Raw genomic sequence first — 72,089 nt, 5'->3', positions numbered from 1 at the left:
CGTTTGTCGAAGCTTTGCCTCAATGTCCAGAGCTTCTTATCATTGAATGAATCATAGATGCAGAACTGTACTAAGAAGCCCGCTGTGGTTTCACAATGTATACAAGGTGCAGTCCAGTGTGTACATTTCGTCTATACTCGGCGACAGCTTTCCTTGACAGCACTGTGGAAGCTACAGAGCCGAACCGCTTGCATGCGCGCGCGCGCCAGGAAATAGTACCTATTTTATTTTCTGATTCTAATAGTTACTTGGCCCGAATAAATAAAACGTTCTTCATTATAAAGATAGAACAAGCATGGGAAGCTGTTCATGGAAAAGAAGTTATCGTGCGCCTTAATTTTTTTCATTTTTTTATTTCTTGGACGGCACCACGTTTTCCGCACGCCTGCTGCTTGCTCTTGCAGTAAACATGGCGTCCACGGTGCCGGCGGTACCGTGTGCGGCCGAGAACTCTCCTTTTAGTTCTCCGAGGAGGCTATACTCTTAGTGTGACAAGAAGTGGGTCTCCAAGCAAACGAAGCAGGTTATCTGCAACGTCTACGCTGGAGTAAGGCGCCGTCAGCCCGAGCTGTCGACGAATTCTGTGTGCCGGACTGTCGTCGAACTCACCGGAGTGAGTGTGCGAACGGTAACACGAATCAAGGCTGAAGCTCTGCGGGCCCCACTTTCCTCTCCAAAGCGTAAGAAACTGGATTTCTCGGTCTCGGGCGAAGCTGGGAAGCGCATGACCGCCAAGACGAGGCTGCTGCGCTACGACACGTTTGCGTTGGCAGCATTGCGCTGCAAAGTGCACAGCTATTTCATGCGCAATCAACTGCCTGCGGCCGAGAAGCTACGCAACGACGTGATCAGCGACACTGACATGGACATGCCGACGATCAGCACTCGCACGATGCAACGAATGCTGAACGACTTGGGGTTCCTCTTCCGCATTGCTCGAACGAAAAAGTAATTCCGCATTGCTCGAACGAGACGACATCGTTGCTTGGCGTCGAAAGTACCTCCGTACAATCCGAGAAATGCGGAGACAGCAGCGGTAAGTTGTTGCGTTCTTTTAATTTCTGCAAACATTCGTTGCGCGTGCTTGTTGGTAAAAGTGTAGAGGCGAATGGTCAGCATGCGTGTGTACCTAATGGTGAGCGAAAACGAGAGGTATGCTTTGCATCAGGGATCGCCAAACGTGTGCTCTTGACTCGAGTGATCGAAAGCCTTACACAATCCTAACTTCAGTCGCAGCGAAATTCTCCAGTAAAATAAGGTAGCTGTTCATGCTTGTTTCCAAAAACTTAATTAGAGCGCAACCACACGACACATTCACACACCCACACACCCGCACACCCAGACATCCACCACGCACAGCGCTCAATGTCTGGGTGTGTGGGTGTGTGGGTGTGTGAATGTGTCGTGTGGTTGCGCTCTAATTTTTTGGAAATGATCTACCAACTAGCCCAACAACAAGTTCTTTTAGAGTTCATGCTTGTGCTTGTAGGGTGGATAATAGTATCAGCCGAGGATGCGATAATCTGTGCCGAAGATGTAACTGATCGTTTCGCTATTGCTGAATTTCCCGTCGTATTGTTTGGGAAAATTTACTGCCTTTCCGCGTAGGAGCAAGGGATGTGAATGGCTTGAAGGAAATAATAGCTAATTTTATTCAGCGAATACGCTGTGCACAAGATTGGGGATGTGGTTGCATTAGCTTTTATGAGCAGCCTGAAACATGTTTTGTAAACAATCGCTTCAGTCTTTCTCAGGGGAAGTTTTGCCAGCTCATCTTTGTTATATGTATTCACATGGGTTTTGTCAGTGGATTCTTGGCGCTGTAACAGAGGCATAACTTTGAATAAAGGCCGCTGGTTTATTAATGGGCTGTTGCCAGTTAAAGTACGCTGTTAACTATACGACTGATTTCTTTTCTTTTACAAGACCAGATACTACCTTGATGAGACCTGGGTAAATGCTGGCCACACTAAGGATACCGTATGGACAGACATCAAAGTGGTGTCCCGGCAAGACGCATTCCGTCAGGGCCTCTCAACAGGTCTCCGTGCACCGAGCGGTAAAGGAGGACGCCTAATTGTTTTGCATGCTGGCAGTGCGGAAGGCTTTGTTGATGCAGCCGCCCTAGTTTTTCGTGCCAAGAAGGGCGCTGGTGATTACCACGCAAAAATGGATGCTGCGCGTTTTCAAAAATGGTTTGTTGAACAGTTGCTACCGAACATCAAGCCACGCAGTGTGATTGTGATGGATAATCCGTCATATCACAGTGCTCAAGTTGAAAAGGTGCCAAGTTCATCATCAAGAAAAGCCGACATCCAGTGCTGGTTGAAATAAAAAAGTATCTCTTTTTCGGATGACTATCTGAAGAGCGAACTGCTGCAGTTCGTTAAGCAGAATAAGCACATGTTCCTTGCTTACCAGATTGACACACTTGCCAGCGCTGCCGGTCATGAGGTTGTGCGCTTGCCTCCTTACCACTGTGAGCTCAATCCAATAGAGCTCGTGTGGAGCCAGGTCAAAGGCTATGTTGCTTCAAAGAACACTGACTTCAAGATCGATTCAGTCGAGAAGCTGTTGCTGGAAGGAATCGCAGGTGTGACCCCGCAGAACTGGTTCCGAGACTGCAATCACGTGATAAAGCTTGAGGATGAGACATGGGAGCGGGATGGCATTATAGACAGCAAAACAGAGAGTCTCATAATTTCTTTGGTCACAGATTCGAGTACTTCTGATGAGTCGAGCAGCTCTGACATGAGCGGAATTGATGAACTGCCATGAGCATCTCCATGTGTGCTTTTTCAAAGCTTCAACCAAAAAGTTGCACGCGTGCCTAACCAGAAACTGTTATTGCTTGTGAGGTCCATTAGTCACTGCTATTTAGTCACTTTTTATTGCTTTTGACTTCATTTTAATCTAATCTGCTGATCTCTCTATGTTTCGCTGCACTTCGTTTATGTTCTGGTTACATTGCCGTGGTGTGATAATAATTGTTGGGATATTGTGTGCCAAAACAACGATGTGGTTATGCGACATGCCGTGCTAGAGGGTTGCACAAGTTTTGACCATCCGGTGCTGTTTAACATGCACCGAAACATAAGTACACGGGCGTCTGGCATTTCTGATCCATCGAAATGCGACAGGCTCAAACCTGTGCGTTTTGCGTCAGCGGCCGTGTACTCTGCACTCTACTGTCACAGCGGCTCTGATGTGATGATGTATCACAGCCATGAACTTTTACATTATACGCTGCATCAGCGAAAACCACATTTCTTAGTTGAGGAGTGAAGCGTTCAAAATTGTGTTCATTTTTCTGTGTGATGTCATGCCAGTAGTGCTTGATGCCTTGTTTCATTGCTGTCTCAATGGGACCTGATAGTGTGATACTGCTTCTTGTCATTTTTTGTTTTTTATTTACTCATTTCCTTATGTACTTTACCATCTCATTCTTCGTTATCAATGTGTTCCTGCTCTTACCTATTTTGATTTGTTTATTATAAATAGTTCTTATGGCAAGCAATGCCAGCAACGAGTTATGGTTATCACGTTCTGTGCCACAAGTGCAAAAATGTTATGTTGACATAGAGTTCCAGCAACGAGTTATGGTTATCATGTTCTGGTCACAAGTGCAAAATGTTATGTCTACATGGAGTGCCAGAAAAAAATTACGGCCACCACGTTCAGTGCTACAAGTACAAAAATGTTATGTTGACAGAGTTCCAGCAACGAGTTATGGTTATCATGTTCTGGTCACAAGTGCCAAATGTTATGTCGACATGGAGTGCCAGAAAAAAATTTTGGCCATCACGTTCTGTGCCACAAGTGCAAAAGTGTTATGTTGACATAGAGTTCCAGCAACGAGTTATGGTTATCATGTTCTGGTCACAAGTGCAAAAAGTTATGTCGACATGGAGTGCCAGAAAAAAAATTATGGCCATCACGTTCTGTGCCGCAAGTGCAAAAATGTTATGTTGACAGAGTTCCAGCAACGAGTTATGGTTATCATGTTCTGGTCACACGTGCAAAATGTTATGTCGACATGGAGTGCCAGAAAAAAAATTATGGCCATCACGTTCAGTGCCACAAGTGCAAAAATGTTATGTTGACAGAGTTCCAGCAACGAGTTATGGTTATCATGTTCTGGTCACAAGTGCAAAATGTTCCATAATATTTTAGAGCAAGCGCTCGTCTGTGAACTTCTTGTCCTTTGTCCCGTCTTTTGCGCTGCTCTAAAATATTATGGAACCTTACCAACTAGCCCAACTGTCGACCTTGCTGCAAAATGTTATGTCGACATGGAATGCAAGCAAATGGTTATGGCTATCACGTTCTGTGCCACAAATGCAAAATGTTATGTTAATAATAATTCATGGTGTTTAACGTCCTGAAACCACGATATGAATATGAGAGACGTGGCAGTGAAGGGCTCCGGAAATTTTGACCACCTGGGGTTCTTTAACGTGCCCCTAAATCTAAATACACGGGCCTCGAGAATTTTCCCGTATGTCTGTGATACAATAAAAGATACGAACTGTTTTTATGCATACTTTATTTTTTTCTACCAATAACAATTCGTATTATAGACAATATCTGTTACATACTGCATGCACAGGGATGGAAAAAAACAACGGCGGCCATCACACTACATGAAGGTGCTTGACGAGCGAAGCTCGATAAGAAAATCTGTTTCAGTCTCTATTCAATTAAGCGTAAGCTCTCTTAAAATCTTCCAGTTCAGTGGTATCATGGTAGCGTATTTTTGCTGCGGTGTGTGCGTGGAGGCGGTCGTCATCTTGCATAGTTTGCATAGCTATCATATTTTCACGGAGTCATGACAACGACGAAGGCAGCAGTCAGCCCGTAAACGGAAAGTCAGATTACAGCAATGCACACAGGCGCTGATAGCGGCAAGTACAGCATCGGCCGCGGAAAAGCTGCTCATCGTTCGGACGCGTCGTCTTTTATACATCACGCATCGAACTTTCCAGCCTTATCACTGGTGGCCGCGCAAGCTCTGAAATAAGCTTGACTGTTCGCGTCTTGTGCGCAATCTTAACAACGATCTACAACAATTGTGAGGCTTCTCGAACACTGAGGCGCAGTCTGCGCCGATCATTGCTGACAGTCTTTGTGGGCGTAAACCGAATACAGCAAAACTGAAACAATATAGGCCCGTGGCAGGATCGTGCCGCAACCGGCCTTCCATTTCACCTGTACCACGGCTCGATACTGTAAACGTTAACATTCGATCACGTGTGGCGCGTACCCGTATATACTGGGCTGCCACACTTTTTGTTGACTGAACACGCAATGTAAACTTCACTGTTATGAAGGCTGAATAATGCTGGGAAAACGTTCTGGACTGCAGAAATTTTTGCATGTACCAGTATATATACAGCACAGTAACTTGCTACATGTATGCACGCTCATCATAGTTTGACGTTCCCATTTTGCATGCACACATTTTGCTAAACACACTAGCGCTGCGAGCAAACGAAAACCGAAACTGGAACTGAAATCGGCTGCAAGCTGCCGGACTACTTCCGTAGTAACACAAATGTGCGGAGGCCTCCCTCGTAGCCTTCACTCCAATGTCAAGAAAAGCTGTCGCCGAGTATGGAGCTATTCATTTTCGTTAAAGAATATAGTGGCAAAGCTTACCGTAGTGCTTGCGGTACTCGTTGCCACTGCTGCTAGTAATTGAAGTTTGATTTGTCGGCGCATCATCTTCATTATCGATTGTAGAGTAAGATCCAAATAACCACACAAGAACAGACACACAACGCGGGCGGGCGTCGAGTGTACGTGTTCTCTAGTCGTTGTTTGTTTGGAGCAAAGCATAGTACGTTTGCACTGAAGCTAACACTGCATTTGCACTGCATACTGATTGCACTGCATACTCTGCAATGTTGCAGAAGCATTGCTGGCTGGGAAGACTGAGTGGGAACCCACCGGGGTCTGCTGTATCGTGCCATTGAAGTCGATGACCTGCTGCGGAGTCTGGATGCATCCAAGGTGCGCGCTCTGTTGAGTCTGCACGGGCTGCTGCCGTTGCACCACATGCGGTTGCGTCTGAAACAGCATGGCACTGTGGTTTTGTACTTCTCCGCGCAAGCAGGACAGAAGTGCATAAATACTGCCGCGACAACAGTAAAGTCAAGCTTTCTTTATTTAGTTAGCTCTCTCAAAAACAGCTTGATACTATAACATGTGATTTCATGGAGGTGTTTTTCTAACTCAACTTTCAAAAGGTGATCTGTCTGCGAGGTGAGCAATAACGAAAATTTGGTATAACTCTATACCAGGACGAGAATGATTGAAAGCAAACCTATTGCAAAACCTAGTGGCAAAGCGTCAGTGCCACACATGGTTCTTGCAGTAGTGTGGCGTGGGCATTGTGACACTGACACTCTGCAAGCGGCTCACTGGCACACCCGCTAAGAGCGAGATCGGGCTTTGAAATTGCTTTTGAGAACTTTGATCATGCATAGATCGCACTTATGACTAAAGAACGAGAACTGCGACTATTAGCGCAGAATGCACTAAGTCGCGCAAGGCTGGGCCACAGCAGAGCTGGCGGGCACATAGCTGGACTTGTTTGGTTAGGCTTTTATCCTCTCACCTTCCCCTTTCCGCCGCTTGCTCTACTATACTATACATATGGTTATGCATGTTCTCTTTTTGCTATCTTTTTTGTGTCTGTTTCTTTCTTTCTCTCTCTGTCGTTCTATCTTTTTCTGTCTTGCTTCCTTTTAGTTCTCTGTATTTTTATTTCTCTTCCTTTCTATGCCTTTCTTTCCCTCTTATTGTAGTCGTTCGCTCGCCTCCTATCTTTTCCTGTCTTTCTTCCCTTTCTGTCTATCTATTTCTGTCTTTCTCTTCTTTTCTATCTCTTTCTTTTTCTCCCTCTCCCTCCGTAATCGTCCTCCTCTGCTCCTTTCCCACCTCCTCACCCTCAGTTTTCTTTCCCACCCTCTTGCTACATTATACTATACTATACTATACTATACTATACTATACTATACTATACTATACTATACTATACTATACTATACTATACTAGAGAAGGCTATGCTATGCTCTGCTAGCAAGCCTGGATAGCGTGCCTGGAATCACGCAGCGATTGACGGCAGGCGTGTGCTAGCAATATTTGTTGCGTCTTGTAATATAATTCAGTTGTCCTCCTTCGTGTGACGTACAGCCTGAAAAAAAAAAGAGACTGGATAATCGAGTGCTTACGGCGCTCGCCTTCGGATTGTTGGTACGCGGGTTCGAATGGCGCCATGCCAAGCATGTTTCTCTTTCTCTTTCTCGCTTTTCTTTCTATCTATCTATTTGTCTCTCTCCGTCTCTGTAGTCCTTCTATCGCCCATCCGAGTTGTTGAATCCCGCGCCAGAGAAAACGTCGCCCGTGTTCTGGGAGCGAAGCAGAAGAGGAATGACACGAAGAATAGGAGGAAGATGGCGCTTGACGGTTAATGATGATGGTAATTTTCTTTCCAGGGCACACTGCAAACCTCTAGCATAACAGATTTGTTGTAAATATACGCAAAAAAACAATAAAAAAGTCACAGTTTCGCCTCCCGGGCGAAGCAATGAAATCGAAAGCAGGATATTGGAATGTCACAGGAAGAACGGCAAGCAGCTATAGATACTTGCTGCGCGCTGCGGAAGCACAAAAGACGCAGGAAAAGAAAACATACAAGGCGAGTGCGAACTAACAGCTGTCATAACTCGAAACTTGGAGCGCGGTGCTCAAACACAAAGAATGAGGCACGAAAACAACGCGCAGGTATACATAGGACGAGCACTAACTCTCACAGTAGTTACTTCAACCACGGCCGCCTGGATCATCGGCGCGCGGCGGTATTGCTCCGGCCGTCCCATTCGGCGCGCGCCCCTTTGAAAAATTACAGCATATCCACGGGTGAATGATGAAGAGCTTGGGCGAAGCTCCTGAAGCAATCACGGCCTCGGGATCGCCTTCTCGTTGAGCCCGTTTTGCAGCGGCGTCCTTGGCGCGCACCAACTCGGGATCCGCCTGTCTGCCGCCAAGCGAGCGCCAGCCGCTGCGCATCGTTCATGCTCCACCAACGATCAGACACGTACGGCGACGATCCAGGAGAATGAGAGAGGCGCTCGCTCCCCGGGCATCCCCGCGCAGCCCGCGCAGAAGCCAATCGGAGAGCAGCGGCACTTCTAGCGCCATCTAGTGTCGATTCACACAAGCGCCATATTGCACACAATTCTATGGACCAACGTCATCTAGGAAATGAGACGAGAAATGGTGACGACGACGGATGGATGGATGGATGGATGCTATGAGCGTCCCCTTTATAACGGGGTGGTGACATGTCTGCCACCAGGCTCGAAGAAAAAAAAAAGAAAAACCTTCCTTGTTTCATGTTGGCCTAATACCTTATCTACATTGATTAAATCTATGTTATTATACCAAAAAATATAAATTCACGGTCCATCTCTCTGCCTCTTAAGGCAGAATGACCTTATATCTCCCCATTATTTATTTTTGTACTTTATCTCTACTTCTCTGCCACCAATACTCTAACCATCTCTTATTTCTATCGCGGACGTGTTCAGCTGTAGTAAGAAGGTTATTAGGAAGCGAAAATGAAACTGAAGAAGACGACGGAGTGCGCGCGAGAGAGGCGAACGTGAAGCGCGTGAGCTTCAGAACGGCGACGAGAGAGCGTGCGTGGCCAGCGATCGAGCAAGAAGCAGCTCGTTCGATCCGCGAGCTGGGGGGCCATCAGACCAGCCGGGACGAGCCTGGCGGTTCCTGTGGCGAACGGGTGTCCCAGGCGAGGCCTTGCGGCGTGTTCCTGCGGTGGACGTGCGAGCGGGCCAGACCAAGTTACTGATGGTGTGCCAGTTGGTGTGTCCGAGACCAGCTAGCTACCGAGTCGGGCCTGGGTCTGCCACGTCGACGGCTCGTCGTGCCTCTCCTGCTGCGAGCGTGCGCCAGCTACGCGGTCTTCGGTACCGTGAGTGGCGTCTACGGAACTACCGACTCCGTATTAGGCAGAACGCGCGGATACTCGCGTAGACGTATAGGACTGCTAGGACTGAGGCTTTAGGGAGGAATACTTGTGTACATTAGTGTTCATCAAATGTATGTGCATGTAGTTGTCTTTTGATGATTGTTGTGTATAAATGTTTTCTTGTCCCTGACTCTGTCTGTGTCTGAGGGCCCACGAACCGTTCCCCCAACTTTCAGTACGTTGTACACACGTAACACACAGTTCCCGAACATAACACACAAGTTCACAACACAAATGTGCACAAATGCAAGAACTATTGCGTTATGATCACAATACGTGATAAAAAGTGTGTGTAGAACGGCAATCACTGGTCGGTAAAAGCCGCACGACTCATATAGTCAGCACCAACGTTGTCCACACCACGAATGTGTTCTACGTGAAAGCCATACTCCATATTAGAAGGAGACTCCACCATAGAATTCACTCATTTCGGTCTTTCACTGACTGATTTCACGTCAGTGTTTACCGGTCGCAGCGTAGAGTGAACGGCCGGTCATACAGAAACATGCTACTTGTGGATTGAAGCCACTGTCGTGAAGGCTTTTCTTTCTGTTGTAGTATACGCGGCTTCGCGTGGTAGCCCATGCGGTCATTTGTTGATTTAATGGTTTACGCTCTTCACATTTCTTCAACATGTTTATATGGAAGAGCGTAACTTTATCTCCAAGGTTGACAGGGTAGTCCCGCATGCTGCGCTTCTCGACAACTGGGAAGGGACCCTGCCAGGAAAGCACCAGCTTGTTAGTATCGGCTGGTAATAACACTAGCACCTGGTCACCAGGGACAAGCTTGCGCTTTCTCACTTTTTTGCCGTAGTAGCCTTTCTGCGGCTTTTTCGCCTTCTCCAGTTCTTTGTCAGGTTCGGGACTCTCTTCCAATGCGTTGCCATGTAGGAACTCACTCGATTTCTTCCCCTTGGAACTTGCTTGGAATGCGGCCAAATCACCGGGTACTTTCTGCGTACCGCTGATAAAATTCTCTTTGCCGGAGTCCGTGCACTGCTCGGTTTTCACATGGGCATTGTCATACTCTGGTGCTGATGCATTTGAAGGTAACGTATCCGACAATGCCGCACCCTTGCCGCACGACGACAATGCCGCACGACGACCGTGTTGCAACCAGTCTCTCGAAGTACATGCACTGGTCTGTTCTCTAGGAACCCCTTCCTAACAGGCATGTCAGTGACTCCAACAGTCTCAGATCGTCGACTTAATGTGGCATTGACGATGGGTATGGTTTCGCCGTCTTGGAGAACAACGTAGCCACTCTTGTGCTGTTCAGGTGTCAAAGTTTCCCGTTTTTCGGACAGCATACATGATGCCTGGTCTTTGCCAAATTTCTTACCGGGGCATCTGTCACTGCTGTGACCACGTTTCTGACATACTTTACATCGGCTGGCAGCATTCCCTTTCGTGCGGGACCAGCAGTCAGTTGCGCGATGGCCTGCATTGTTACACAGGTAACAGCGACTTGCTGGCCTCTCCATCTTTTTCGCAGGCTCCGACTTCGACCCCGACGGTCCTGGATCCTTGGGAATGCGTTCTTTTCCTAAGTTTGTGAGCACCTGCGCTTCCATGAAGTTGTCCGCAGTCTCCCACAGCGAACTCAGTGTTTTGCAACTTCTTTCCTTGAGAAAGATCCTGAGTGCCGGAGAACAACCCTTCATGAATTGCTCACAAATCATAAGTTCTCTCAAGCTAGCAAAGCTTGTCTCCGTTTTGCCCATCTCCAGCCAACGGTCAAAGTAGCCGGAGAGTCTTGCAGCATACTGCAGACCAGTCTCGTTCTCTTCGGGCTTAGATTTACGGAATTTTTCTCGGTAGCCTTCGACAGTATAGCGGAACCTCTGGAGAAGCGCTGCTCTTAGCTAATCATAATTCAGCGCGGCTGTTGGGTCTAACCGGCCTATGACGGTTAGTGCTTCTCCTGTCATACATAGGCTAAGCGAAAGAGCCCACTTTTCACGCGGCCACCCTTGACACTTTGCGACCCGTTCAAATCGCTGCAGGTACGCGTCGAGGTCGTCCCGACCTTCATTGAAGGGCGGAATCAATTTATGAGGACTGCACACATCCGGTGCACGTGTAGTGCTCGTGGCAGATCCCCCTGGTTCACCAGCCTCGGCTGATTGTCTTCGCGCGCTTTCCTGAAGTCGAAGCTTCAGCTCCAAAATCTTTAGCTCTTGTTCCTTCATTTTCTGCTGCTGCTCCAGTAGCTTTTGTTGTCGCTCTGCATTTTCTTTCGCAACCTCGCGTTCTTTAGCGCGTTCATCGCGAGCTTGAGCGCACTCTCGTTCTACCCACTCTCTGAGCTCAGCATTCTCCAACCCTAGCTCTCGGCCAAGTGCAATAAATCTTTCCTTCTCCATGACACAGGCTGTATCTGAGTAATGGCTTCAGATTTTAATAAGCCATCCTGGCATAGGCTCGCCAAATTGTGATGAACGGTTCGTGGGCCCTCAGACACAGACATAGTCAGGGACAAGAAAACATTTATACACAACACTCATCAAAAGACAACTACATGCACATACATTTGATGAACACTAATGTACACAAGTATTTTTCCCTAAAGCCTCAGTCCTAGCAGTCCTATACGTCTACGCGAGTATCCGCGCGTTCTGCGTAATACGGAGTCGGTAGTTCCGTAGACGCCACTCACGGTACCGAAGACCGCGTAGCTGGCGCACGCTTGCAGCAGGAGAGGCACGACGAGCCATCGACGTGGCAGACCCAGATCCCGAGCTGCTCGCTCAAGACCCACCGGACCACGATGCACCCGGAGTAGCACCGAGTCCCCTCAGCATTCGGTAGTACCGGACCGCAATACGTGTCGCCAGGACCACGCCCTCAGAAGTCGGTAGCGCCGGCCCCCAGAAGCCTCAGCACCATGGCCCGACTCGGTAGCTAGCTGGTCTCGGGCACACCAACTGGCACACCATCAGCAACTTGGTCTGGCCCGCTCGCACGTCCAGCGCAGGAACACGCCGCAAGGCCTCGCCTGGGACACCCGTTCGCCACAGGAACCGCCAGGCTCGTCCCGGCTGGTCTGATGGCCCCCCAGCTCGCGGATCGAACGAGCTGCTTCTTGCTCGATCGCTGGCCACGCACGCTCTCTCGTCGCCGTTCTGAAGCTCACGCGCTTCACGTTCGCCTCTCTCGCGCGCACTCCGTCGTCTTCTTCAGTTTCATTTTCGCTTCCTAATAACCTTCTTACTACATCAGCTTTCCATTGTTGTCCCTAAAACCTAAGGCTTCCTGTAGACTCGTGCCCATACGTATACCTGCGTGCATATCGCCACATTCACTCAGTACATGTTCCATCGTTTCCTTACTTCCCCCGCAGCATGTACATTGTTCTTCGTTACTGAATCTCCCTTTATAACTACGCGTTCTAAGGCAGCCCGACCTTGCTTCAAACAGTAAAGCGCTTCCCCCTGAATTATCATAAAACCTTTCCCTCCTTATTTCGTTTTTTCCCTTTCGGTAGTTACTCAGAGCCGGCTTCTTTTCCATCGCTGTCATCCAATAAGTCCTCTCCGCCTCTCTGACCTTCCGCTTAATGCTGCTTGTTGACACATCGCCCGCACTGCTAGCCGTATATTTACTGGTGAGCCTCCTAGTTCTTTTTCTCCACTGCGTGTCAACGCTTTTTCTATACAAATACCTGAAAACCTTCTCTGCCCATCTACTGTTCTTCATTTTCCTCAGCCTCTCTTCGAATCTCATTTTGCTCTGAGCTTCCCTCACTTCAAAGCCTGTCCATCCCATATCACCCTTTACAGCCTCATTTGTCGTCTTCCCGTGAGCGCCCAACGCGAGGCGGCCCACCGTCCCTTGATTTACATCCATTCCTGATTGTACCTCTGACTTCATGCACACCACTGAGTTCCCAAATGTAAGCCCCAGGACCATCACACCCTTGCACAGCCCTCGAAGCACCTCGTACCTATTGTATCCCCATAAGGCTGTGTGCTTCATAATTGCAGCATTCCTCTTTCCCTTTGCTACCGACGCTTTCTCTTGTACCTCCATATATCTATCCCTCTTATTTACCCATACCCCGAGGTACTTGTACTGGCATACCCTCGGTATTTTTTGGCCCTGTATTAAGACCGCATGGTCATCGTGATCATTGAATACCATCAATCCACATTTTGATGCACTAAATCCTAGTCCTAGAGCCTCACATTCCCTTCCGCATATATCTGCCAGTCGCTGTATTTCATCTTGACTGTCCGCAAATAAGACAATATCATCAGCGTAAAATAGACCTGGAAGCTTCTGCCCAACCATCGTGCCGACCTGTTTGTGTGACAAATTAAATCCAATGTTGCTACCTTCTAGCGCTTTTTCCATCCTCACCATGTACAGCATGAACAACTGCGGGGACAAAGGACATCCCTGTCTCAGCTCCTTGCCAATTTCAACGCTGTCCTTGCTACCTATTCCTTCCCATTCTATACAAACTGTATTTTCTCGGTATACTTCCCTCAAAAGCTGTATACAGTCGTCACTCATGCCCACTTCTTTCAAGATATCCCACAAAATTTCCTGATTAACGTTGTCATACTCCCCGGCGATATCTAGATAAGCTACGTATAAGGGCCTGTTTTCTATTTTCGATATTTCTATACACTGGGTAAGAACAAACAGATTATCGTATAACCGCCCGTCGATTCGAAATCCATTCTGAAGTTCTCCCAAAATATCATTTTGTTTTACCCACGCTTCTATTTTTAATTTTACTGCCTGCATCGCCAACCTGTATAGCACCGATGTAATGGTTAGCGGTCTATACGAGCGAATGTTATCCTTTTCTCCCTTGCCTTTCTATATAAGGTTCATTCTACTTTTCCGCCAACTGTCTGGCATTTCCCTCTCCTGTAAGCACTTTTCTACGGCTTTCAGCAGTGCTTCTTTAGTGTTATGTCCGAGTTCGTTAATGAGGCTGACGGGAACTCCATCTAAGCCCGGAGTAGTGCGCTTAGGAATTTTTCCTTCGGCCTTCTTCCAATTGAAATTCTCTCGTACTACATCTTCGTCGGTTGCACTCTTTTGCGTACTTTTACTCACCGAGGGAATCCCCTGGGCGACCTTTTTAAACGAATCGGCTGTTATCTTTCGGATCTAACCTAGCGCTTCATACCCTTCCAATTGATTTCCTCCTTCATCTACAAACGTTGTTGCATTGAGACAGACTTCCTACCCAGCGCTTTTAGGTGGCTCCAAAATATCCCAGGCGCGGCCTTCTTCTTTTAGGGAATCTCTGTCAACCAGCGTTCACTTTCACCTTCAATTTTTGCCTCGACTAATTTCAGCACAATGGACTTTTGCTCTAAATATATTTCCCATATTTGGTTGACTTCGTCCTGTGGCCGCTTCACCTTTTTTGCCTCTCTGTGCTCCCGTGATGCCTCACGTCGCTTCTCGATCGCCTCCCGGATTTCTTTGTTCCACCAACTTTTTGACTCTCTCTTTCCTTTCCAACAAATAGTTTTCTTCTCTTTTTCCATTTCTTTCGTGATTACATGTAGCAGCTCACTATACTTCCAGTCTTTGCCTGGTAGTTCGTCTACTTTTTCCTCGACTCTTGCGGCTAGGTTTGTTATTTGTTTGTCATGTAGATACAAGCTGCCAAACTTTGATTCTATGTTTTTATTTTCAGTTTTATATCCCATTTGTAAAATTATGCGTTTATGATCACTACCCAAGCTGTTAATGCCTTCCTCGTCTATTCTCATCTCTCTAAGTTTGTCATATATTCCTTCGGTCATGAGACAATAATCAATGCTCGATTGCCTGTTTCCGACTTCCCACGTGATCTGCCCCTCACACTTAGGCCCCACGTTAACAATCTCAAGACTATGTTGCTCGCAGAGATCTAGCAATAACTTGCCATTGGTGTCTGAATATCCGTCAAGGTCATGAATGTGAGCGTTCATGTCCCCTAGAAGGATTATTTCGGCATCATGACCAAATTCTTTAATATCGGTGCTTATGCATTTCACTATCTCCAGATTCTTTTCTCTGCAGTTATTCCCCGTCCACAAGTAACCTAGCCACGTTTTCTTTCCACCTACTGTGCCCGAAACCCATATGTGCTCTGAACACGTTTGTTTCACTCTATCCCATTTTGTTCTGCTATGAATTAGCATTCCAACACCCCCACCTCTCCTTTCTTATGTGATCCTGTTACATCCTTCCCAAATATAATTGTCAATACGTGGTGGCTCTTCCAAGTCTCTATGGTGTGTTTCTGTAACCGCATACACCTATCTGTTCCTTGTTTAACTGTCCCTCAATCTCTAACCATTTTGCCTTTTTTCTGCCACCCTGCATGTTTATGTAACTAATTGCAACACGCGCCTTCTCCTTTCTTTTACCTTTTCTCTGGTTTTTCGCTATATTGCCTGTCAAAGAGTCCCCGTGGTTGTTTTCCTCATTACAAGCTACTCTGGGCACCGAAGGGCCCGCGTGCCCCCTCCCCCCCCCCCCAAAAAGCTACTGCGCGTTCTACAAGTCGCCAACCCACCTCATTACCAAGCCTCCTATCGAAGTGTATTCCGTCTTTTCGAAAAAAGCCAGGCCTGCGCTGAAACCGCAGCAGAGTCACAGCGAAAGCTGGAAGAGCGGGGTTTCTAGAGCTCGTTTTAAGCTCTCTTGGGGCGACAATACAAGTACACTAGAAAGGTACCCATTACGCCATAAATCACAACTTTTCTGAAGTTGGGAAGCACCTACTAAGCCATTATTCGTCATTCTGCGGAAAAGCGAGGCACCAGCTACACGTCTGTAAGGCATTATGTGCACTTTGTTGACGCGACGACTGATGACAATGAAGAATTATGGCTCAGACCTTTGTAATGGGTTGGAAGCTTTAAACGGCCCCATACGTTGACGTGGGAGAGAGACGGGGGGGGGGGGCGAAGAACTTCACTGAGACCCCGAGGAAATGGATCATGCGCTTATGGGCTTCCTTGGCAACCAATACAAGTTCACTTGCGAGGAACCCACTACGCTATAAATCATTGTAATTTTACTGATACCTTGAGGAAGTAGATCATGCGCTTATGGGCTTCCTTGGCAACCAATACTAGTGCATTGCGAGGAACCCACTACGCTATAAATCATTGTAATTTTTGAGAAATAGGGCAGCAGGCACTGTGCCATTTTTCGTCATTCTACGGAGAGCATTGGTACCTGCTAAACGCATGTAGGGCATTATGCGCACTTTGTTGATGCTGTGCCTGATGACGATGAAGAATTATGGCAGAGCCCTTTGTAATGGGTTGGAAGCATTCAACAACCTACTCGTTGCGCTATTCGCATTGTGTGACGCCTGGTTACAGAATTCGCGTTGTGCGACGCTTGGTGCTTATTTTACTATTCAACCATGCTATATTGCATATGCTAGTGTGGTTCCTTCCCGACATGAAGCCTGTATAGGACCTTTTTGCAAAGCAGTTTCAAGCACCGACATGGCTCAGAGGTTGAATACTGGGCTCCCACGCAGACGGCCCAGGTTCGAACCTCGTTCCATCCTGGAAATTTTTTCTTATTTCCTTTTTTTTCTTATTTCGAGGGATACTGGTTACGGACACCGGCGGCGGCGGCGGCGGCGGACAACTACGGCGCCAAAAACGGCCGGTGAAATGATCTCATAACAGCTTTCGCTGTAAAACCACCCCAGCTGTGCACCTCTCTGTTTATTTCCACTACCTCGATGCCTTTCTCTCGACTGATCTGCCACATCTCTTTGTTTGCGTCGACAACCGCTCTTTGCAGGTTGACGTCACGCGCCGGTACCTCCGGTATTGTGCATACCACTATCTGCACCTGAGGGGAAATGCCGCGCATGTCATCGACCCCTTTCGCCAATGTGGTCGCTAGTTCGGCTGATTCTTCATTCAAGACGTCGTTTAGACCTCCCGCGATTATCACGAGGCTACGTCCATTAGCCTTAGTTGCGAGTTTTGCGCTAGCTTGTCTCATCACTGATCCCTGCCTATGTCCAGGGAACTTCCCTATTAAAACTCGTTTGTCGCCTCTCACCCTTTCCTTGACTGCTTCTGCGCATTTAACTGAATTCGAGTCCCCGGCGATTATCACGTGCTCCGACGTTTCTGCTGGGCTGTCCCGCACCTGTCCACTGCCTCGGTTACTAGCGCGTGCCACTGCTGCTGCTTTGTCCCCTCCCCTTCCCAAAACTACTTCGCGGAAGCTGGGTCCTGTGACCCTTGCACCTGCCTTTTCCAAACCTGTTTCCCCCTTCGCGTCTACCACTGTGGGGGTCGATGCCCCGCTGTTCACGCTGTCGCTTGCTTCCTTGTTCACCATGACTACCTTTGCTAACCCCTCCTCGGCTGACTTAAGCCTTTCCCCCATAGCCATCGTTTTTTTCCGCTCTGTCGCCAACGCATTCTCCAGCTCGGCGATTCTTACCATGAGCTCATTCTGGGCAGCCATCATTATTTCCATTTTCGCCTCTAACTCGCATTGCTTACACTTGGCGTCAGCTCCCTCTGTCTTCTCATCCGTACAAACCTGTATTTTCCATCGCATTCCACACCCTGAACACTTTACGGCCTTTTTGACCATGGCTACATCGTTCACACGGCGGATTAGATACACTTAAAGCCAAATGGTATCACAAAACTCCGCAAGTATGCTACACTTCAAAGGACATGTGTACCTTTCAGCCACGTGGTGGCCGAACAAACAAATAATAAAAAAAAACCAGGCGGCTGTCACACAGGAAACAGTACAAAGTTGTAAGCCCTATTAGGCTTCAATGTAGTGGCTTATGTACTCATATAACTAAAAACGACACGGATTGTGTACATCGCCATTTAGAATATCGTCCCTGAACTGCAGTATGCATGTACTTCTATGAGACAGCGCCATCTGCCGTTTACGTCGGACAACGGAGACGTGACAAGGTTAGACTAAGAGGAGCTACGCCCCTAAAAATTGTAATTGAAGTAGCTCCGCCGCGCGCGCCGCGACGTGGCGCTCTTCTCCCACCCCTTTCCGGATGATTCCTCGCTGGCCGCGCCGTAGACAGCAGCGGACGTGCTTGCAAAAATGCACGTTGGACATCGTGCACGTGGTGACTGGAATCAAAGTACGCTGTTATGTATTCTTAATCCGGCTTTACACAGTGAGTGTTGTTCTCTGCAGGCTATTACGATCGAGATACAGCTAAGCAGCGTGCTTACGCGACTTCGTGTGGCGCGGCGCGTTCATATGCCATGACATGTATTGTGCCGAGTACGTGGTTTGCCGTGCTTCTCATTCTTTGTTTTGGCGCTAGTTTCTCCCACGGCCGCCTGGATCGGCACGCGCCATGCTTCTTTTTAAAGGAAATGCATTTCGTCGTCGTCGACACTGCATAGCTACACTGTAAACAAAAATGAGCCGAGATTGGAGCTTTTCCAGCATATGAGCCCCTAAAAGCCCCATGCCCCAATCATTTACTCCGTGGCAGCGGAGTGAAGTCGGCACATGTCGTCGTAAAACGCCCCTTGCTTAATGAGGGAGTTTATGAACGACATGACCTTGTTAAACTCCCCACGGAGTTTTAGATCACGTGGTTAGAAACTCGCTATGGGAGGTTTAAAAAGTATTTTTGGTCGTGACGTGCGTGTCACGTGGTTAGAAACTCCCTATGGGAGTTTTAGAAACCATTTTTGCTCGTGATGTGCGTGCGTGTGTGAATGTGCGTGTGTGTACGGGCATCTGTTTGCAGCGAGGATTTGCAACGGCCGGTTGGTTTGTGTAGACGTGTAGGACTATTTTCTCCACTGAATGGTTCTGGTCAGAGACAAGTTCAACTCGCGCCATTGTCCGACCGCGAACACATCGAGCTGGCTGTCCCGTGTTTATTCTCCCGTCAAGCGGCAATGCCCATGCACACTAGTGCAAGCCTCCGACACGCCACGGATACCTCGCTTCAACGTGCCGAGTTACGAAGAAGTGCGAAGAATAATTTTATCGGTAACAAAAGTAAGCTGTTGCGATCGTCAGCGGGTTGTTTCTGAAGTTTCACCGGCTAAAACATCGAAGCAGTAAGAAGTAGGCTTCGCTACGTCGTCGGCATCAAGCCGGCCGGCGGCCGGTGTGAGAGCTGCGCCGGCGACGCGCTCGCCCCGACCACCGGCAACGCTTGCTTCTCGGAGTGTCACCGAACCGATTTTTCACCGGCTGCAAATTCTAGGCGGTAAGAAGGCTTCGCTACGTCGTCTATACCAAGCCGGCGACTTAGCGAACTCGCACCGCCACACCGGTCGCCGTGGTGAGTTCCACGAGCTTGCACCGGCTACCGGTGAAGCAAAGAATATGTTTCACAGAAAATAAAAGCTGCTGGAATGAATAAGTTTAAATTGTCTCTTTTTCGCAGTGCAACCACCGCTGTCAAACGTCTAGCGAGAAGGCGAGCGCCGATACGAGACAGATTGAACCAACATGCGACCGCCGATGCACTGCGAGCAACAGGAACCTCGACTACGAGCTGTCTCGTTCGTTGTAAGTGCATCGCTCCGTAGCTTAACGCGGATAGCGGACTCTGATAGCGGCAGTGTGTGTGTAAAATGACGGCGACAAAAACTGTACAGCAGCAAGCATTTTGTGATCGCGAGCTGTTCATCGTATAGCCGTGCCGTACTCCTGGGAGAGGCCTAGCGACGCCGTCGGCCACAACGCGGTATACCGGCGGGGCGACGCGGTTCTTCGCCGGTGTTGCTCGTGAATGTGTGCCGCTGAAGCGTTCGTGGATGGCCGCTCGTGGTTCGTGTACGATTATGTGCATTTTACAGACTCATGCACAGTACTGCTAAGGCGGAAACATCCCATGCGACAGAGTGCCAGCTGATAATCAAAATTCGCTAATTAAAAAGGCGTTGAATGTTAGGCGGGTTTATAGTAAAATATAGGTGTGCCTCAGTGGTATCTATAAGACCATCGCAAATTTACACGTACGCCCTGAATGTTTGTTGCTTAATTACACGGAAAAGAAGTGTCCCATCTGAGCTACATTGGAGGTCAAGATGTGGTGCCTATATATACTCGGTGACCAAAGTTTGGTTGTGATGTGCGGGTGGCGAGCGGTTGTCAGTGTGAGTGTTGTATTACTTTGCGAATGTTGTGTGCATATTTGTGTACGTGTGATCGAGTGTGCGTGTTTCGATGTTAATTTAATTAAAGATTCTCTGGTGCATGGTGCGACAGCGAAAAGTATTTTTTTTTCGATGGTTATAAAAATTTACTCCCATACTTCCCCGTAAAAGCTCCCCCATGGATGTAAACAAATACTCCCCTCAGTCCATCCAAAACCTCCGTCCTTAAGGGGGTAAATTTTTACTCCCCTGGACGGAGTATATAAAACCCCCATCGGGGCGTGCATAAGAGGACAAGTCCATTTACTCCCATCTCGGCTTTTTTTTTTTGCTTACCGTGTACGTTCTGCGGTTGAGCGCTGTCTTAAGAGCATCACGTTGCTGGAAAACTAAATTGCGGTAATGATAACGCTGTAGTCGTTTTCACCTTGCCGATGATAGGCAACATTTTGTTGTGGGCACGTCTCTTTGCATTCTGAAGTTCCCACGATACGACAGTGATGTGAATGCGACGTCCTTATTTGAGCGCAGGCCGCATGTAGGCGAATGTGAACGCGAAAGCGATGAGCGACGCTTCTCGCCTGCGAATTAGCTAAGGGTCGGTCGCGCAATGGCCACTTTCTCTCGTTTTGGTATCGCTTGTCGCTTTAACGCGACAGCATGAAAGAGTTCCGGTGTCGGTGGCGGTGTGTGTGTGTGTGTGTGTGTGTGTGTGTGTGTGTGTGTGTGTGTGTGTGTGTGTGTGTGTGTGTGTGTGTGTGTGTGTGTGTGTGTGTGTGTGTGTGTGTGTGTGTGTGTGTGTGTGTGTACGTGCGTGTGTGTATGCGCGCAGATATCGCTGTCGCGTTTAACTCTAAAAGGCGAAGCTTAAAGGGATGCTGAAGTGGTTTTACAATTCGGTAAAACTTTGTTGTTAACAAGGACCAACATTATTGTCGACGATGGCGTAATTTTTTTCGCTGTTGTGGCAGCAGGAGCTTTAAAATACGCGAAAGAAAGGTTCGTCTTGCTCCACCCACGCGAACGCGCCGAAAGTGTGGGCGTGACCAGAACTACGTCATCGTCGGTAGTTTTGGCCACGGTGGTAGAATAACAGGTGGCCCGACGCGCCGCTCCGCCAATGCGCCGCGCGTGTCACGGAGGTGCTCGAGTTGCCGCCGCTTTTCCGCAAGGTGGCAGCAGGTGTACTCTGGGCCGATATCTCAGCTCCGGCGCATTTGAAAGCATGTGGCCAGCGTGCGTCGCGAGCATTTAAACTGCAATTTACATCTTTAACTTTTGAGAAAGAGATCCGCGGTGTATTTATTACACCAGAGAGGCCTTGAGCAACACTGAAGAGTTGCCGTTGCTTAGAACGAACGCGCCAATAATGAAAGCATGCAACGCAACCAGCGGTGCAGCGGCGTCTCTTCCTTTGTGCTTGGTCATCGATAAATGCGGAGGAGTCCGTGGGTGCAAGCGTCCGAAGAGCAAGAGCATCCCTATGTGACGCAACCAGTGTCGCAAAGTCGCAATAAGCCTTCGTGTCATGATCACGGCCAGATCACTGTGGTCGTGATTAGGTGATCCCACGGCTTGAGATCCGCTCTGATGCGTCGCGTTTGTTGCGCTCTGTCAAACCAACGCGCGCGACCGCATCGGTGTTTCCGCTCACTTTGTAAGCTGGAATCACGGCTGAAACCACGGTGGCTCGATCTGTGCCGCTGATGCGGCGGCCACCATGGGACGAAAATGCTTCGCTCCAAATTGCAAATCTTGCTACAAAACGTGCAAAGCAAAGCTGTGTCTTTTCTCCGCGCCGAAAGACGAAAAGCGGCTGCAGTTGTGGACAAATGCAATTCCATGGAAAGACCGCCAGCTACAGTCCTCCGGCATACATACGATAACGTGATAACCAAATGCTTTTTTTTTGCCGGTAGGAATTTTTACGCTTTCGAAAAAAAAAAAAGAAATACGCGCACTTCTCTTGCAATCGGCACCCTTTGACAGTCATATCGGGACTACCCGCGTCGATTAAAAAATTTTAAGCTTCATAAAGCCTGGCGCTCTTACTTTTGCGGTCGAAGCTGGCAGACAGCCACTACAAGCTAGTAAAAGCACAAACAACCGTTTAAAGCCACAAAATAGCTAGAGAAACCGGTTTTTACAGTACAGCCAGAGCTTGCGGTGCGCGTCTTTCTGCCCAAAAACTCGTCGCAAACCTAGCGGCGGCCGCGAGCAACTCGAGCAGTACGGCGACGCGCTCGCGGCGCTCGATCGGCCACCTGTTTTATTCTACCACCGTGGTTTTGGCGGAGCCGTGGCCTCCGTGAATACTTCTGGCTGCGCGCGTTGGTGGAACTGATCGCGAAGGCCATGCTTTTACAGAGCTGATGGCGCCGATGACGCGGCACACCGAAGTTGACGTCACCGCCTTCGGTCAGCAGTTCAAGAAGCCCTGCGGCTGCAGCCGCTGTTTTTTTGCCAAGATATGCCATTTGCGTTCACTTCTGTGAACTCTTACATTGGCTTTCGTATTCAGCGAGGATCAAACTATGATTACACATTCCAAAGTCATTTTTTTAAAAGTGCTTCAGCTTCCCTTTAAGGGACCCCCAATTTCCGCCTCCATTATGCGTGCATGCGGTTTGCCCATTAAGATTCGAACTAATCTACCGGTTCGTTCGCTGAGCGGCTGCTGATATGACTTTCGGCGTCTAGCATATATGTTTTCATATGCATTTTCACATTGTCATACCAGATACCACATTGACTTCAGTAATTTGTTTTTTAGCTTGCGTTGGGATTCCGTGTGTAACTTACCGTGTTTTTCAGAAACGTGCCGTACTGCTGCGTGCGGTACCGTAAGTCAAGCACCAAGAAAGATTACATTGCCTCGACGCCAAAGTGGCATTCCGTCCAACAGGTAAAGCTCGCGCACTCAAGGCCGCAGCATCCCAAGGGAAATCCGCCGACCTCCTTTAAGCAGCGGAAACAACCTTCGGATCGTTTCCCCTATTCTGGAAACACTCAGAAATAAAGGAGTTTTTAATAAATCTCGTGCTTACCCTCGCATGTATACTTTTTACTGATATGCTGCACTTAAGAACACCAAAACAATTTTCTTGAAAAGTGGCTCACGGGTGCTTTCGCTTCGGGCACCATCATCACGACATGGGCTGGCGCGCACACACACACAAATAAATATAGCGATAGCCGCCATCCATCCTTTTATGTGCGTTTTTGTGAGGGTGGGGTAGGTGCTATGCTAACCCACGGTTACTATACAGCGATATCTTCAAGGCGCCGCAAACCTTCTCGCATAGATAGCAAAGCAATGGAGGGGTAGAAGGCGCGTGCCGCGGTGCGGCGAAAGGAGCGGTCCCGCCCCTTTCTGCAATTACGCCTCCTCCGTCCGAATCGGACGGCCGGAGCAACACCGCCGCGCGCCCCGATCCAGGCGGCCGTGCTTCAACTAACCCTACTTTGGCTCTTCTAGCTAGCAGATCACTCCTTTCGCAAACGCGGCCGCTGTAGCGAGTGAATGATCTTCGAGTGGTGTATAGCTCCAACGCATACTTTTCGGTGAAAGCAAATGACGTACAAAACTCCCCCTCAAGAGATAATCGTGCGAGCATGGTCGGCTACGCCCTGTACGCCAAAGTACAAGTCGAAGGCGCACAGCCCAACTCCGGCGAAACACTAGACAGTTTTAGAATTGGGGACCCAAGAAATTTGCGAGCCGGCAGGACGCATACGCAGAACGCAAGCCACTCTCGGACTCTAGCGCTCGCGTTTTCCCCAGACCCTGCAGCGAAAATCGTAGAGTGCGCGACCTGAAGAGAAGAAAGTAAAGAAGGCGCTTGGCAGTTGTACGTGAAGCCACGGCTCACGTTCCCTGCGGGCGTCGATTCTGGTGACTAAGATAAAACTTGATTCGGCTGTAGTTGGTTCATATTCCTGAGGCTAAAAGGTGGATGGCAAAATGACGTCTTCCGGTTCGATGCCTAGCTTCTTCTCTGTTTCAAGGTGTGTGCCGTTCAGTGTAATCGGGGAGAAAACGCGTCCTTTCTGCGACGCGGTTGTTACCAGTAATCTTGCCTCCTCCCCGATTACGCTAAACCGCACACAACTTGAAGCAGCGAAGAGCTGAGCCTTGAAGGTTCTGTGAGCCGGAAGTGCTGTAGCAGACGACGTGCCGTTTTGCTATCCACCTATCACAGCGCGAACGTACTTCTTTGTCCTTCTTACTTCTTTACTTCTTTGTCCCTGCACCCATCTGAATATAATTTCATGTCCTCGCGTATCGCGGAGAGGGTGCGGCAGCTGGCTAACGGACAGCATGCATAAATTGCCACTGCTTCTTGTGCAGATTCTGCCGTGGTTTTGCGCCGTCGCGTCGACTGCAAACAACAGGATCCAACCGGGATTCTTCGAAGTGCCTCAGCGTGGAAATGACACTGCGGACCGTCTACTTGATATCACCTACCCTGCAGGAGTGACGTCATCGCTGAACAGTCTAGAAAAGTCACAGCCCGGCGACGATCTCTTCAGAGGGTACGGCAGCTGGCTAACGAACAGCATGCAAGAAGCAGTGGCGACTTATCGCCACTGCTTCTTGTGCAGGTTAGTCCGCTAAGTAATTTGGCTGGTTAACGTAGCGATGATAGGTTTTTGTTAGTGCTGTCGTGCCCTCAGAAGTGTTTTGCCATTTTTACTGACTGCTGGTCAATGCTCATGTTGTTGCTTGTGTCCGGTGACATAGAAGAGAACCCAGGGCCGAACTCTGGGTCGAAGGTTACCGAAATGTTGCAGGCCATTATTGATAGGCAAGAATAAAGTGACCGCAAGATAGATAGCATAAGAGAAGAAATCGCCGCTGTTAATGCTAAAACTGAAAAGTTTTAAATGCGAAGCATTTCTTAGCGAACCTCTGGCACTTTGAGCGTTTCTATCTACGTATCTATCTATCTATCTAGCCGCCTACGTCTGGGTGCTCTCATGATCGCCTCCTTAACTTGCTGTAGACCAAAATTTGCATGGGAGGGTAAGAGGATTTGACGAATATGACTGCCGGGTCATGACATAAATAACGTTAAAATCCTGTCGCGTACGTCGTCAAACCCTTTTCACTAGACACGTGTGACACATACCCGTTTACCACGGGCCGCGGTGTACGGGTATGCGCCACAGGTGATTGACAGTTTATGTCTACCCAGGAACGGCGAGAACAGACATTGGTAACTTAAATGCTAGAGAGTTAAGTAAAACCGACATCGGCAGCGTTGACTCAACGAATGGAAATAATGAAAATTAGGATCCCAGCAGGAATCGAACCCAAGCATTCTGCGTGGCAATCAGGTATTCTACCACAGAGCCATGCCAGGTCTATAAAGGGGTTTGGAAAAACAGCCTGCGCAGGCGTAATATCGGTGCAACGTCAATTGTGGTTGTGGTGCTGGCTATCTAATTTTACAAGAAAGCAATAAACACTACATGATACCCCTACTATATGTACTCCTACGATACGGGCGTCATCATATCAGATTGACGTCTGTATTTCCAGTGTTGGCTCCGATTTTATAGCAGTCTAATAAACATTACGTTTGCATTCCTATGATTCAGCAAGCTATATTGAAGCATTGCTCGACCCCGGAGAATATAATAACGAAAGTTACATATGATATCCACAACACCGCATCGTAAAGTGCACTTCGTCCACCAGAACGATGAAGTGTCCTCTTCATTTCTTAAGAGGCTGAGCGATGGCCTCATGCTGTCCGAGGATGATGTCAGATTGATTGACAGCCATTTGTAGACTAGGCTGCGTAGGCCACATACGCCCAGGTAGTCTACGAATAGGACAAACACCATCCACTGATGTTGGTCTACGTAGCACTATCCAGGCCTACCAGCCTCGACGGTCTATGCCTCACCAACGCGAAAGGTGGCTTCAGGTTCTGACAGGTCGCCGGCTCTGTCGACAGACAATTTGTCGACGAAATGACCGAGGCATCCACGAATTCCAACAGCTCTAATATACCACATACTTCAATACACATGGACCCCTCTTCACCTCGATCACGATCGGATCCTATAACAAGTCATGACCAGCTGCTGGTGCTCGTTCATCACGGTCATGATGCCCTTGTTCAAGAACTGTCAACAACTTCTTGCACACATGCACACGGGTTCGTGAAACGCGCGTGCGTTCTCAGGACACGTATGAGCACTACATATCAGCTTACCGCTTCTGGTGTTGGTAATACCCACGTTGTCATTGGCAGCGTTACCCAACCGTAACCAACTGCTTATATAACACATATGCAGCTCTTCAACATATATATGTGTGCGTATAAAATATATAGAAATCTTTAGCGTCATTTTGTAACCTGTCGTCAGTAAAAAAAAAAAGTTACGCCACAGTCCTACCTACCCGCCGCATGCTTCGCATAACATCGACTCCCACGGTACGTGGGATTCGGCAGATCCCACGTACCATGGAAATCGATGTTATGCGAAGCATGCGCGAGATGGTGACTGTGGCTACTTAGCGGAATGACGCTAGATAAATGTGGAAGTGGCATACGCACACTCATATGTTGAGGAGTCGCATATGTATTTTATAACCAGTTGTTTACATGCAGTTGCGTAACGATGCTAACAGCAAAACATGGGTGTTACCAACACCAGGCGCGGTAAGATGATATGTAGTGCTTATATTCTTCAATACTGGATAGCGCGAATCCGAACAAGACAAAGAAGGAGCACAGATGCACGGGACAGGCGTTACTCGCAACTAAGCTTAATTCCGGAAAGCTTCCCTAGATATATACGCAGCCGAGTGGCGCGCGCAGGCGCACAGCTCGTACGTCACAACTTACAGTCACAGTTGCAGTTGTTACAGCTGTTATGCTTATACTTGTCCGCTATGACGGAGAACGCACGCACGTTTCACGAACCTGTATGTGTAGAAGAGGTTCTTCACAGTTCTTAAACAAGGCCATCATCACCGTGATCAGTGAGCACAGCAGCTGGACAGGACTTTTTAATCGGATCCATTCGTGATCGCAGCTACGAGGGCTCTAAGTGCAGTGAAGTGCGAGGTATAGTACAGCTGGTGGAAAACCTGGATGCCTCTTACTCTGAAATGATCTATGATGTCTCCTGTCCTGGATGTGGCAGCGAGGTCTTTTGATGCCCTGTCCACATCCAAGCCGTCCTTCACGCAGTATAAGAACCAGGTGTTGTTGGGTCATGATAAATCAATGTTGAAGTTACCGGTAATGATAAGAGCCCTGCTTCTCTTGGCAGATTTATTATAGGAAGCATTGATCCCGTTTTTTTTGTGTGTGTGTGTAATCCACGTGGATGAGTGGATGGTAGTTGAACGTCTTCCAGGGGCGTTCTGTCTTCAGCTTCCTCGCTTTCTTCGCGTCCGCCGCGGTGGTGTAGCGGTTACGGTGCGCGGCTGCTGACCCGAAGGTCGCGGGTTCGATCCCGGCCGTGGCAGTCGAATTTCGATGGAGGCAAAATGCTAGATGACCGTGTTCTTTGCGATCTCGGTACACGTTCAAGGACACCAGATGGTCAAAATTTCCGGAACCCTTCGCTACGGCCTCTGTCATAATCATATAGTAATTTTGGGGCATAACCCCCAACAATTATTATCACTTTCCTTGCGTGTCAATGTGTGTGTATACGTGGTTACTGTGTTGGTTGAGACTCTGTATCATCTGTGGCACATACCCGCATAACATGAACTCTGGTATGCGGGTATGTGCCACACGTGACTGAGAGAAAGGGTTTCATGACGTACGCGACAGGTATTTTGCAGTATTCATGTCACGACCAGTGAATCGTGTTTGTCATACACTGATCCCCAGCTATGCTAATTTTGGTATATTACAAGTTATGCAGACGACCAGGAGAGCGCCCAGACGTAGGCGGCTAGATAGATAGATAGATAGATACGTAGATAGAAACGGCCAAAGTGCCTGAGGTTCGCTAAGAAATGCTTCGAATTTAAAAGGCAAAACGTACACCTGGGACCTCACCCAAGATAAGCGCATACCGTGTGGGATTCAAGAAAGCAGATTAGGTAAAGGAAAGCAGACAAAGGCTCATGCGGCGAACCACCTGCCTGACTCAGATGCAACAAGTTCAGGGGTAACGCCCATCTCGTCTCTGACGTCATAGCTATGTTTTCTCTTTCTAAATGCACGTAGCATTGTTACCAAGACTACTGACCTGGAAGATTTGCTGATTTCACAGAGTCCTCATATGGTCTTGATACCAGAAACTTGGATGCACTGTGCAGGGGCGTAGCCAGAAATTTTTTTCGGGGGGGGGGGGGGCCTCAACCATACTTTAGGTATGTTCGTGCGTGCGATTGTATGTGCGCCTGCATATATACGCAAGCAAAACTGAAAACTTTCGCCCCCCCCCCCCCCCGCTGGCTACGCCCCTGGCACTGTGATATACATACTGATGTATTAATTCCCCCTGGATATAACATGTTCAGGAAGGACCGCGATTCACGTGGTGGAGGAGTGTGTATCATATTAAAGGATTCTGTTCAAGCGGCCTTAATAGATTGTGGCATCCCCGAAACAGTTTGGTGCAGGATTACTTTTGGAAATCTTACTTATATAGTCGGCGTAATATATCGGCCGCCCTCGACTTCCTGTGACTTTCTCGACCGACTGAGCACATTTTTGTCACCAATGTACATAGGAACACACGGGTAATTATGGCTGGAGACTTCAATTTGCCTCACATAAATTGGCAGGACCTGGTTTACAATGGCGTTGAAACATCTAGCGCCGATAAATTATTAGATATAATGCTTTTTTTAAATCTAAATCAAATTGTTCATGAAGATACAAGAATAACTTCCACGTCACTGTCATTGTTAGACCAAGCGTTCCTATCCAACAACATAGAAGATCATTCTTGTTCAATTGAGGATGGCATTTCTGACCATAACGTTATTGTAGTGAATGTGGCTGCTAGCACTATGCCCCGCAGGAAATCCCCTGTTACAATAACGATAAAAGATTACAAACATGCTGATGATCATTCAGTTATCGACTTTTTGGGATTCTCATTTGGTCTCTTCGAGCACCACGCAGATAAGAAAACCGTAGATGAGTTGTGGAGTGAATTCAAGCCTATAGTAAACCATTGTGTGGATCGACTTGTGCCTTCACGAGTGAAAAAATCTAAACATCGCCGACCTTGGATTAATCGCGGTATTATTCATATGAAAAGAAAGTTAAAGTGGCTGCGCAAAAAGAACAATGGCTCTGAGGAATTATCGAGACTTCGCGCAGATTTGAGATGTAATTTGACACTATAAAAAAGTTTTTTGACAAAACCCCAACAGGATTCTTAAAAAATTCCCCGCAAAAATTCTGGAGGTATCTCAGCAGTAGAAAAGATAAAATTGAAGAAATCGTAAAGGGCACAGGAACGTTAACGAGAACAGCCGACATTGCTGAACATTTCAATATTTTCTTCCAGTCTGTGTTTACTAACAATACGAACACTAATTTGGGCGAGCACTTAGGGTATCTTATACATTACCCAATGAAAGAACTTGTAATTAAACGTGAGGGAGTCTTTGAACTGCTGCTGAACCTAGATGGGAAAAAATCTAGTGGGCCTGACAAGATCTGTTCTGAATTCCTGAAACGCTATGCTGAATGGATGTCGTATTAGCTCACGATAACATTTGAGAAATCATTGTACACGCATTCCTTACCCATGGACTGGCGCAGGGTAGTTGCTATACTGGTATACCAAGGTGGTGATCGCAAACTTGTTAACAATTACCGTCCCGCTTCACTCACGAGTATTAGTTGCAAACTTTTAGAACACATCATCGCAAAACACATATTACAATTTCTAGAACAGAACACCTTACTTTACTCATCCCAGCATGGCTTCCGTGTTGGACTATTCACTGTTACACAATTAATTGAAGTTGTTCGTGATTTTGCTGCAGCCTTAGATGAGAAGCAACAGATTAATGTCATTTTCATAGATTTTTAAAAAGCTTTTGATAAAGTGCCTCATGATAAGCTAATCTTTAAACTTCGAAAATTGGTATCGATAACAAATTAGTGACTTGGATAAAAGAATACTTAACTGATCGAACACAGACGATACATTTAAATGGCAGTTCGTCGAGTCCACTCCAAGTGTTTTCAGGTGTCCCCAGGGTTCGATACTGGGCTCTTTGTTGTTTCTTATATATATCAACGATGTCTTTAGAGTAGTCAAACAGCCGGTAAGAGTGAAACTTTTTGCAGATGATTGTCTAATTTATACTACCGTAACGTGCGCGCACGATCAAGTCAGAATCAGTCGTTGTTTGGAAAATTTCAGCCGATGGTGTAATTTATGGTGTATGAAAATCAACAACACTAAATCAACATACACACATATGACTAAAAAAGCAAACGTTATGCATTTTCACTATTGTATCGACGGTAATTTATTAGTACATGCGAACCAATTTAAATATTTAGGTGTCACTCTTACGCAAAATTTGGCATGGCATACACACATCGAAAATGTGTGCTCGAAAGCGAATCAGAGACTAGGTTTCTTAAGGCAAAAATTGCATCAAACTACGCGAGATATAAAGTTGGTGGTTTATAAAACATTCATTAGACCACTACTACAATATGCCTCGGTCACCTGGAGCCCTCATCAGGACAGCCTGAAAAAAAATTAGAAAAAGTTCAACGCCGTGCCGTGCGTTTCATATGCACAAAGTACCACCGGTTAGATTCTGTCACGCAGACGTTAGAGTCATGTGAAGCGGATCCACTAGAAGAACAAAGGCAAAAGAACCGGCTCAATTTTTTTTTTTCGTATACTGAACAAACAGCTAAAAAAACAAAGATGACTACTTGAAGCTGCCAGGGAAACGAAGCAGTCGAGTTAATCACAAATATGTTTTATTACCATATTTCGCTCGCAGTGATGTGTTTCGTCATTCTTTTTTCCCAGCTCTGATTGAACTTTGGAATGTGTTACCAAGCTTTGTGGTAAATGCAAGTGATGTTTGCTAATTTGAAAATTTTTTAGACATGTATTGAAATGATTCCGCTGCCACTTGACATACCTGTTTGCTTGGTTTGTTTGCATTTGTTTCTACCCTCCCTGTAAGAACCCTCAGGTTGACAGTATTAATAAATAAATAAAATAAATAAATCTAATACACTATCATCCTTGTTACACATTTTGGTTTAGAGCTATTGATGTGTGCACATGTGCGGTAAGTTTGCCTAGGGCTTATATATGAATTGGCGTATAAAATAATAAAGGAGGTGTTAGTCAGCGCTCGTGTCGTGCGTTTCTTTTCTTCATGGGTGTCTTGTGCGTTTGCGCTGTAATTTTAGCCTCAGGATTCTGGTCGCGTTGTAACACATAGTATACTGTGATTCTGGTTCAGTCGTCTTGTTTCTTCCCTCCTGTGGCATAAATCTACAAGAGGCAAAGCGCTCCCACTACCTCGCGCCATCACGAGCCACGAGACGCTCTGCTTCTTCCCTGGCCGACTGGCCACGAGTGATGTGGTGCTACAAAATGAAAAACTAGCGTGGGTCGCCAGCGATACGACGAAAACGCAGCGCCGGCAACGATGCAGCATGGCCCACGTCTCGCATAATTTTGATTTGGCCGGACAGACGGACGGACGGAAAAAACTTGATTAAGAAATCCGGCAGATCCCACGCGCTGTGGGAATCGATGTAATGCGAGGCAGCCAGCAAACTGCATACATCGCCTTGTTTGTCCTTGAGTCAAACGAAATCATTCATGTCATGGCATCTAGTTCACCATATATCGCATGTTTCCCATGCACGCATGCATGCACAATCTGGTATATACCATGCCAATGAAACATGTATTCTGGTATACACAATGCATGACCTGTCATTTATGTTCATCACGCACTCCTATCATGCCATACGAATTTCGGTATATATCCAGCTAACAAGACTGCCGGAAGCGCAGCATGACAGTGGCATGTAAATAACACCGTACATGCCATGCATAACATGATTCGCATGTTAACCACTGTCATTTATGTTCGTCATACAGTCACAGTGCCAATTTTGGTGTATATCAAACAAGCGAAATGGCCGCGAGTGCACCATGAGGAGGGCATGTAAATCATGCCATACATGACGTGCATATCATTGTTTTCATTTTACCACCAGTCACTTATGTTCGTCATACAGTCACATCAGGCAATACCAGTTTTGGTGCATGTCAAGCTAGCGAAACGGCCGCCAATGCACCATGAGCGTGGCATGTAAATCATGTCGTACATGACTTGCATGTTATGATTTTCATGTTACCACCTGTCATTTACGTTCGTCATGCAGTCGCGCCGCGCAATACCAGTTTTGGTGTATATTAGTCTAGCAAAACGACCACGAGTGTGCCATGAGCATGGCATATAAATCATGTACATGTCACGACTTTCATGTCACCACCTCTCATTTACGTTCGTCATACAGTCGCGTCACGCAATACCAGTTTTGGTGTATATCAAGCTAGCGAAGCGGCCACAAATGCATTATGAGCGTGGCATTTAAATCATGACATACATGTCACCATTTTCATGGTACCTACTGTTATTCATGTTCTTCATACTGTCACATCGTGCAATGCCGATTTTGGTGTATATCAATCTAGGGAAACGGCCGCGAGCGCACCATGAGCGTGGCATGTATATCATGCCGTACGCGACTTGCATGTCCAGATTTTCATGTTACCACGTGTCAGTTAAGTTTGTCATACAGAAATGTCTCGTCATGCCAGTTTTCGTATATATCCATTCATTTAAACGGCCGCGAGTGCCCCGAGACCATGTCATGTAAATCATGCTGCACATGCCATGCACGTCATGATTAGCATGTTGGGACCTGTCAATATGTTTGTCATGTACACTTGTCACGCCACACCAATTTTGGTATATATGAAACTAACGGTACGGCCGCAAGAGCCCCAAGGCCGTGGAATGTAAATCATGCTGTTGTTGACATGCAAGTCAGGATTTTCATGTTATGAGCGGTCATTTATGTTCGTACTAAGGTCATGTTATGCCACACCAATTTTGGTATACATCCGATTAACGAAACGGCCAGGAGAGCACGAAGTCGTAGGCGGCTAGATAGATAGATAGATAGATAGATAGATAGATAGATAGATAGATAGATAGATAGATAGATAGATAGATAGATAGATAGATAGATAGATAGATAGATAGATAGATAGATAGATAGATAGATAGATAGATAGATAGATAGATAGATAGATAGATAGATAGATAGATAGATAGATAGATAGATAGATACGCTCAAAGTCGCAGAAGTTCGCTAGAAAATGCTTCGCATTTAAAAAAAAGCACCTGCAAGGTTGCCGGCCCGGGCTCAGGACACCCGGGCATTATGGGCAGTGAGGCATAGCCTTTCCACCGCTGCCCGGGTCCGCTGGATTGCCCACAGTTCGTGTAGATCTGAACTAGTCAAAGCACTTAGCCATCGCTCCTCGAGAAGGTCCGGTCCTATGTTGTCCTCTCTGTACATTGTCCTGATCCGTGTGCATTTCCATAACGTATGTGCCGTGTCTGCGTGTTCGTGCTTGCAGAGCATACAGCTCGCTTCTGGGTATTGTCTGGAATTTACTCTGTTTAAGTGTACTGGATTTGAGAACGTTGTGGTTTCCAATCTTCTCCAATCTGTTTCTTGAGGTCTGTCTATTTGAATTGTGAATTGTCTCCCACCCTGCTTTGCCATGCAGTCGCCTACCCGTTCTTCCTTGTGTCGCGTGACAATATGTGGTGCGCAATCAACTGATTTCGCTTCATTTTATGCGTTTCCAACTGCGCAAGCGGCGGTAACAGGGTGTAGCCGACAAGCGCGAAATTCTGATAGGCTGAACGCTTAGTACTTAAATTGTACGCGTGTTTTATGGAAAAATATGTGGCGAGGAGATATCGCCTGCAAGAAGGGTATGGCAATAACGAAACCAACAGAAAAGGCATCGGATTATTTGATTCTTCCCACAGACGAACACTTTACAGCGGAGACGATGCAGCTCTCCAGAAAAAAGGCGAGCCCTCTTCCACGGTTTTTGTATATTTTTTTTATTGCGACAACACCTATGTGGACACTCTGGACAGCTTTCCAACGTCGCCGTACTCTTCCGTATAAAGTCTGAATCGACAACACCGCTGCGCACATCGTATGTCGCACCCGCGAGTAAAAGATTGCGTGCGCTGGCGAGGAACATGGCTGAAGTAGAGATGAAACAAGCTGGCCTTATCTGTCGCACAGAGGGCGCATGCGATAACATCACCCCGCCGGAGAGGCCTGACGTTATTTGCTCTTGAACCATAACAGTAACGCCCCGCCCGTCTTTCGCTAGGCGAAGTAGCATGCAGAGACGCCGGGGTAAGGGGGAGGGCTGCGTGACTCGAGCAGCAACTGTGAACTTTGACTAAAAGGGCGCAGTCCCTACGTCGGCAGACATCAGCAAACGGCTCGTATACCCTTCTACGTGCTGTGATTTCACCGCTTCGTGCTGTGCCCACTTATACGAGAAACTTCACGAAAACCGCTTCTCTCCCGGGAGCGGTCGTATTCCCATACACCAGAGTTTTGAAGAGTTACGCGAGATCGGACCAAAAGGAGTTATCTCTTAGTTTTAGTTCGTATAACATAACGACATGTTGCTATCACATTCACTGCTTCGCCGTTTCGGTGAAAGAGATTTTTTCCAACATTCAAGGGACAAATTTCTGTCCCCACGATCTCTTGAATCTACGCCGCCAACCCCCCCCCCCCCCTTCCCCGCGCCACGCCGCCGCCGGAGGTGGAAACACCGGCGCGCCGCCGCCGGCGATTTTGCGACCGGCGCACAGGTCTAGTATTGATACTAGGGGTTTGGGTATATAGCGACATTTATAACCGAATCGAATATTATTGGAATAGTTTGCGAATAGGAAGGCAACAATTTCTAAGACAGGCCTAGAATTCTACTACTTTGTATTTCACACAAATATTCACAAACTTTGAGAAACTAACATTACCATTGCATTTAAGCGGCAGAACATACAATTATTAAAACTGAGGTAAGCTAGTGTACAGTAGCGACTGGAGTCTTCGAGGTATTTTTCAACAGTGGGATTAATACAGGAGTTATTTCAGTACTCGAGGATGGCGGTACTTCGGCACCAGCTTTTAAATAAGAAATAAGGCTAAGACATAAAAGCTAAATAATGTTTTATGAATGAACACCGTGAATCCCATGATAATTATAGTGGATTGAGGCACATTCGATTCGGCGACACTCGAGTTTGAAGAGAAAATTCCTCCATCCAGTTATGAGTAAAGCTTCGATAGTCCCGTAAAAGCTTCAACTACATCCACCTTGGCAATTCACTAATTAAAAAAAAAGAAAAAAATGATTCTTCACTCTTCCAACGTGTTCCTTTCGGGTTTTCCCGTCGATGTTCATTATTTGAAAAGTATTCGGAATATTAGGGAATTCGAATATGTGTTATTCCATTCGAGTGCTGAATCGAATATAACGCTATTCGATTCGTTACTCGAAATTTTCGAATATTCGCACAACCGTAATTGATACTGAAGCTGCTGAACCGATTGCACTTCAAGGGGTTGTCCAATGCAGCAGTAGCAGCAGCTGCAGTGCTGCCTGGAAGGAATGGGTTGGCACCAACCAGAATCTCGTGTGTCTCGCCGTCCCTGTTGACGACTTGCTGCAGAATTTGGATACCGTAATACGTCGCGCCCTGCTGCGCCTGCAGGAACTGCTGAGGATGCACCACGTGAGGTTGTGTCTGAAACAGAATCGCAGCATGGGTCTGTAATTCCCCGCGCAAGCAGTTAATGAAATGTGGTCGACACCTCCATAAAGAACGAGATTGATTGATTGAAACGAATGGTTCCGTTTTCAGTATACTTTGACAAAGACTATCCCATTAACCCTTTGTATCCACGGCCTATCCGGTTCCCCAAGTAAATATTTTTTGCGTATATGCAATTACAATACATACAAAAGTGGGAAGAAACCGAAAACCTGGAAATTTTAGGTTTAGTTCTAGAAGAAAACAAGTGTCCACATATGTGGACACTGCGAACACCAGTTACACTGGGTCCATCATCCTTCTTTATCGTACATGGGAAGCTTGCTTGCGAATGGCTTTGTTTCAACGCATTATTCATTATCATCATCACTAGTACTTACCATAATCAACGCCTTCATCATCATCATCATAAAAGTTCACGTTGCCGCTTGCTAACGGCTTTGATTCAACACTTTCATCATCATCGTTCATTATCGCCATCAGCGCGTTAGCCGTCATGTTCAACGCATTCACCATCGCCATCATTATCACCATCAAGGCCCATTGCCCCCCGCTCTACCTCAACGTGTTTGTCATCTTCATCGTCGTTGATCATCATTTCAAATGCGTTCAATTATTGCGTTCAAACTGAATGCTTTCATCGTCAGCAGTAGCATTCTTCAAGAGGGCTTTGCTTGCTGATGGCTCAGCTTCCACGCGCTAATAATCGGTGCTCTCCAAATCAGAACATTCGCTTCCATTAGTGAGCTAAAATATTATGGCATGTATGTCTTCATGACTTAATCCACGTCCCGAATAAAGCAAATATATTCCACATAACATCTAAAAGGCGTATTTAGCTATATTACAGATATTGTTTTGGGCAGATCCACACGGCAACGAAGCGGATCCTACTACCATGCTACGTTCTACCAGCTTCCTACACGAATTCGTTATGCCTGGCGTCAAACGTGGACGCCGCAGCGACAACTCACAAAGCTTTGGTCGCTCCCATGCAGTGCAACAAAAGTCACATAAAAACAACATAAACCCTTCCTTTTGTCGAATAAAGCCGAATAACTTTTCAGAGAAATGTAGAATAAAGCCCAAAAGCTTTTCTAAGAAATATAGGCATACACCTCTACAGGTGACTTGAGGAAAACGCTACATTGTTCTGTGCGCACTGGTACCGCTGTTTTTTCACAGAAGTTGACACATATAGATGTTTTTATGAAATACTGAAGTAATCCCCACATTAAGGTAATGCATTGGCTAGCCTGATCCCAATTCACTGATACCTTTGGCCACGTATGTGGACGCTGCGATACGCCCTTTATTTTGCAAGAGCGCCGAATGAAGTACGTAGCGAAGGAAGGTCTCTACTCGTGACATTTTTAATTCTGCAAGAAAATGTTGCTGTTATCACATGTCGTCACATAAAGTGGGTGTTTTGTATGATTGTATCTCGCATGTGACAGTACACGACATTTATTCGGCTTAATGCTCATCGGTTTGAGATATTCCTGATCGGCAGACGGAGGAGAGCTTGAACGACTTCATTGCGCTTTTGTCAAGAAAGAACATTGTGACGCGTCTCTGCATGAACGCGGGCGACAAGTGAATTGCTGCTATTACCTTGTGCATTGCCCGCAGAATATCTCTTTAGTTTAACCAGGGTGGCTCTGTCATTCTTAACCCTTTCGGCCCTTGTGTCCTATAAAGAGGACACCAATAAATAATGCTAGAAATTGTGACCTCGTTAATTCAGAAATTAAAAGTGCCTGAGGTATCCTCAATACACTTTCGCAAACATAGTACGTTTGAAGTGCGTAGCAATTTAAGGGCCCGCCTTGTCGTCCACCGTGTCATGTCGCGTGGTTACGCAGTGGCAACACAGGCCTAAAGCAAGACTAACAATGCGCAAAACCAGTGTAAAATAAACTAACGAGGTATAAAATAATATGAACTATAGAAGTAACCAAGAATTATTCGCGATAACTTACCTAAAATCGTGAGAACCGCTACTGAAATACCCGCGCGGCGCAAGAGAGGGCACCACCACACCGGCAAGCGCGTGATTTCCGAAGCTACTGACGCGGTGGCAAGCGCCATGGTTGCCCGTGCTACGCACTTCCTCGGGTTTCACGGTAGTGAAGCTGTATTAGGCGCAGGATTTCGAACTACACTAAGACCTACACAAGAACAACGTATTTCATCAGGGTCTTCCTCTGAACTCTGCAAAGTTGAAAGCAAGATGATTGAAGGTGGAACATACGACAAACGCTACAACCTGATATTTGAAGACATGTTACCAATTAACTATTGAACGGCTTAATTGAAAAGTGGGTCACGCGTCGACCGCAGCAACGCACAATATGCCCTAAATATAGGACATCAGGCCTCAGTGGTTGTCAGAGCTTTGAATGCATTGCATGCTGATTCAGAGCCGTAGCGCTTGCGTCAGCATGCGTTTTTTACTTATTCTCCTCGAGAAACCAGCCCGGATTTCTTAGGTAATTTGAAAGAGAATTAATAGCGAGATTGTACGTAATTGATCTGAATGCGTTTTATGCACCACATGAATGGTGCGTGAAAGAGCTGGAAGACAACGTCGATGCAGTGCACGTCCGTCAACTTCCCGTTGCAGACATGGGCGAAAGTAATTTTGGTGCAGCAAAGCAGGATTCGGTGATCTGTTATGATGTGACATCTTAGAAAATGTCCAATAATTAGACGAAGGCCATTCAAGAGCAATGAGGAGCTGTGTATCACGAGCGCGAAAACTTCCTATCGGACCTTTTAGACGCTCCGTTTTATCGTTGCTACATTCTAACTTCACAACAATTACACGTGTTAACAGGGTACAAATAAATAAAAGTATTTAAATTCCGAACATTTCACTTTACAACCACTAAGGCCTGGTGTCCTATATACATGACATGGCGCAGTTTTACTTATATACTGCTGGAGTGCTCAGAATTTTACCGCAACAGCGTTAAAGAGCTCGTTTCGCAGAATTTCCGGTGTCGGCGTAGTTGGTCGTCAGCGAAAAATCAGCGTTGTCCGTGAGCCAAAAATCGAGATAGAGCAAATAAAATAAATAATGAAAAAAAGTACGGCAGCTCCTCACTAGCAGTGCGACTACATACGTAGCAGCGTAGCTGGTGGAGTTCTCATCTTCCTCACGCTCACCTACGTGCTATTGTAAACGCGAAAGGATACACCGACCAAAAAGGAATACAATTTACTTGCCGTTTCGGCCCCCCATACAGGAGCCTTGTTCACAATAAAAGCCATAAGGATGGCACAGCGTATTTAAGTACGCATAAGTACGTGACGTCAGCAGCGATAGTACATTGCCGGAAGCGTCCCATCACTCCTGTTTAGCGTGTGCGCAGTCGTCTGTATATGCAGAGATTCCAGGTGTAGGCGTGATGCAAGCTTCTTCTCTTTGGTCAAAACACGCGCACTTGACCAGTCAATTTGGTGGCCTGTAGATTCCACGTGCTCAGCGAGGGCATTCGAGGCAACGTGCCGTTTCCTGACGTCATAATCATGTTGTTTGACTCTTTTCTTGAAGTCACCGCTCTCACCGATGTACTGCTTGTCACAATCATGGCAGCCTATGACGTAAACAACACCCGTGAAATTTTTGCTCGGCAACTTGTCTTTTACGTTGGCCAGGGCGTTCCTTAGCTTCCGAGCTGGAACATGCGCTATTTCGACGTTGTACCTGCGCATGATGCGGGCGATGGTTTCACTTGTTCCGGGTACATACGGGATGGCCATTGGCTTCTTAAGAGACGGCGTTCAACGCTGCCTACGTGGTCGCGATAGTTGCTTCTGCACAATGGACAAGAAGGACGGGGGTATCCGCACATTTTTAATTCTTTAAAGATGCTCTCACTGTCACGCTTGTAGTCGTCTTGACTTGTACAAACGGTTTTAGCTCGCTGGAACAGGGTAACTGGAAAAGAACGTTTGTGTGAATGCGGATGAACTGCGTCGAAATGTAAATACTGTCCTGTATGTGTCGACTTCCTGTACACGTTGAAGATCAGACCAGTATTACCCCGTTTCGCGATAACACCAAGAAAAGGCAGGCAACCACTGACTTCTTATCGCCTTTTCAATGCTGTTTAGGTGAGCAGTGAAAGCAGTGAGGGCATCTTTGGGATTTATGCAGAAACAATCATCAACATATCGCAGAAAGACATTTGGAGAAGGGGTGAACGAAGCGAACGCCCGACGCTCGATGTCTTCCATAACAAAATTGGTCGCATAAACGGAGATAGATGCGCCCATAGCAGTACCATGTGCTTGCAGGTAGAAGTTCTGTTCGAAGACGAAGTAGGTATTTAATAAACAGAACCTAAGGAGACGGGACAGGTCTGGAACGTCAATTGGAGACCTCTCGGGCAGTGTCCCGTCAGACTCGAGGGCAGCGGTGCAAACATTTACAGCCAGTTCTACTGGAACGCTTGTGAATAAAGACTTGATATCAAATGAAACCATGAGGTCATCAAGAGCAGGAACAACATGCCCTTTTCAATAAAGTCGGTAGAATAGCGCACGTGCGTGCCGCTTTTTCCAACGAGCGGTGAAATAACACGGTGCAAGAAGCCGGATAGAGCTTGTGTAGGGGTGAGCGGTGTAGTCGACAATAGGCCTCATAGGTACGTCAAGTAAATTGTATTCCTTTTTTTTTTTTTGGTCGGTGTATCCTTTCGCGTTTACACTATGTATTTCCCCGGCTAGACGGGTTGCCGTCAAGCTGTGGATTTCATCACCTATGTATTAAATGCGAAGCATTTCTTAGAGAACTTCTGAGACTTTGAGCGTATCTATCTATCTTTCTATCTATCTGTCTGTGTGTCTATCTATCTATCTATCTATCTATCTATCTATCTATCTATCTATCTATCTATCTATCTATCTATCTATCTATCTATCTATCTATCTATCTATCTATCTATCTATCTATCTATCTATCAGCTGCCTACGACTTTGTGTTCTCCTGACCGTTTTGTTAATGGGACGTATACCAAAAATGGTATGGCCCGACATGACTGTATGACGAACATAAATGATAGGTCGCAACATGAAAATTATGACATGCATGTCATGAACGGCATGATTTACATGCCACGGTCTCGGTGCTCTTGCGGCCGTTTCGTTAACTTGATATATACCAAAATTGGAGTGGCGTGACAAGATTGTATGACAAACATAAGTGACAGGTACAATCGTGCAAATCATGTAGAAGGATTGAAGGCTGGGCTATTTGGTGACCGTACTTGAACATTCTAAAACAGCGCAACGACGACGAGGACGAAGAGAAAGGAACCACAAACCTCAGCGCTGACTCGCAACTGAATGTTTATTAAGAACATATGAAAAAAGAAAAGCAAGAAAGGTGTGAGGGGTGTGTAGTTGGTTTCTTGCTTTTCTTTTTTCATATGTTTTTACAACCATTCAGTAGCGAGTGAGCGCTGTGGTTTCTGGTTCCCTTCTCTTCGTCATCGTCGTCGTTGCGCTGTTTAAGAATGTTCAAGTGCAAATCATGACACGCATGTCATGTACAGCATGATTTGCATGACGGTCTCGGGGCGCTCGCCGCCGTTTAATTACATATGGATATATACCAAAATTTTTATGGCGAAGCATTTCTGTATGGCGAACATAAATGACAGGCAGTACCACGAAAATCATGGCATCCATGTCATGTACGCTATTACATACCTGCCCCGCTCACGGTGCGCTTGCGGCCGTTTCGCTATCTTGACATGCAACAAATTTGGTATTGCATGACGTGACCGATGAAGAACACAAGGCAGGGTTCCGTTTGGTGTTGCAGAAGTCTGTTGCCAGACTTGGGTTTTGCCCCTGGAGTTCCAGGTTTCCAGTAAGGTTGCTCTGTAATCCGCTGGCATTTCGCAAGTGCCTGTATGTTCCGTTCTACAATTAATAGATCGGACTCGATCGTGTCTCGGAAGTAGGGAATTCAGGCGTTTGGACTCAATTGTGTCTCAGAAGTAGGAAATCCACGTGCAACGACGGGTTTACCGGGGAAACTGAATGGCGTCGCAGAAGTCCGGACACTGCGTGGGCAGCGTTGCGATACATCGGACTCATTGTCTCCGAAGCATGGAATATCTCCGTACTGGTAGCTGTGCGTGCCGTCTCGATTACGCACAGCGAAGCGTTCGCTGGGGCACGGGCTGACTGGAAAGATACCCGCGCGTTCCGTGGCTGAGCAAGCTGATTCAATAGCATCGCAGAAGGCGTGGCGCTTACTTTAACAAACCGCGCATGATCTGGCGCTCCAGTGATTCGGGCACACCACGGACGCTGGCAAAATACTGAGCACCACGAAGCGGCACGTGCGTTACTGGCGCCCCAATGACATGGGCACACCACGGACACTTGCAAAACAGTGAGAGCTGATGGGAAAACATGCTGGACTTCAGCAACTGCTGCCGGCACAATATCTGAGAACAGTAAATTGCCAGTATTCTCGCCTGATTGGCTGTAGCGACTGCCTACACAATATACTCGGCCTAATTTAAACAGCCTATGTCAACACAACACACACGCACTTGCGAAATGCACAGCGGATTACACAGGTACCTTACGGGAAAGCTGGAACTGTAGGGGCAAATTTAGCCGCTAGATTTGGCGGCAGTCTGACAACACTGACCTCCAAGTCTGGCAACAGACTTCTGCAACACCAAACGGAACTCTGCCGAACATAAATCGCGGAAGGTAACATGAAAACTATCACATGTATGTCATGAGAACATGATTTACATGCCACGCGCATGATGCGCTCGTGGCCGTTTCGCTAGCTTGATACACACTGAAATTGGTATTGCGTGAGGTGACTGTATAGTGAACACAAATGGCAGGTGGTAACATGACAATCATGACATACATTTCATATACAGCATGACTTACATGCCACGCTCTTGGTGCGCTCGCGGCCGTTTCGCTAGCTTGATATACACCAAAACTGATATTGGGCAACTTGACTGTATGATGAACACTAATGGCTGGTGGTGACATGATAATCACGACATGCATTTCGAGTACAGCATGATTTACATGCCTGCTCATGGTGCGCTCGCGGCCGCTTCGCTAGCCTGATATATACCGAAATTGGTATTGCATGGCGTGACTGTACGACGGACATAAATGACAGGTGGTAACACGACAATCATGACCTGCATATCGTGTAGGGCACGATTTACATGCCACGCTCATGGGTTGCTTGCGGCCGCTAGCTTGACATACACCAACACTGGTATTGAGCGACGTGACTATATGATGAAAACAAATGGGAGGTGGTAACATGACAATCATGACATGTATTTCATGTACAGCATGATTTACACGACTCGCTCATGGTGCGCTCGCGGCCGTTTCCCAGCTTGATATACACCAAAACTGGTATTGGGCGACGCCACTGTATGATGAACACTAATGGCTACTGGTGACATGATAATCATGACATGCATTTCATGTGCAGGATGATTTAGATGCCATGCTCATGGTGCGCTCGCGACCGCTTCGCTAGCTTGATATACACCAAAATTGGCATTGCATGGCGGGGCTGTACGACGAACATAAATGACAAGTGGTAACATGACAATCATGACATGCATGTCGTGTAGGGCATGCCACTCTCATGGATTGCTCGCGGACGTTTTGCTAGCTTGACATACACCAACACTGGTATTGCGCGACGCGACTGAATGATGAACACAAATGGCACGTGGTAACATGACAATCATGACATGCATTTCATGGACAGCATGGTCTACATGAGTCGCTCGTGGGTTGCTCGCAGCCGTTTCCCTAGCTTGATATACACCAAAGCTGGTAATGGTCAACGCGACTGTATGATGAACACTAATTACAGGTCGTGACATGGTAATCATGACATGCATTTCATGTGCAGCATGATTTACATGCCTGCTAATGGTGCGCTTACGGCCGTTACCCTAGCTTGGTATACACCGAATCTGGTATTGCATGACGTGACTATATGACGAACATAAGTGACACGCAAATCATAACATGCAGGTCGTGTACAGCATGATATACATGACACCGTCTTGGTGCGCTTCCAGCCGTTTTGTTCACTGGATATAAAGCAGCATTGGTATGGCATGACATGAGTGCGTGACGAACATAAACGACAGGTCATGCATTGCATAATATACGTTTCATTATAATAAAGATCGTACATGCATGATTGCATGACAAACATGCGAATACAGTGAACTAGATGTCATGACATGTATGACTTCATTTGCCTCAAAGACAAACAAGGCGAACTTCGCATTACATCGATTCCCAGAGCGCCTGGGATCTGCCGGTTCTTCTCTCTCTGTATTTCTTTCTATTCCTCTATCTTTCTGAATATTCCATTTCTTTCTCTCTCTTTGTTTGATTCTCCCTCTTTCTCTCCATCCTTTTCTTTATGCCTTTCGTTCTCTCTTTCTACCGGAATGTTTTGCTCTCTCCCCTCCTCGCTTCCCTCTTCTCACCCTTCTATTTGTCCTCCTTTCCCTTACTTCCATTTTCCACCACCTTGCTATATTATAACGACTGGAACAGCCGAGTCGTTAGGAAGCTAGCCTTCGGGTGGTGCGTCCACGGGTTCAAATGACGCCTCGCGATTAAATTTTTCATCTAGGATTGCTCTCTAATCCGGGGAACGAGGCGGCCCACCGTGTAGCCCGAGGTTTGATCAACCGGAAGGTGGGCACCTCAACCCTGGACTTCCCGCAGGAGGGAATCACCACATATAATGAAATTACAGCATGTTATAGAGAGAACCGCAAAACATACGCGGTAGAGCACTGCACGGGCTCGGGTTTGAAGCTCCGGGCTTAGGGCCGGGCCCGGGTTTGAGGTGGCGGGCTCAGGTCGGGCCGGGCTTGGACTTTGATCAGTTCTTAAAGGGACTCTAAGATGCAATGAATCGGTTAAGACTGATAAAGTAAGAACACGAATGTAACTGGTTTGAAGGTCAACTCCGGCGATTTTTGGGCCATGTCAAAGTAATGGTGCTTTTAGTTCCTGAGACGCTCCTGTCACAGGCCCGATAGCAAAAATACTCGGCAAATTGGAGAATAATTTTAAATAAGCAAAAAAGCGCAACACCGAAACCGAAACCCAACCGAGCATACTGTCTTCGCGTGACGTCTAAGTAGGCAAAAGCCGGAAATCATGCAAGGCATGGCGGTCCCGCCAGCGCGTAGTATGAAAGCTGCGAAAGCGGCGAAGAGCAGACGGGCAGGGGTAATTTACTGATAATAGAAAAATTGTTTTTTTTTTTCTTTAGTGTCCCTTCAAGTGTGTTCCTCATGCGTTGCGCGTACATATACGCTTCAGATGCTATCTCTATAAAACGATTCTCTTTTCTTTTCTTTTTTGGGGCAAGCTGTTTGGACAAGTTTTATGGGGGACAAGTACTGATCTTCTTTTGCCTCTTGCACATGGGGCTACTTGATTTATCTGAAACGGGAGAGCTAAAAGTAAATACACCAGGCGCAAATATAGTTAACATCTCGCTATTCCGTGCTTTGTGTGCATTCGTTATTATTTTATATCACAAATGTTATTCTGTAATCGCCGTAATAAACGTAATATAATAAATTTATAGCTATAACTTATCATCGGAAGTGCGATTACGGAGCTTCCAGGCGGGGAAACGTCCTTGAATGTTCCAGCCCTCCACTAAAACGAAAAGACTTCGCGGAGTCTCGTTGCATAAAATCCCTTTAGAGACATTCTTTTTCCGTGGCTTTGTCTAGGTTCCCAGTGGTCATGTGACGCGAGATGGACATGCACAGCCTGCTTTGTGTGCCCAAATTGTTGACATCTGAGCGTTCGTCTTGTTCCGCTCTATATCAGGGGTCTCAAAGCCGCTTCAGCTAACAGGCCGCATTCACGAAAATGTACTTCCGCAAGTTCCAGGACAGTGACGAAGGTAGGAGTAGAGGCAGGGGGGGGGGGTGAGGTAGGAATAGGTTATACCCAGGCCTGTATCAAGGAGGGCCCCCCCCCCCCAGAAATTTTGGTGAAGTAGGTGTTTTTACCAAACATAAATAATTAAAATAGGTGTTTTTCTCAAGCAGTCAAGGTTTTCAGCAAATGCCTCCCCCCCCCCCCCCCCCCGAAAAAATTTCCTGGCTACGGGCCTGGTTCTACCAGATGTCAGATAGCGTTGCCGTTTGAAATACCTTTTTAATATATCATATATGGGTCATTTCTGAAGGGTATTTGGCGGCAAGTTTCCACCAACATATCGATGCCATATCGAAGACGACTAAAATCTCGACGCCAATTCCGTAATATAGTGTTTTGTTTCACGGGTATGTATCAACACATGGTGGCTGCAGGCGGTGCCTCACGAAAAAAAAATGCTTTAGACCTGTCATGAATGTGTAGCTCAAAAACTTACTTATAAATAAATAAAGAAGTGGGACGAAGACCGTCATTTGCGGGCCGCAGGCCGCTAGCGAGAGGTCCGCGGCCCGCGTGTTTGAGACCCCTGCACCGTATAGTGCGCGAGCTATATGATAGGGCCACAACAGCGTTAAAATGTGCAGGAATAGCACAAGATCATTAAACATGTATGTTCATGTATAAAGGCAAAGTTTATTAGCTTGACGAAGTATCTGCCTTAAAATAAGAATAAGTTCCATGCCGGGTGATGTTCCCTTACCTCGAATCATATGCATCCAATGAGTAAGCGTGGAGAAGCTTATTCGCACCTTTATTACCAAACTGGAATTTACCCCGAAAATAGATCGCAATCACTTCGTGCACCTACTTCCAGTCCTTCCAGTGTAGTCTTACAAGCGTAGGCCACCTTCTACCGGTACAACATCGTTAGGAAGGCATACGCCATTACATTATGAAAAAAAAAAAACAGATCCCTGTGCAAGCCGTGCATAACAAACACTGCTGAAAACTGCAAGGACAAGCTCTCAGAGGCGTTTGTAGATTATATTGAAGAGTGACACAACGTTGGGGAAGGAGAGAAATGAAGGGATCAGCTTGACAGCTATTTTCATTCGGCAGAGGTGCAAAAAGACCTCCTCCATTTGCTCCAGTGGTGGAAGTTAAGAAGGACGACTGCCGACGCCTTCACGTTTCGCAAGGCAGATGTGCGTCCCTGGGACTAGCGCAAGCAAGAAACTTTAGCGCGGCAGGACATGTGATGCAACGGAGCATGGTGTGCTTATAGCGGAATCTTTTTATAATTTGATTTTTTTGTACAATAACATGCGAGCAAATAAACTATAAACTATGCCACAAAAATTCATAGACTGTATATAATAGCAGTGATATATGAAAATAATGCTATGAAAAATAGTCTATTTCTTGCCATTCCGCTTCTTATACGTATTTCCAAAGTGCACGCGGTGCGCGTGGTTCGGTATAATTTTTATCTAGGTTAGTGTTATTACAACAAATGTAATAAATCTGTAATTGTAATCTGTAATGTAATAAAGGTGCTACTATGATGAAGATATATGTGCTACATATCCAGAAGGGTGCACAATGGGCTTTGTTGTTAAAGCACGCTTTAAAGGGACACTAAAGGGAAAAACGATTTTCCTCGTATTGGTAAATTACTCTCACAATTCCAAAATCCCCACGCCGGCCGCGAGAAGACTCATGGGAAGCGAGAAAACGCGCGAAAACAAATTACGGCTGGTGACGCCACCTTGAAGTTCCCGCATCAAACACGTCATAGATTTTGACGGCCTCTGCTAGGCACTACGCAGTTCATAATCGGTAAAAATGAAGTGCATTCTTTTACGAGGGGGGGAGGCATGGACTTAACATACGAAGCTTTAGGAAATTTCGACAAGCCAACGTCGCCAAAGTACGAAAAATACGCTTTAAAATCCGTGTTGTCACGCCTGGAGATTTTAGAGCGATATTTAAAAATGAAACGTTGACCTTAATTTTATCCTTTATTATTGCATCTGTGTTGGTGAAATTAACGACATTAAATTTCTCAGAGTACAATTTATCAATCTAAGCCGATTCATTGTTTCACTTTCGTGTCCATTTAAATTGCAATAGAGAGTGCAATAAAAACAAAGTTCTGTTCTCTCTCCCCTCTGTTTCTATTGCGCTCCTTATCCAAACCGGACTCATCCTGCAAATCACTCTTCTTCCAACAATATCTGCTACAAAACGCTCTTGATCCCGATTGCATTCCTAGAAAATTAGGTACAGTATACCACTGCCGAACGGACGTTCATCGTACTCAGTATGTCCGCTCAACTATTTCCACGGCGAGCCAGCCCCTTTTTACAAGAAAGTAACGTAGGTCAAAGTATACTTGTTAGCGAAGCATGCGCCAAGCATGCGTACATATTTGCCACTTAAAACGCCTTGTGGTCGATTCTATGCTCGGGCAACACCACCTATGATTAGTGGCTCGGGCCCCTGTCGGGCCCGATCTGTGGTCGGGCCGGGCCGGGCCGGGTAGGCTAAATTTTTTTCTCGGGTTCGGGCCGGGCCCGGGTCCCGCTTCGAGTCGCCGGGCCGGGCTCGGGCGGGTAAATTTGAACGAGTCCCGGGCCCGGGCCGGGCCCGGGCCGAGAATTCCGGCCCGTGCAGTGCTCTAATACGCGGCCCCGCATACAGACCTCACATGGGAACAGGCTACGATCTAGAGGCAAATTCAAACAGATTCTTTTCCCAGCCTCCATCGGCTGTCTAAAACTTACCCGGAAGCAATTCAACCACACTTCCGACATTGCGGCTACCTGAAGGCTACCCAAAATCACATTCTTTGGGGATGCGAGGGAAACCCGCCTCCAAAAGCAATACTGCCAGCTTCCTCCCTCGAGGCATGGGAGTCACTCCTGCCATCAAATGTCCAACGTATTCAGACAGAAGTTATTACCTGGGCCGAAAAGGTCGTGGCGAGCTACTTGCCACCCCCATTCGAACCACCGGCAAGCTAAATTCAACGACTGCGCTGTGCCGTCAATAAAGTTGTTTCTCTCTCCTGTATATTTCTCCTTCTCTCTCTCCCTTTCTTTCTCTCTTGCTGTACTTGTTGTCTCGGCCATTATCGCATTCTATGTGGAGAAATCGGCGCTTGTTTTGGCAGCGAAGCAGAACATGAAGACGACGGCGATGAAGAAGAGGATGAAGAGAGCGCGTGCCGGTTCATGGTGATGGGTTTTCTGGTGACACCACACAAAATACAGCTAGCTTCAACAGCTTCGTTGTTAAAATCTTCGGTTCGAGTGAGAATCGAGCCAAGGCCTTCTGCGTGGCAAGCAGGTGTTCTACCACAGAGCTATAATATTTCTTGGAACTGCTTCGGAAAAAAAAACACTATATGAATGTCATGTAGTAGGAGGAGTCTCTTAACGCATGTAATATTGCGTGGCAGAAGCGTACAATCACGTTAGGAGTCAAGAACTGCGCAACGAGCGAGTGTTTTAAACGCACACCCATTACAAAGCGCTCAGAAATATTTAATCATCACCGTCACCAAAAAAATCAACAAAGTGAGCAGCTGCGTAGGTTCGTATGTTTGCCTTACGGACTCGTAGCGGGCCCTTCGCTGATTCACAAAAGGAAGCATTATGGCGTAGCGGGCACTTCGCGACTGTACTTGCAGTAGGCATTCTAGGATAGTTTGAAACGGCCAATGTTACGCGCAGAGACGTTCTTTTCCTTGCGGCACAGTTAAGGCATGCACCGAGAACCGAAGCCACGCTAGCAGTTCAGAAGGCGATGCTCACGGGGCCCGATTACGCTACAACTTCTACTCTTGAAGGCGAAGCTAAAGCGTCCGCCAAGGTTTTAATGCTCTTGAGGTGGTAGTCATGCCAAATCAACAAGGAAAAAAAAGCGTTCCACCTGTTGAAAAAGTTTAGGGCCGTAAAGGTTAATGCTTCGAGGAAGTACGGAGTATGGTATCAGTTTCCACGGGCACTTTCACCACGGGCCCCCGAATGACGTATTTGACACCATTGCTGTGATTATCCACAAGAACAAAATATAGTGCGAGAACCTCTGTAGGGAGGACGGTGGACACAGAACGACCGGATTAAACTAAGACAAGGGACTTGCGAGGGACGTTTCATCGAAAGATGGGAAGGGTTGAAGCGATGAGAAATTCTTGATCGAGGAATGTTGCTGGGACCCTGACGAAGACTAGACCCCTTGTCGAAACCTTGGCAACAGCGACATTCCCTGTTCGTAAGTTTTCGTGATTGGATGAAACATATGTGGAACTGTACTGAGAAATACGACGTGTTTAGACAATGCACACAATGAACAGTTCAGTATCAATGTATCATGCAGAGCTTAATATTGTCTTAAGACAACCCCTGTTTACATTGTCTTGAGACAAACCCTGTTCCAAATGTAGGTGAATTCGGATGCAGAACATCGTCCTTAGACAACGCAGATGTCTAGAAAATGTGCACACAAACCTTGCTTGCCCGTTGGCAGGGCTGGGCAAAGATACCCTGAAATTGTATCGCGATCGATACAAGATACTCAGTAAAAAAATATTTGAGATACAGATACAAGATACTACAGCACTCATTGTATCCGATAGGATGCATTCCAATTGTATCTTAAAGGGGTACTGACACCTTTTTTCGAAGGCGAGTTTACTCTGCCATACATATCTCCTGTATGCAGAGACGGCTCTGAGCAAGTGTGACGCTCAGCAAATGCTGATAAGATATTTTAATTTGATATTAAAGTCAATTTTTCCATGGCGCACCTACTGACATCGACATTAGCTTGACGTCAGGCTACAGTACAAATTCTGGTGACTTCACGCAGCAGTCTGGCTTGTTGTGATGACGCTAGGTACCGAAACTTCCAAGATGGCTGCTTGTACGTCATCAAAACTTCCCAAATGGCCGCTTGTGCGTGGAAACGTCACTATATATTGTGCAAGGACGTGACGAGAAGCCCATACCGTGTTGTGACGTCAGGGTACAGTAGGAACCGAAACTAGCTTTTAAAAACATACTGTAATTACTTTTTCAGGGCGCGCTCGCGCTTAGCACTACCTTTTCTAGGCTCTTGAGGGCTTGACCTTTCATTTGACGCAAAAAAACGACAACTGAAAATATTCGTGTCAGTATCCCTTTAACATACTTCGATACATTTCTATATTTGCTATTATATATCTACCTAATGTAGCGCGAAACACCTATGGCTTCAAAACTTATTAACTGCCACCAATTTCGTTTCACTTGTATAAAATGTCTGTTAGTGTCTCAATAGTTTTGTACTTCTTGCTCAAGGTACATTAGTTTCATTTCGAAACAACTTATTGGCGTTGCTTTAGCTGCTTAATATGACAGCTCTTTATACACTTCGCTAATAGGAGTTTTTGCTTGTCGCTTTTGTAATTGATGACAGTCGCTGCTCTGCTTGCCAGCCAGCTAGCGGATTGCCATCTAATTACAACAACTTCAGTAAGAAGCCTCCGCACGATGGTGCAAATACGGCTGTGGAGTTCTACCTTGCCCGTAAACGTATTAAGATTTTCGCAATAACGGATCACCGGACTGGTGCATGTCACCAAGAACTTTGTGCAGCCCAGAAACGTGTCAGATGTATTGTACAGTAGCATAAAGCGCCGCAGGACACCGCCGCTACTCAAAATATTGCCATTTATAGCTCCGATTACCTGGTGATTAGTATAACAGTAAAATAATATAGAGAAGACACAACAAGGAAAACAAATATATCTAAGTAAGATAGAGAAGCGGTTCCGTATCAAACACAGCGGATAAGTATAGAAACATGATACAGGCTTCACCTCCAAGAGCTAATAATAATAATTGTTGCGTTTTACACCCCAGAACTACGATATGTTTATGAAAGATGCTGTAATTTAAGCCTTCCGAAATTTCGACCATTTCTAGTTCTAAAACCTAAATATAAGCAGACGGGCCTCTAGCATTTTCTCTACATCAAAATGTGGCCGCCGCTACCTTCGGGTCTGCAGTCAAGCACCACCACCACTAGACCACCGCGGCAGGTAACCCTTAATAGCTATGATAATTAAATTCAGTGCACGCCTATGGAAAATAGCGCAAAACGGCTCGTTGGGAAGCTATAAGAAAACCAGAACATTTGGTATAAGAATGTCTGTCGAATACCTTTGCTAACATATTTAAGATGGCTCCCAATAACTTACGATATTATAATACAAACTCCATTTCGTTATTTTACTTATTAATAAGCAGATTTTTTGTTACTGTATTCTCTAGGCGCGCCCGAATTATTATATATTTGTTCTCAACATCACCTTTAAATAACAGTAAATTCAAGTGAAATATAAGTGTTTATACAGTGGCAGAAAAGACGCAGACGGTTAAAAGTAAGAATAAAGCAGAGAGCTTACCTTGGCAGCACGTTAAAGGCATATTGCAGTAAGCAGACGGGAAAAAAGACAATATAGAGACATAGGTAATGTATGGGATGAAAAAAAAGGTCAGCTAAGAAAGAACTTGTGCTGACAATCAAGTTATGATCGTAAAAAAAAACTCTTTGAAAAAAAGAAGACAGTCGCAGTTTCACCGCAAGGGCGAAGCAATGAATTCGATAGCAACAAATAGTAGTGTTATACTAACTGAGGCTCGCAGGTAACTGTTTTGTATCCGATTTCGCGTAACTACAAAGCGCTCGTGTAGGAGAATGCGGCCGCTCCAGGGAGAGATGCTCTCCGAAGTCACTTCTCGTTGAGAGCGCAGCACGTAGAAGGGTATACGAGCCACCTGCTGTGATGGCTGTCGAGATAGCGCGCGCGCCAGCGACTGCGACCGCGCCCTTAGCCCCTTCAGACACGCATTATGATGCACTGTCTGCAAATGCGTCAAATTCGCATGGTATGATTCGAAGGTACTCATTATTAGATTCCAAGGAAGAAAACGAAGGAATGTGTTGTTGTGTGTGAGTTTCAGTAACAAATGTTAATTAGCATGTAACTAAATATCTAATTATTCTGCCATCAGTCAGATTCAATACTTGCGCAAAAAGAATCAACTATTAGGCCCGAAAAGCATGCACATCTTCTTTCTTGGTTGTATTCGTTTCGAGCGGAGAAAAAAAAATACTCTTGACGTTGGTCCTGGAACACGGCACGTCGAACGATCGTCTAACACGGTAGTGTCTCCAGCAAAGTGATCCTCTGCAGCAATACGCAGGACAATGAAGTTAAATGACCGCTAGTAGTCCAATCAGGAAGCGTGCAGGAATGTGCACACTGAATTTCAGGCCATTTGAAGAAACACGCGGCGTGGGACGCGCCTCCGCAGTTCGCGTCCGCAAACGAGGACGCCGTGTCGCAAAGGGTTAGATTCAAAGTTGCTGCCCGCGCGACAACCCCCCCCCCCCCCCCGCCCCGTGCGAATGCACCCTCCGAGCGACGGAGGGTGCATGCATCTTTTCATGCTCGTTAAAAAAGGGCGTGGCGTTTCCTGTCTGCTTCGACTGCAGGCCTCCCGAGCGGAGTGATGTTATCGCATGCACACTCCGAGCGACGGAAATGGGCCGGCTCGTTTGATCTCTGCTTTGGCACGTTCGTCGCCCCCGCTCGCGCGCTTTTACCCGCGGTAGAACATACGATGCGTGGGGAGATGTTATCAATTTAGAATTCATAAGGGAGGGACATGAAGGCGACGGCAACGGCGACGGGAAAAACCCGTCAAGACTGTCCATATAATTGCTATCGCAATAAAAGAGACGTACGCCAAGATAGCGTTTGTTAGGTGAATGCTTGTTCTGTTAAATCCAGCACCGATACCGGTGGTGGTATAGTGTTAGAATCTTATTTAATTGTGGATGTAAGTTTGACTTACATCCACGAGATCCTTCAAATCGCCGATGTGTGAAAGCCACGAGACGCAAAGCAATCCCCCATTCTTGCAGTCTTCAGACTTCGTGACGAAGCATCACGCAAGAGAAACTTCGATAATGACGCTACAGCGGCATCAGAATGTGTGCGAAAGACGCCGCACAAATTGGAGCATGCGGCACGCGGCACAGGACAGTGGCTAAGTGCCAAGTGTCATGGCACTGACACAACCAAGAAAACAAAAATTAAGGCACCTTTGCGCTAGGGGTGCCTAGCCTGAAGGAATTGCGGAACTGGGCGGACTTCTTCGTTTCTCTTTATTTTTCTCTTTCTTTCTTCCCGAGTTTCTTTGTTTTTCTCTCATCTCTGTTCCTTCTGTCTTTCTGCCTCTGTTTATTTCTATTTATTTCATTCTTTGTATCTTTCTTTCTCTTTCTTTCCTATCTTTATCTCACTCTCTCCCTCTCTATTTCTCGCTTGCTTCCTCTTTCTTTTATTCTCTCTCTTTCTGTCTCTTTCTGCATTTCTTTCTCTCTAGTTCTCTCTTTCTGATTTTTATATGGTATGCTTTACTCTCTCTCCCCTCCTCCTTTCCCTCCTCCCCAACCTCACTTCCCTTTTCTACCCACTTGCTATACAATACTATACAAGGCTGTGCTATGTTCTGTCAGCGTGTTTTCTGTGTTTTAACTGTGTTTAAATATGCCTGATTATTAACTTTTATAATATCACTCTAAGTGCATCGGTTCCCTTCCCTGTAATAGAGAAAAAATTACACCATCTCCCGCTAAAGGGGACCATGAGGCGATGCGAAGCCGGAGCACTTGCACGATCGCGTTCCGTTGGCGTTCGTTGGGCATGCTACCGACCTCGCGTCGTAGAACGCGAAGAGGGACGCTACGCGCGTCGTATCTTCCATCTAGCCTGGCCGTTAATTCTCACAGGGCGAGCGGAGAACGCGGTCGACAGGCGGGCGAGAGGGGGGCAGCGTAGGAGAGGAGAGAGAAGGGGAGGGGACGCGCATGCGCTCGAGCTCATCGCGGCGTTGCGCAGGAGAGAATTTCGGCATGTCTAGCCCGCGTTTCAGAGGAAGAGTGGAAAGGGGGAGGGGAGAGGGGTATGTGAGAGGGGGAGGGGAGAGGGAAAGTGGAGAGGGGAAGGGGAGAGGGGGAGTGGAGAGGGCATGCGCATGCGCAGTAAGGGTGGTCACGCCGCACACCACCACCACCGGATTGAGCTCGGCCTTAAGATACTTCGCATCTATGCCTGAATAACCGAGTGGTTAAGACGCTCGCATTCCCATCGTGGGTACGCGAATACGAATCCCGCCGCCTGATGAGGTATTTTTTTCACTAAGATTTTCTCTTTCTTGATATCTTTCTTTCCTTCTTTCTTTCTTCCTTTCTTTCCTTCTTCCTTTCTTTCTTTCCTTCCTTCTTTCTTTCTTTCTTTCTCCCTCTGTGTACTCGTTCTCTCCCATCATCCATCAGAGTTATTACAGGCGACACCGGAGAAATCGGCGAACGCGTTTTGTGAGCGAAGCAGAAGATGACTGAGGGGAAGAAGAAGACGAAGATAGCGCGTGCCGATTCATGAAGCGATTCATTCAACGAAAAGGTTTCAGAGCTCCACCCTTAAAAACGAGAAAAGAAAAGATTGGCTAGGCGTAGACGTTCGCGCGCTTGTCTGTAGAGACGACGCGAACACCATCACGTGACTGCTCCATCAATAAAGACGATCAGAGGTCATCGCCTGTTCGCCCTGGGAAACTCCGGCGGAAACATAATGTCACTGCCTTTAGTTTACTCTGGTTACTTAGAGGCAGCAGTATCAACTTGAGAAGCGGACTTGAGCCAACGTTTGTTTCGCACGGTGGTGCTGCGATCGCCGTATCTTGTATCTTAAGATACACGATACATTCTTCAATGTATCGGAAATACAGATGCTGATACACGTCTTGCAAGACGTATCGCGATGAAGATACAAGATACCCAAAGACTATCTATGACAGTATCTAAGATACATGTATCTTCGATACTGCTCAGCACTGCCCGTTGGCCATACTTGTTGCCAGTGCTAGTAACACATGAAGTTGGATTAGTTCGTTCACCTTCATTATGAATAGTAGAGTAAGCGGCAATAAACAACCACGGAAGAATACATTCAGGCAAGAATATTGTGTACACGTTCCTTTGGGCTCCATTTTTGGCGCTAAGCTCGGTATTCATAATGAAGCTGCCGCTGCGATTGCACTGCGCACTGTTGTGCAAGGTAGCAGCAGTAGCAGCTGTGCTGACTGGATGGGGTGAGGAGGCACTCACTTGAATCTGCCGAATCTCGCCGTCCCTGTTGATTACTTGATGCACAATCCGGATACCTCCATGCTTCGCGCCCAGTTACGTCTGCACGGGCTACTGAAGCTGCGCCATACGCGGTTGCGTCTGAAACAGCATCGCAACGTGTGTTTGTAATTAACCGCCCAAGCAGTCCGGGCACGAACAAATAATAAAGCGATCGTTAAATCGGATTTCACGGGGCCAGAAAAATGTCCAAATTAACAGAATGCCGAATATCTAAACTATCCAGAAAATAATAAAGCAATCTATAATAAATCAATACCCTTTCATTTTCACGATGAATACATAAATCCTGTGCTTATAAAATATGTATAAGAGCAGTGTAAAAGCCGCAATTGTCGTGATCCTGCGATTTCTCTCACAATGCGGCCGTGACGCAAGACCATAATTAGTCAGTCCGAAAAGCCTTAATTAGCCTAACACGTGCTCTGCACCCCTCCGTTATTTCGTTCCGTCACCACCAACACCACTACGCACACGTGAGGATACATTGCTCGCCGATAAAACGGCCGGCAAGAGATCGTTCGTCCATCGCGATGTAGCAAGCGAGTTTTACGCCAGAATGCGGAGCGCGGCTGAAAGCTCTTCAGCTTCAGCAGCTTGCGCCATGTTTGAGTTTTGTGGTATTGCGCGCGCATTGTAGCAAGTAAAACGAAGCTGCTGAGTTTCACATCCGGCCGCTGTGGACAAAAGGGCAGACAACATCTACACGCACTTTGGTAACGGTGCCACTAACGACGCGATCATAGGCAGCGTCCACGCAGTTGTGAAGGCACGTGCGCAGCCTACGCAAACGAGTCGGAGCAAAACTACTAAGCACCGCAGCCGCTGCGAAAGAAACCTGGCTCGCTAATGCACGATCATGGGTGGTGACTGGAGAGTTTTGAAGGCATGCTGCGAAAACGAAACTACTGTGTGTCGCAGCAGTTGCAGACGATACCGCAGTTGCTGTCGACGCGATCGTACAAGGGGTGTTCAAATGAAAAGATACGAAACGTCTTAACAACATGACCGTTTACATAGATGCCTATGCCGCTATGGGAGAATGTAGCGAGACATCTAGGAATGCGATTGGAATCTCTGCCGTGGATCGGAGCATGTGGGGGTGCCCACATGAGCAGTACAGAGCAGAGCCTCTTACAAAGAGCGCCGCCCAATTGACGCGGCAGTGCGTGTGAGGACAGGATGCCGTTCACATTGCAAAATTCGGCGATTGAAGAGTAGCGGGCGTTATCAAATTTCTGACATCGGAAGGTGTTATACCGGCCACCATTTATAGCCTGGGATTTCCACATGTTTGGTCCCCTGAAAAAACGCCAAGCATGCGCGGAAAGCGCAGCACAGTGACAGCGAAACATGGAAGGGCGGCCTTTCTAGAGCCAGTTATAAACTCTCTTGGGGCTACTAAGAAAAGCACACTAGCCAAGTACCCACTGCGCCATAAATAATAATTTTTGTGAAGTTGGCGAGCACCTAATACGCCATTATTCGTCATTCCGCGGAGAAGTGAGGCACCAGGTACCCATTTGTAAGGCATTGTGTGCGCTTTGTTGATCCGACGGTTGATGACGTAGAAGAAATATTGCTGAGCTTTTTGTAATGGGTTGGAAGCTTTAAACAACCCACTAGTTCCGTAATTCGCATTGTGTGACACCCGGTCGTTATTTCAATCTCCCACCACGCTTTATAACATACGTTAACGTGAGAAAGAGGGAGAGAAAGGGAATTAACTTTATTGAGACCCTAAAGAAATGGTTCATGGGGGCCTTATGGGCATCCTTGGGAACCAGTAGAAGTGCACTTGCGAGGTACCCACTGCGCTATAAATCATCATAATTTTTGTGAAGTAGGGAAGCAGCCACTGTGCCCTTTTTAGTCATTCTGCGGAAAACCGTGGTACCCGCTAAACACCTGTAAGGCATTATGTGCCCTTTGTTTATGCTGTGCCTGATGTCGATGAGGAGTTATGGCAGAGCCCTTTGTAATGGTTTGGAAGCATTCAACAACCAACTCGTTGCGCAATTCGCATTGTGCGACGCCTGATTACTATTTTACTCTTCTACAACGCTATATTACATATGTTAATTTGCTTAGTTCCCGCCATGAAGCCTGTATAGGCTCTTTTTTCAAAACGGTTTCAAGCACCTCCATGGTCAGAGGTGGAATACAGGGCTCCCACGCAGAGGGCCCATGTTTGAACCCCGTTCCATGCCGGATATTTTTTCTTGTTTCATTTTAGGGGCGAAGCTCCTTATAGCGGCACCCGTTCGTCCCTCGTAGCGTAGTATGTAACCAGTCTTACGCTTTGACCTGCAAGGTGGTGCCGGTGGGAGATTTTTCCTGTGCGTTGTTGAACAATAAAAAATTCGCAGCGTTAGCTACAAGCCGACTTCTTCTGTCTCTCATTCCCATTAGCAGCCATTCTTTACCTCCAAGGTAGTGCCTGGTAAGATTTCTCCTGTGCGTGATTAAACAATAAAAATTTTGTTCAAAACGCCGTTGATTGATGAAATAAACCAACAAAAGACGCCAGATGTTTTGTAAAAGCAAAACGAAAGAACGCCAGATGTTTCTAAAGCAAAACGAAAAGACGCCAGCTGCTTAACGAAAGACGCCAGATGTTTTCTAAGCAATGGTTTTCTAAACAATGAAAATTCACAGCGTACATGTAAAATTAAAGTGCGCTGCAAGTCGTCATAACTCATCGAACCTTTAGTATAAACGCGCCCGATCTCACGTCGGTGATGATGTACTGGGCAGAATTCACGGAAGATTCACGGTATACCGATGAACCTCCGCAGCTTCGCCCACTCATCATCATTCACTCCGTGGATATGCTGTGATTTTTTTTTTCTTTCTTATTTCGCGCTATAGCGGTTACGAACACCGGAGGCGGCGGCGCCGGACAACTAGGGCGCCATAAACGGTCGTTGTCGTGACCTCATGAAAGCTTTCGCTGTAAAAAAAAATTGGGCGACGCTTAAGCTTCGCCTTTTAGAGTTGAACCCGATAGCGATATCCTGCCCCTAGTGCGTACTTCGACCACAACGAGTGTTTAACAGCATGCGCGCACTAAAAAGTGTGCCTTATGTAATGGGTAGCATGATTTAAACCAGGAGCAATTATGCGCGAGAAACTTTTTCAAAGTTGCGATACACCCATTGCGTGGTCTGAAGGGAATACGCGCAGTAATGTGGGTGCCTTTTGTAATGGGTGGCTGTCTTTAAACCACCAACTCGTTATGATGGCGACATGGTGTGACGCCCGAAGGCAATGTACGCTTGTACCACGCAATATTACTGCAATATTACATCTCGTACTGTGACACCTGCATACAGGACGCGTATTTTTGTGAAGCATGAAAGTTACTTTCAGTGCAGCTCCAAGCAGATAACTCTCCCTGGAATGAAGGACTATAAGTTAGTCTTCCAGTTTTTGTGGAAGTGCTTGTACTTTCATTGTCGCTAAGTGACTGTAGTAGTGTAACTCTGTGTTATAGACTGTTGTGATACTGTGTACTATTTTCATACGCATTCTATTAAATACCATGATCAAAAAAAAAAAGAGATGCGTGGCTGTGTGGTAGAACACCTGCTTGCCACGAAGACGGTCTGGGTTCGATTCTCACTCAGACCCAACTATTTTATCATTTATTTTATTTGCAGCTTTTTCGATTTTTGGTCACGGACAATATGATGATTTTTCGCTCACAACCAACGGCGCCGTCACCGACGCCGACACCGACGACGGAATTTCTGCGATACGAGCTCTTTAACGCTATCGCGTTAATACCTGAAAGGCAAGCGCTTCAACTAGGACGACGAACTCAAGGACGCTGTGAAGGACTGGGTCTCGCCACGGCCACAGGAATTCTGGGAACAAGGAATCCTTCGGCTCGTTCATCAATGGGATCGCTGTGATCAGGCACGTATATTTTCAATAAAGTCTTCATTTACACCCACAGTGTCGTTTCGAACCTTTTCATTTGAACACCCCTTGTAGATAGGGGCCACGTACTTCACGTGCGCCGAATAAAAACGAAAGCGAAAGGGCTTTGCTCCAGCCTTTGTTGCTTTGGTCGCCAGCAAAGCAGTTGTGGGTGCCGACCACGCCTTCGTAAAGGGCCGCGGCCAGCGCCGTGTCACCCGCGGTAAGAAACGCAAAGAGGCATGAGGAGGCTTTCTTGTCACTAACGTACTGTTCGCACTTATGACGATGGCGATGCGGACTGCACCACTTCATTTCTGCTATCCGCGAGCTCCGTTTTCACTCTCTCGCTCCCCACATTTGCGGCACTTCGCACTAGGTGCACTCCAAGCATCTTCCTAATTAACCGTGCTGCGGCAAATATGACCGAATTAACGAGCTTTACGTTATGAAACAGTGCATTGGCTTGCTGGGGCCGGAGAACACATCGGAATTATACGAATTCCCGAATTAACGGAGGTCGAATTAGCGAGGTTTTACTGTACTGCTGCGGCAACATTAGAGTCAAGCTTTTCTTTAAAAACATCTTGATACGATAACAGGCGATTTGATGGTGGAATATTTTTTAACACAGCAATCGAAACTCGATCAGCTTCTTGGTTGACAACTGATTAAGCAGCGAGATTGGTTGAAACGAATGGTTATGTTTTCAGTCAGGGGCGTAGCCAGAAATTTTTTTCGGGGGGGGTTCAACCATACTTTATGTATGTTCGTGCGTGCGTTTGTATGTGTGCGTGCATATATACGCAAGCAAAACTGAAAAATTTCGGGGGGGTTTGAACCCCCCCAACCCCCCCCCCTTGGCTACGCCCCTGTTTTCAGTCTACTTTGACATACAGTACATTATCCGCTTAACCTTCATTTTACAAATTTGCCGAGTGAAGTAACTAGGCAAGTAAGTTCTCTACGCGTTACATCTTGAATTCAGCAAGAAAATGTTGCTGTTATCATATGCCGTTATATAAAGTGGGCGGTTTCTGTAATTCTACCTCACATATAACCACAGGCGACATTTAAACAATTCGGGTTAGTGTTCATTCGTGCGAGATTTTGCTGATTATCGGACGCAGGAGAGCTGCGCTTTTAACGACTTCAATGCGATTGTGCAAAGAAAAGCATATGGTGACGTTTCTGTCAGTGAACGCGGGTGACGCGCAGGTGAATCTGTGGCACTACCTTATGCACTACTTGTAGAATGTCTCTTTAGGTTAACCAGGATGGCTTTGTCGTCTTTAATCTTTAAAGGGAGTGCACGGAGCGTGGTAGCAGTTTTCAGTGGCACTTGCACCACCGACCCCCGCATGCCGTAATTACCGCCACGGTAGTGACCATACGCAAGCGCTAGGAACGATAAGGCGACAACCTCTTCAGGCAGTACGATAAGCACAGAACGACTGGATAAAACAACCCACGGGATATGAATAGAAACTTGAGCTAGTTGGCGTGCGTTCCTCTTTGGTTGATGCAGCGCACATGAGACGAGGACGAAGAATTAAGAAGCACAGGACAAGCGCTGACTCACAAATGAATCTTATTATGAACTACAAACATATACATAGGTGATGTACACCATCGCAAAAAAAAGCCCCAAGGAAGTAAATACTCACACTCCGATATCGTAGTTCGCAGGTGCTACTTCAATACAAAAATTGTGCATCACTTAGCGAAATTGACGGCAAGCTGACACATTTATCACCTTTCCTACGAATGTCGGATGCTTCGTCAAGCTCACAAGAGCTTTTTATTCCCATTCTCTCCACTCCCTGAAGTGGTAAATTGATTGATTGATTGATTGATTGATTGATTGATTGATTGATTGATTGATTGATTGATTGATTGATTGATTGATTGATTGATTGATTGATGTGGAAGGCGTCAATGACGCTTCACTAGTCTGCATGGCCTCGTAGAAGGTGATGTTTAATACATAAGTGGGAAAATTCTTATCGTGTTTACGCACACCATGCTGAGACGTCATATAACGGACATTTCCCTCGTAAATTAGAATTAACATTGTAGTTTTATCGGCTTGAATACTAATGAAGTGTTCGCCTAAGGTGTTGTCGAGCCTGTACATTGACATTTTACTAAGATGAGTAGACACAGAAAAATTGCCAAAGTTCCTATTGAAGCTGATGTGGTGATGCTTTATCAACGGGAAGTGACCCCTGCCAGCTCTGGAAGAACGCTTGGGACGTTCACACATTTTCTTAAATTCATCGAAGTGTGGGCAACAGTGTCCTACACAAACAGTACTCATCTGTTGCCAGTTATCGTACCTGTGGATGCCGCGGCTTGGTCTGTGGTACTGCCTAAGGGATGGGTGACCTCTTGGTGATGATGGGCTGACGTGTGACCTGGCCTTGCGTCTGCATCCGGATAAATTAAAACTGGGCGAGTGTCACGTATATCTGCAAAGCCAGAGAAAGGGACATGATTCTTCATGTGCAACCGGGATAGACAACGCAGCATGTTTTTGTCGAAAGCTTGTAGAAAGGCTTACTCAGCAGTCAGAGTAATGCCCTGTCCACGTTATCGTGAGGATCGACCAGTCACGAGGGGAGGATAAGAACACAACAGAAGTAAGCAAAAAAAAAAAAACACTACATTGCTCTAACCTCATTGCCAAAGAGAGGAAGCCACTGTCGAGCTCCATCCATTTTGCAAGCCACATTCTGAAAGACTGGTGACTTAGACTGTGTGGGTGTCATCATGGTCATGTGTATTTCAATAAAGGTATCATTGGTAATGACGAGCGCGTACTCTTCATCGGCCTTCATTAGCGAGATTTACAGACTGCAAGTACAGGGTCCTTACCGGCGATTCTTTTCCTTTTTGTGCCTGCCATATCTTCCCTCATTCAGCTGCCATCTTTATAATCAATGTATTGGCTACACACATGGCATTTGGCAGCAAGAAAAACTGGCAAGACATGTGCCAGTTAACTGTGAACCATGTTTGATCTAGTAGCATGTAACTCCTGAAGTTCTGAAACTTCACGCTAACTCACCCTGTAGGCAATTTCTAAGGGTGCGATCGTCTGTACCTTACGTTTTGGAACCTCAGTCGACCGTTTAAATGTAGGGGAACCCTGATGCGGTGCAACGCATTTCAACCGTTTCAGAATCCTCCGCGTTTGAACTTATGACAATAGTTCACGTGCTTTGATTTCTCAATGTCTTGTGACCATACGCAATAGCAAAGAAGGGTAGTGTGAGAACCTCTGAAGGCAGGACGAGCGGCACAGAATGACTGGACAAAAGAAAGACACGAGATGCTTGAATGAAAGATGGGAGGGCTCTAAGTGATTAGAAGACGTTGAACGGAGAATGTCGCTGGAACCCTGTCAAAGACAACTCCGTTTGTCGAAGCGTTGGCTACAGCGACAATGCATGTCCAAAGGGGTATTTATCATTGGGTGAAACATAGATGCAGAATTGCACTAAGAAAGACGTTTTCGTTTGACAATGTACACAATACACTGATCAGTACATACGTTTCATCTAGCGCTCTACGTTGTCTTTATATAATATAATGACAAAGCTTAATGTAGTGTTGGCGGTACTCATTGCCAGTGCTACTAGCAATTGAAGTTTGATTACTTCGCCCATCATCATCATCAATAGTAGAGTAAGCGCCAAAGAACAACCACAGAAGAACACATACAGAACGCGGACGTACGTCTTGTGTAGTGTTGGACGCTATAGTCTTGGTAACTGCACTGAACTACCGCTGCGATTGTACTGCATACTGATTGTACTGCATACTGATATGTACGTAGCATACTTCTGCTACGTACAACGTAGCAGAAGCAATGCTGGCTGGGAAGGTTGAGTTGAAACCCACCGGGATCTGCTACATCACGCCGTTGATGTCGATGACCTGCTGTAGAATCTGGATACCTCCCTGGTGCGCGCTCTGTCGCGCCTGCACTGTCTGCTGCCGGTGCACCCCATGCGGTTGTGTCTGAAACAGCACCGTAGTGTGGCTTTGTAATTCTCCGCGCAAGCAGGCCAGAACAGTACAAATGCCGCCACAACAACAGTAAAGTCAGGCTTTCTTTATTTAAGTAACTCTTTAGAAAAACAGATTGATACTATAACATGCGATTTGATGGAGGAGGTTTTCTAACAGAGCTATCATAAGGTGACATGTCTGCGAGGTCAGTAATAACCAAAATTTGGGCGATAACTCTATATCGGAACGAGAATGATTGAAATCAAGCCTATTGGAAAACCCAGTGGCGCAGCGCTAGTGCCGCACATGGTTATTGCAGCAGTGTGGCGTTGGGCACTGGGACAGTGCACGCGGAACCCTGGCGCACTCGTTACGGGCCGAAATCAGGCTTTGAAATTGCTTTTGAGACTTTTGGTCATCCATAGATCGCAGTTATGACTAAACTACGAGAACTGCGACTATAAAAATATTAGCGCAGCTTGCACCAAGTCGCGCAAAGCTGGGTCACAGCAGAGCTGGAGGGAACACAGGTGGTCGTGGTTTGACTAGGGTTTTACCCTCTCACCTCTCTCTATTCCGCCTTTGCTATACTATATTACACATGGCTATGCTTCCTCTCTTTTTTCTATCTTTTTTTCGTCCATTTCTTTCTTTCTATTTTTCCTTCTGTCTTTGTAACTCTTAACAGCGAAGCTGTTTAGCAAACCGTTCCTCGTGAGTCGATCGCAGAAAACTATCATCATCCTAACGGGTATGTGCCACTGTGCGGCTAAGCAGTGGTAAAGTGTACTAGAACAGGGGAGTGGTCGGAACGCCCGCAGCGCCAATGTACAGAAAGTGAAGCCCAAACAAGGTCAATCCGCCTGTGGTGCTGCGATCGGTAGTCTGCAATGTTTCGTCATTTAAGAGTTGCGCGCGGCTCCGCCAAAGTGGTGCAGGGGTGGAATGACCGCTTCCCACTCAAAAGGCCAGGATTCGAATCGCAGCTGTGGATGGTGGGTTTTTATTCTTAGTGTCACCTTTTATAGCTGTATTGGCTTTCCTTTGTTTCTTAAAACTAGCTTCTGTTGCTACGCGTTGCTACAAAAAGTAACGTAAAATGTGAAATCTCGTTTCGAGTCTTGTATTCGCTAAAATCTCGGAGGCGGTACTCTACGTTTTTGTTCAATCCCGGGCGGTGGCGCTGCAAATAACTGCGCTCACTGTCAAATTTCTTCTATTTTACTTCCCAATTTGCGTTACTTTTTGAAGCAACACGTAGCAACTGAAGCTAGTTTTAAGAAACAAAGGAAAACCAATACAGCTATAAAAGGTGACACTAAGAATAAAAAAACCATCGTCTACAGCTGCATTTCAAAGAACATATTGCAGACTACCGATCGCAGCGCCGCAAGCGGATTCACCCTGTTTGGGCTTCACTTTTTGAAGCTTGTTTCGGGCACTCCCCTGTCCTAGTACACTCTAGCAGTGGTAAGCAGAACGAGTACAGAGAGAGAAAGAGAAACAAACAGAGAGACGGAAAGAAAGATATCAAGAAAGAGAAAAATGCTTGCCGAAAAGAAAGTCTTCACCAGGCGAGATTCGAACCCGCGCACCCTCGATCCGAAGGCGAGCGTCCTAACCACTCGGCTATCCAAGCACGCTCGCAGAGCATAGCATAGATTTGTATAGTATAGTGTAGCAAGCGGTAGGAAAGAGAAGTTAGCATGTAGAGGAGAGATGTGATGTTGAGGAGGAGGGGAGAGAGTAAAGCCTAGCGCGTAAAGAGTGAGGAAGAGAACTGAGAGAAAGAAATACAGAAAGAAAAAGAAAGACAGAGTCAACATCTACGAAAGAGAGAGAAAGATGTAGAGAGGGGAAAAAACATGGCTGATCCCTCTGTCATAGGAATCGGTATAACACGAAAGTGAAACGTGTCTTCACAGACGTAGTTGAGCGCTTGCTGTGCATTATTTCGCCCCAAGCGCGAAGGAATGAATGCTACAGCATCAAATTGTAATGTCATGCGAAGAACGGCAAGCAGCTCGAAACTTGCAACGCGCTGCGCAAGCAGAAAGGGCGCACGGAACGAACATACACAGGATGAGCGCGGACTAACTGTCACAGTTGTAACTTATTTCTGTGTGAGCAGCGCGCTCCTTTTGCAAAACTTATTTCTGTGTGAGCAGCGCGCTCCTTTTGCAAAAGCGGCCGCTGCAGTGAGCAAAGTGACCTTTGTCCAGCACACCCGCGCACCAGCGACCACGCCCTGTAGAGGCGCGCGCTCATACGCGTGGGACGACAACCTTTAAAGAGAAACAATGAATTGGTTTAGATTCATAAATGGTGCTCGGAGAACTCTTGTGTAGTTTATTTCACCACCATAGGTTTATTATTAGAGGAGAAAACCAAGTTCAGTTTCATTTTTAAATTTCGCGACGAACTTTGTAATTCGCGACCTAAAAGACTTCAAAGAGCATTTAACGTAGTTTGGCGCCACTGGCTCGACGAAATTTCCACAAACTCGTTATGTCAAGTCTCTGGCCCCCTCAGAGGACTATGTACTTCGATTTAACCGATTAGGAACTATGTAGGCCCAAGCAGGCACCGTCAAAAATATGTGACGCCACGGCAAATGGTGCGGGAATTCCAAGGTGGCGTCGCCACCTGTATTTCCTTTTTCCGCGTTTTCTCGCTTATAAACGCGATAGCGTTAGAGAGCTCGTGTCACAGAAATTCCGCCGTCGGCGTCGGTACCGTTGGCTGTGAGCGAAAAATCGTCCGTGAGCGAAAAATCGAGAAAGAAGCAAATAAATAAAGAATAAAATTTACGGTCCCATTGAGGATCGAACCCGGGCCGTTCGCGTGGCGAGCAGGCGTCCTACCACAAAGCCACGATGTTACTTGCAGCTGCTTTGGAAAAAAACACTACATAAATGTCATGTAGTGGAAGGAGTCTCGTTAACGCATTTTGTTGGACAGGTGTCACGACGAAAACGAGCCCATTCGGCGATTTGTAGGCGCATTTGGGAGGCCATCAGACTACGTCGAAAGAGGCCGGGATAGTGCAGCCATCGCCGCCAAAAACACACACGAACGTACAAACAGCTCTAAAAATGGACAACTATGTCCATCTAGCGGAAAACATATCAAGCCAACGCCGGTTTCCAGAGGAGCCGTCCATCAAGCAAACAGCAAACGCTAGATAATGTGCTGCCATCTGTGAGGCATTGTGAGACTCTTCATGGCCTCCGAGATGGCGAGCGCGCAGCGTGTATCTTGAAGGCCATGCGACTCTTGCTTTAGATAAAAAACCTGCACCATTCTCGCGCGCGCGCGCGTGTGTGTAACCATACACATTAATAAGTATGCACTTAATGATTGAAGTGCGCACTAGGGGCCGGATTTCGCTATTGCGTTCAACTCTTAAAGGCGAAGCTTAAGGGCCTCCCAATTTTTAAGCGTCTTCTCGCAGCAAGCGTGCTGTTATTGGTATCGTGGAAGACTACTTTACTAATGCGAGAAAAATCGTTTCGCTCTTTAGTGTCCCTTTAAAGCGCGCTCTTCGAGCCCTTCGCGCCATCTCGCTAGTGATAACGAAAACACGCTAACGTACCACCAATCTCTGAGTACCGGCACCCGCAAATGGTGTATATAAATAGGTCGCCGTTGGGGTGGCAAGAAACGTGCCATTTGTGGCCGAATTGTTTCGCGCCCTGCGCTGCGGAGCAAGGTGTCGTAAGTTCGACTCCCGGTGATGGAACGTTTTCTTTTGCCAATGGTTAGTGTTCATATTTTACAACGTCATATCCGTGACGGAAATACGTCAGTGAAGCCGTGGTGGACCCCGGCATAAAACACTTTCGTGTTAAAAAAAGAGAAAGAAAAAGGAATCAAGCATCGCGTCGTCTAGCTACCAGATACCGCACCACCTGGCCAAGCCGCGCATGCGAAGTAGTAGTAGTAGTGTAGTGCATAGCCTGGCTGCGTACTCCCGAGGAGGAAGTCGTGCATCTCGAAGCTAGACGTGTCGGTCGAGGAGGCTACGAGCGGCGACGGGTTCGTGCATCGCTGTGCCAAGCTTTGCGCGACTTAGTGCAAACTGCCCGCAATTTTTCTCTCTGTTTTCTGTTTTATTTCTATCTATTTTCCCTTTCTGTTCATTTATATCTCTCTGTTTCTCTCTATCCCTCTGTACTCGTTCTCCCCTCCTAATTACCCTCACCTTCCCTTCTCACCTCCTTGCTATACTATACTATATAAGGCTAAGCTATGCTCTGCTGGCGTGCCTGGATTCATGCAGCGATGACGGCAGGTGTGTGCTAGCAATTTTTGTTGTGTCTTGTAATATAATTTTATGAACGCGATAGCATTAGAGAGCTTCTTTCGCAGAAATTCCGCCGTCGGTGTCGGCGTCGCTTGTGAGCGAAAAATTGTCCGTGACAGAAAAAAATCGAAGAAGATGTAAACAAAATAAACAATAAAAATCTTCGGTTCCCATTGAGGATCGAACGCGAGTCGCTTGTGTGGCAAGCAGGTGTCCTACCACAAAGTCATGATGTTACTTGCAACTGTTTCGAAAACAAAACACTACATAAATGTCATGTAGTGGAAGGAGTCTCCTTAACACATTTTGTTCGGAAGGTGTCATGAAGAAGGTGAGCCCATTTGGCGATTTGTAGGCGCATTGGCGAGGCCATCAAACTCGTTTTTTGCGCGGCGCCATGCTTCGAAAAAAGTAGGGATAGTGCAGCCATCGCCGCTAAAAACACACGAACTTTCAAATAGCTCCAAAAATGGACAATTATCTCCATCTAGCGGAAAACATATCAAGCCAACGCCTCCTTTCTAGAGGATGCGTTGATCAAGCAAGCAGCAAACATTAGATAATGTGCTGCCATCTGTGAGGCATTGTGAAAAATATGTCTCGACTGTAGCACAGGGAACTGCTTTAGATCGAAAACTTGTACCATTACTATAGATACATCACGTGCGCATGTGTGTGTGTGTGTGTGTGTGTGTGTGTGTGTGTGTGTGTGTGTGTGTGTGTGTGTGTGTGTGTGTGTGTGTGTGTGTGTGTGTGTGTGTGTGTGTGTGTGTGTGTGTGTGTGTGTGTGTGTGTGTGTGTGTGTGTGTGTGTGTGTGTGTGTGTGTGTGTGTGTGTGTGTGCGTGTGTGTGTGTGTGTGTGTGTGTCTGTGTGCGTGTGTAACAACACACATTAAGATTAGTGGTTGAAGTGCGCACTAGGGGCCGGATTTCGCTATCGCGTTCAACTCTTAAAGGCGAAGCTTAAGGGTCCCCCAATTTTTGTCCCCATTTCTGTGAAGTACAACTGGAAATAAAGAAAATAGCCTGGATAGTCTATGGGATAGTCGTGGGTAAGCGGGTTCGAATATCGCCTCTCCAAGAATTCCTTTCGCCAAGAATTTCTCTTCCTCTTTCTCGTTTTCTCTTTCCTTCTATCTCCTGTTCTTTCTTGCTTGGATTGGATAATGACGTGTTATGGAAAACCAGCTTGCATTAGTCTTACAGCTTGTTCAATAAAACTGATTTGTAGCCCATCCTGACAAAGGTTCCGCAGCGCAGAACGGACGCAAGCAAAGGCAATGCGATGCCCTATTATCTTGCAGTGATTTGATGCGAAATTTAGTAAAGGTTAAAGCGGGCGTGGAAGGTAGCCTCAACACACATGTGGAAGCAAAAACTCCAGCTTCGGGCCTTTTTCATTTTGGTTATTACTGCCGACATTTCGTGAACATTCTGAAACTTTCACGCGAGAACGGCAGTGGACTAAACTTCACGGTTGAAAAGAGCAAGGAACGAGCTCTCCAGTTCCTAGACCTGAAGTTGGAGTTTTTTGCGTAATATAATGTAATACCGCACAACCAATCATTCAATTTTTTTTTCGGGAAAACAAGTGACTTACAATCGTATCATTCAACACAGATCATCAAAGTAGCGACAAAGGCCTACATGGAAATTTTACTGATATGTAAAGACAACAAAAAACTCCCAGAGTTCCTGTTGAAGCTGATGTGAATAAGATGCTCCATCAATGGGAAATGACCCTTTCCAGCTCTGGAAAAACACTTGGCACGTTCGCACATTTTCGCGAATCCACCAAAGTGTGGAGCTGACAGTGTGCTGTGCAAACAGTACTCATATGTTGCTAGTTATCCCACCTGTGGATGCTGCGACTGGGTCTGTGATGCTGCCTGGGGTATGAGTGACCTCTGGGTGATGATGGGCTGACCCTTGCACTGCCCTTACACCTGCATCCGGATAAGTTGAAGCTGGGCTGGTGTCATCTAGATCTGTAAAGCCAGAGAAAGGGGAATGGTGCCGCGTGCGCAACAAGGATATATAATACATGTTTTTGTTGAAAATGCTTTTGTTGAAAGCTTTTTTTTATGACAGGCTTAATCAGCTGTCAGAGTGGTGCCCTGTCCGCATTATTGTCAGGATCGACCAGTCACGAGGAGTGGATAAGAACGCGATAGAAACAAGCAAAAGAAATAACTATATTGCTCTAAACCCATTGCCACAGTGAGAAACCACTGTCGAGCTCTATCCATTTTGCAAGCCACATTCCGAACGCTTGATGACTTAGACACAGTGGATAATATTGTGGTGACATGTGTTTTGGTAATGACGAGCGCTTACTCTTCGTCGGCCTTAATTAACGAGATTTACAGACTACAAAGCCAGGTTCCTTCACGGCAGCTGTTTTCATTTTTTTTTTTTGCCAAAGTCACTGCCACCTGCAACTTCCAAGTTCCCATCCCCAGCTATAACCTCCGAACCAGCCGCCGACAAGCTGCCTAAGGAGAACAAAGAAGTCATCACAATGTTTCGAACGCTGCTGGATGCGATGCGAAAGCTATGTAGCAACCTAAAATCACCGCTGGCTCAGAGTGCCCTACAAAGTACTGGATGCTCTGAATAAATTATTTTCAAGCCTCCAGAAGAAACTATGACTCATCCAATCCTGTCATTCTGCAACGAGGTCACGCATGCGCCGATTCTACACTGGAACGCAAGAGGTCTGAGGTACCGCATCGGATCAGTCCGTCGCTACATATTCAAGCATCGGGTCACCGTAATTATTTCCGAGCCAGATGTGCAAAACCTTTCAAACTATCAGAGTACGAAGCTTTTGTTTCTTTAACGTGCGAGGAACGCAGAAAGGTGGTTGTAACATTCACACGGATTTTAAGTATGTTCACCACGCCGTTCAACCACATGATGGCGATGAATATGTCTTTTACGCGTGAGAAAGGACAACGTGTCTTTCACGTTCATTGGTGTCTCCATCTCTCCATCTGGACGGTTTGAAAAGGACAGACTGCGAGACATATTTTCAGCAACAAGTGGCCCATGGGTCATAACTGGTAACGTCAACGCGCATCACTTACTCTGGGGTAGTTGGACGATAAACGCTAATGGAAGAAACCTCGTGTCACTCGCCTCTAAGTACAACCTGTGTTTTATGAATGATGGCAGTCCTACATACCTGCGAAGACTTATGTACAGCAGTTGCCTAGATTTCACTTTGGTATCCAGATGCTTCCCGTCGCAAGCCCAGTGGTTTTCAGACACTGAAACACATGGTAATGACCATATTCCCACCTAAGTGGGAATTAGCGCTCTTACCAACTCATCCTTTAGGACTACAATAGGAAGAATCGATTGGTCCAAATTTCAGGGACTCGTGCAAAATGCGTGCCCAGAAGACCTTGGCCATATTTTAGAGGATATCAATAAAGAGGCGATGAGAGAAGCTTCCTGCCCGCTCACATTGACCGGCAACCGTTCAGACTTTGTCGTTGAACTGGAGAAGCCGAAGGGCGGAAAGGAGATACAGACGAGGGAATACAATAT

This window comes from Rhipicephalus sanguineus, chromosome 10 (assembly GCF_013339695.2).
Source record: "Rhipicephalus sanguineus isolate Rsan-2018 chromosome 10, BIME_Rsan_1.4, whole genome shotgun sequence".
Classification (NCBI taxonomy): domain Eukaryota; kingdom Metazoa; phylum Arthropoda; class Arachnida; order Ixodida; family Ixodidae; genus Rhipicephalus; species Rhipicephalus sanguineus.
This window is presented reverse-complemented; position numbering follows the sequence as displayed.